The sequence below is a fragment of the Mytilus californianus genome, unplaced genomic scaffold, assembly GCF_021869535.1.
Source record: "Mytilus californianus isolate M0D057914Y unplaced genomic scaffold, xbMytCali1.0.p SCAF_8, whole genome shotgun sequence".
Classification (NCBI taxonomy): domain Eukaryota; kingdom Metazoa; phylum Mollusca; class Bivalvia; order Mytilida; family Mytilidae; genus Mytilus; species Mytilus californianus.
In genome coordinates this window covers 38,656,167-38,708,208 of record NW_026262734.1, presented here as the reverse complement: position 1 = coordinate 38,708,208, position 52,042 = coordinate 38,656,167, and the positions used below count along the sequence as shown (strand labels likewise).

The 52,042-nt window shown below is 32.3% G+C and overlaps 1 protein-coding gene and 1 long non-coding RNA gene across 4 annotated transcripts; both read right to left on the bottom strand.

Moving 5' to 3' along the window:
- Positions 1 to 12,547: 12,547 nt before the first annotated feature.
- Positions 12,548 to 43,210, bottom strand: LOC127712330 (uncharacterized). Of its 3 annotated transcripts, none has more exons than XM_052218700.1 (12): positions 43,092 to 43,210; positions 30,016 to 30,097; positions 26,366 to 26,926; positions 25,265 to 26,026; positions 24,928 to 24,957; positions 19,418 to 19,609; positions 18,955 to 19,158; positions 17,566 to 17,718; positions 16,711 to 17,072; positions 16,162 to 16,252; positions 15,326 to 15,405; positions 12,548 to 13,403 (listed from the first exon to the last, which is right to left on the bottom strand). In XM_052218700.1, exons 2-12 carry the CDS (start codon positions 30,089 to 30,091, stop codon positions 13,365 to 13,367), a joined length of 2,550 nt encoding a protein of 849 aa, XP_052074660.1. In that variant the 5' UTR covers positions 30,092 to 30,097; positions 43,092 to 43,210; the 3' UTR covers positions 12,548 to 13,364. The 3 variants fall into 3 exon arrangements, with proteins under 3 accessions (XP_052074660.1, XP_052074659.1, XP_052074661.1); XM_052218699.1 differs by lacking the exon at positions 43,092 to 43,210 and adding an exon at positions 31,358 to 31,536; XM_052218701.1 differs by lacking the exons at positions 24,928 to 24,957; positions 43,092 to 43,210 and adding an exon at positions 31,358 to 31,533.
- A 2,915-nt stretch (positions 43,211 to 46,125) lies between these two features.
- LOC127712334 (uncharacterized) lies at positions 46,126 to 48,133 on the bottom strand. Its single transcript, XR_007987041.1, has 2 exons — positions 48,052 to 48,133; positions 46,126 to 46,682 (listed from the first exon to the last, which is right to left on the bottom strand). It is a non-coding gene; the product is annotated as an uncharacterized LOC127712334 (long non-coding RNA).
- Between the last annotated feature and the right edge of the window lie 3,909 nt (positions 48,134 to 52,042).

Sequence of the window (52,042 nt, the reverse complement as noted above, 5' to 3'; positions counted from 1 at the left end):
AGAATATGAAGGATTATTAATTGTATCCGCGGTATTCTTTATTACAAGTTCAATGGGATACAAACTATCAACCCAGTGTACAAACTTTGAATCTTTTAGTAAAGGATGTTATCTTTATAGCGGCACACGAATTTAAAACCATTGTGCTAATTTCTGTTTATACTTCTTTGTGACCTTAAAAAGTCTGCTTAATACCAAATATAACGTAAGTCGGCGAAAAATAGAGCACAATTGGTACCCCAAAGAATGTCGACTGCCTTTTTTAAAACATATTAATCAAACAGAAAAAAATATTATGCCAATAAAAAAATCAAGCATATAGAAAATGCCCGTTTTCGAGAGCTTTATATTTGAATCAGAGTGAGTTTATACTTTATATATATATGTATAAATTGTTCCCTCCTAAAGCAAGCTATTTGTAATGCTCTACATAACTTTGAGTCTAAAAAAACTTTTTAATAAATTCATCCGGTTATCTAAGATTTGCCATCAACACCGAATTCCTCAACTTAAAAAAAAAATAATATAAATACCCAGAAAAACAGCAATCTTTGAGATTCCTGGTTTGGGACCGGCATCTGAATATGTGGCATAGTTAAAGTATTTGTATTCTAGATTTCGACTTTCCCCCTTTTTAATGTCAGTCAGGGAACTATACAAAAGGTATATACAGTTTGTATAACTAAAACCAATGCAGGAAACGCGTTTAACTCTATAAAACCGATGGTATATGTTTTCCCCCACCCCCATGTTTACGAGGCGGACTCTGCAATTGAGTGTAATTCACGCGGGCGTATCTAAAACAGGCACTCCTTTGGCCAAAAGTAAAAGTCCCGGAAAAACGGCAAAGTTCAAAACATAGGGCTGTGCGGCATATGTTCAACATTTATATGCCTCGAACTTATAAGAGTTTTAAATTATACTAAATTTATGTACAACCCCTGCCTTCACTTTAGGTTTCTCTCAGAATTCAATTTGGCCGCTATCAATGTGTATTTATACTGGTAAAATTCCCAAGTAGTGTCTCTACGAGATGAAACATAGAGCTCATATCTGGGAACCAGTAGATAAACAAATCAAAATATCTATGAATATTATGTATCTCCCCAAAAGAGACGTGGTTTGTGAAACAGCAGTGCTTACAAAGTGCAACCTACAACATGTATTAAGAAGTAAAAAATGAAAGATTTTTTGTCTGAACCTTTTGAATCATCATTTCCCTCCTGTAACAAATAGTATATAATCATTCCTTCCGTTTGAACATTTGAATTGTAATGTATTGTATTCATATTTGTATCATGTAGGCCTAAAACATTTGTACAGCTATCACATTCATATATTTTCAATTAAAATAAGACCACACCAATTTGATTAATAGTTCTTCAGACAAAAGCTCCAAAAAATATGGGGCGAGCGAGCGAAATTTTTTTGTTTTTATACATTTCTTGAAAATTTGTTTTTTTGAGGCGAGTGCTCTACAAGTGAAGCGAGCGGTATAATTTTTTTTTAAATTGTGTGATTTAGAAGTTGTACAATTTATGTACATGTTATAACTGTGTTAATTCATTGAAAAACAAGGAGCAACAGATGCTCTAATGCATATAATTTGATCTATTGGTGCCTGTACCATATCAGACTTTCTTGTCTCACTATGGTTTAGTTAATTTTGGTCATTTTCTTCAAGTAAGCTTTGTCTATGTGAATTTTCATTTAAATCCATATATATATTTAGGAAACATAGCAGATCCAGTTTTACAAGAGGAAGTATGTTAGTTAGGTAAATGACACATGTTGAATAAAATTAAAATATGTGTATGTACCAATAAAAAATGCCCCTGAAAGATATTTGATAGTTTTCAATATATGGTAATGATTGTTTATTGTTGTAGTTCAGTGTTTCTGTTGTTCCGTTGTTTTCCTCTTATAGTTGATGTGTTTCCCTCGGTTTTAGTTTGTTACCCGGATTTGTTCTTGCTTAATCGAATTATGACTACTGAACAGCGGTATACTACTGTTACCTTTATTCATTGGCTGCTTGACATCCAATTGGAACTATGTATGCATATTTAGGATCAAAATAATGAGTGAGGTGAATATTTCTTGCTTTGTACTAAAACAACATCCTGAGTAAGATAGTTATAATGCTATACATGTAGATTCAAATGTATTAAACTATTCCCTTTAAATACCTGTCACCCCATTCACATGCACTTTTCTTACTGAGCAAAATACTCTTTCCTTTTGCTCCTAAAAGCTGTAATGCATTTAAAACTCTTTAGCTTGACTAGAAGTGGTGGAACTAATTACACACCCTAATTATTATGAGCATGCCAATCACAATACGGCATCACCTTGGTCTCGTTGGAACTCTTTAATTATTAGACTTTAAATTAATTCCCCCCAACAAAAGAAGAGTTTTGCTTGCATGCCAATTCTGTTAATTTTTAAAAAGCTCATGGGAATTTACAATTCATTTCATCCAAAAAAAATATATATAGGTCTATGCCTGTTGAAATAAGGATTTTGGTTGACATATGCAACTATTCCAGTCATAGTTACGTTCGATAACTCTGCATGTTACTGGTTTAATAAAAAAATTGTCAAATTTACTGGTTACCCGTGTGATGATTAGATAATTGGAAACTATAGATATTTCACCTCGGTTACCATCCATTTGAGGTTTTCTTTTATTGATATAAAATAATAGCATAACATAATTTCATTAAGAATCGAACAATACTAATCTACATGTACACAGGTCTTGTCAAAACTTACATCGTGATTAGGTGCCACATTTTTTTTCCTTGATCACGTTGATGACTTAAGGTAGTTCAGGGGTATACCGCCATCTTGAATTGTACAATCACAGTACATAATCGGTCTAGTTCTTTGCCCAAATCTGCAAATTTGGAAACAGATTTGCAATTTATTGGTTACACTGTTTATTTATATAAAGAAAACTTAGTGATTCATTGCATTATCGAAAATGTTTTAACAAATACCAAATATTTGTGTTTTTAGAATCAATTTTTCAAATAGGCCATTTAAGGGGAGATAACTCTTTTAGTACAAAATTTATACTGGACATATAGGGAAATTTTCATTTTTTACTTGTAGCAAGAAAACAAGTTCGGTGACACCATTTTTTCTTTCTATTTCCTTAAAATATATTATAAAACCTATCTTCTCATATCTTATTTCAAAATTCTGTCTTATAGATTTCTTTTTATGCACAAAAATGTGTTTTTTCATGAACAATTTAAGCAAATTTTGGCAATTTTGAACGACTCGTACCTTGAAAAATAGCGCGGTGACCCATACTTTTTATTTTTTTTTTTTAAAAAGCATAGTAAAATCTTCATTTTGGCAAAGTATAAGAAAATTCTGTCATTTTTTTTTCTATACCCTTGAACTACCTTAATATCTTAATATATCCTTAATCTAGCTATGTCCTTGGGTATTATTAAAGTGACAATAACGTGTCATACTTGATTGCAATATCAACAGTGAAATCAAATTGAATTATTTGCATGGGTAAAATTAGTGTCGAAGATCGTCTACGTTTGAAAATTATTTGGTCGCCATCTTTTACGTAACTTCGAAATTTTATCAAAACAAACAGCATGTATCCACTTTATCAAAGAGGAACAATGTTTGATTCTATGCTGCATTAAGGTAAAGCAATTACTTAAAATGCATGCATCCAACATTTATTCGATTTTCATCGTAAAAATCTTACAAAATATATCTTCACAAGTCGGCCCAAGCTGTCGATGTAAACTGCATAGTTAATGCATATAAATCTTTATTTTGAGTGCGAGAGACTATCTAATAAATATATTAAAGAAAAGGTGAAATAAGAAATTTCTTAAATACAATAAGACATACTCCAACTTGATAAAAATTTGAAATATTACTTTTTGATTAATAACTAAATGAATACATGCCGTGTCGGCGTTGTTTACTTCCAACAGCGGTCGCCATCTTTAAAAATATTGCTAACAAATGCCAAAATGTGAACTTTTCAATCAAACTTTGAAGCAAAAAGTTTGATACCTAAACTGATATGGTTTTCGATTTCATTTAAATGAATATGTTGTTGATCTTTTTAGGGGTTGGGAGGATATTAGTAACAATAAATTAGTTGAGAAAATTGATTATATAAGAAGGTCCCATTGCAATTTTATCATGTTTTAACGAAGAAGTCAACGGAGACTGTGTGGTTATGTCACCTCAATTTTCAAACTTATTTTGAAGCAAGAAATCATATATCTGAACTGAAACTTAAAACATTTTTAATTGTAAAAATGAATATACTGTAAAACGCGGGGTTGGGAGGTAAAAAACACAATGTAACAAAAAAGTTATGACCGTTTAATATATGTACCCAGTTCATTTTCATTGATAACCAATCGGCCATTAATGATATACAACTGCGACTCTTTTCACAAAAAATCTTACGATTAAAATTGATCGTAAGTTATACTGAAATATGTATGACTTACGAGTATTTTTACTCTTAAGATCTTTTGTGAAAAGGGCCGCAGAAGCGTAAAAGTCACGTGATGACCGCAATAGTTGGATATGCAATGGTTCTAATAAATATTGATGTGTTTGTGGTCATCTAACGAAAGATTTTTATTTTGTGTATCATAGAACAGGTCTTTAAAGGTAAAACGAGAAGCATTTCGGATAACTGTGTGTTCAATAACTACTTGTCCACGGCAATGAGCTGACACAACTGCATGTTGGCATCCCTATTTTTGACTTTTTATTTACAAATCGGTTTATCTCACGTGCGCTTAAAACGATTGGATCATTATATGAAACAGAAAAGCGTCTACGTGAAACTAAATTTCAAGGAGAAACTAATTTTGGAGCGACATGCGTACCAAAAAGTTTGTCAATTTCTCCAAAACAGGAGCGGGAAAATCCAAAGAACTATTAATCAGGCCTAATCTATACATTTTTGTGTAGAATAAATTATTTCAAACTATTAAGTTTCAACTTTTTCCCGAAAAAACGCGTGTTGTCATTTTAATATTACGTGTGTATAAGAAAGACATCAAATTTAATGATATGCACACCCTGGTTAAGGGTCAGTTAGATGTCATTGGTTCCTTCTTAACCAATACAAAACGCTTTAAAATTATATGTTTTGTGTGACGGCCTTTTGAAAAACTGGTCTTGTGTTAATTGCGTTTGTCTTCATTCGTTTATTTGTCTGCCAGTTTCTAAGAAGTTAGATTGTGTCTTGAAACTTTGACTGCCTTCAAACATAAGACAAGCTGCTTACTTCTATATATCTGTTGATTACAGCTACATTTTTAAAATATTTTGAAACATAATTAAAGTGAGTGATATTAACAAGAACATATACAATATTGTTATTTCTTATTTAAATTTTGATATAACACGTCTTCTGAGTTTTTTGTCTATCAGCTCATGAACATAATTTTGTCACGTGACCGTGACGTCATTAACGTTATTTTTCATGATTTACCCATAAAAATGGAATTTAGAATTAAATCATAAGGAATGACCTCAAAATGTGATGCACACTTTCAAATAACACGCTACGCGGGTTATTCAGTGTGCACCACATTTTTGATGTTATTTCTTCATAGAATGAAAACAAATATTACAGTCATTCCTTGATAATTTGAATTTGAGAAATAACATTTATTGTTTGGAATAATTCATATAGGCCAAAAAAAAAGTTATTTCGGTTTGATAACGTGAATTTGGTTACATAGTAAATGCTTAGTTTTAATTCGCATGGCTAGTGACGCATGCAAAGTAGGACATACTTAACCTGTCGAAGCATCCGGGGTCTCTCCTTTAGAGTTCATGAGATCAGTTTTTTGTTTTTTACTTTGATTAATATTACTTCATCGATTTGTTAGCTATGAACATTGGTAAACTACTGTTGTCCAAATTTACTGCAATACTTAAATTCCATTTTATGTCTTCCTTCTCAGTGTCGTTAGCATTGTCACGGTCGCGAAGTTGCATTTTCGCAAAGTTAAGTACTAGTATACAAAGATATGGAAGATGGCAGAGAAAGTAAGGACATTAAACTTAATGCAATTGATCGCTATTTAAAAATATACTATGAGTCTAAATCACAAATTCCTTATGCGCTCTGTACATTCTCGCATTTGCAACATCATTATTCTTATGAATTCTACGGTCTTTGTAGGAATAGCGTAGACCAAAGCAACAGATTATACGTTTCAAAGTTTTATGATACACATCTTAGAACTGTTTGCACATTTATTCCGTGCTTATTTCATGCGAATTTATTAGGATTTTTTTCTATAGTTATTTCCTACGATTTGACGCTTTTTTCTCCATTTAGTTATCATTTCAGCAACACGATTTGTAAAATTGTAAAATTGTTTAAGGCAGTATTTTTCGTTCATAAATCGTAAAAAAGCCACATTTGACTTTTGTTCTTACCAGGCCATGATATTTATTTACAAAATACCCCCCCCCCCCCCACCTCTTTAATGTTTGGTATTGACGTCGCTATGGTCAATCTTGATCTAAAGTGAGATGGATGGAGGGTGAGAGGAATAAAGGGATGGATGGTAGGATGGGTGGATGGATGGTAGGATGGGTTGATGGATGGAAAGAATTTTTTTTTTTAATTTATATTTTTTTCAGTTTTTTATCAAGTTATAAATTTTGTGACTGATGTGAAATACATACCCTAAGAAATCTTTAGAACGAGCTTACTTTTCATTTTTTTGAGAGAATGAGTTTATTTAAGAAATCTATAGTTTTTTTGTATTACAAATCGTGTCCTATCCATTCTGACGTCAGTGATTTGTGAACACGCATTCGTTTAGGCCAACGAAACTCACATCAATAAATGTCACGGATTTATTATAAAATTTATTACTTTTTCATTATAAACTAATTGGCTATTTATCTTTGTTATACTTTTCATAGATCAAAACTGTCAACGGATGATATGATGATTTAAAAGATATCAAAGATTCCAGTCATAATTTTGTACGTCAGACTCGCGTTTCATCTACAATAGTAGTATTCTTGTATATGATGGTTTTCATTGAACAGTACATTTATGAAAATTACCGCATCAGTAATTGTTCATGTCATCACGGGAATATACATTTGTTCCTATAATTATGTATAACAGAGATATATAAATTACAAAGTAAACATATATGTCCAGTCTTATTTCATCTCCTTGTAAATCGCTTACAAAAGGAAGCAGATGACACCAAGGGGACAATCCAAACCCATACGTCGAAAAGAAATCTACAAAACCATATGGCAAACAACAAAATATACGAAGACAGTCTGTGAAATATATAAGTGTAGACGAATATATCATGTTATCACCACATTACGACCAGAATCCCGTCCTCTGTTCTTCGATTCTGACCTACCCAAACAACATTAACCCCGGGTTTGTACTTACATGAACAACACGACGGGTGCCACATGTGAAACAGGATCTGTGTAGCCTTCCAGAGCTCCTAAGATCGCCCCTGGGTTTTGTTTGGGTTCGTATTACTCAGTTTTTAGTTTTTTGTATTTTGTTTTGTGGACAGTTGTTTGTCTTTTGGTCGATTTTTGTTTTGCCATGCATGGCACATTTCCTAATATGTTTAGGAAAGTATAAAATAACAATCCTTTCATGTTTTCTTTATACGCTCATACTTTTAAGTTCCTTAAAATGTCATCGGAATATCATTTCATATTAATCTCATAAAACCGACCTTTTATGGTGCTATGGTTATCTTTAGCCTAACATATCTAGGTATACTATACTGATATTGTTTTAATGCATAATTTTGCTGCTCTCTAAATAACCTTTACTTATTGTTTGTCCAATTTCTTATAGACGTATACACTACACCTCATTTTATCCATACTTATAGCTGATAACTGCTTTTAAACAATAGTCAAAATAGGAAACAATCAATGAAGTACTGATCTTATGACATATGTTTTGCTAACCTCATTTTTGAGAAATTTCATTTCATCTGCAAAAACCGAGCGAGGAAAACAAAAGTGAGACAACAACAACAACCCAGCAAGTAAACTAAAAATACACATTTAGAGATTACCAAAAATATACACCGTACACACAATGAATATTTCAAATGAACTAAATCAGGCTGTATGAATTCAAAAGTGACGATAAAAGATTTGCCATCAAGACCTATGGACTAATTGGCTCAAAACTGTACTTGATGAAATCCATTGAAATAAACATAGCTTGTGTTATACCTGTTAGCTCGTTCATCGAACACTGTTCGCCCAGATGCAAGTCCTCTGCTGTTGACAGAATTACATGTTAATTGTAAATGTTCTAAATCACCGTTTCATAATCCAAAGGACTATAGGTAATTTCATTTTCGTACCCAAAAATATGAGAATGACGTCAAGTCATTTGTTGAATTTCCATTATAAGGACGTTTTCAAATACCCATAAAACATTCAATTTTGGAACGTCGAATCGCTCTATAACCCCATGACAATTTGATGCAAGAGATTGTTCATGTTTAGTTCAGTCAAACTGCTATTTGCGTTACAACACTTTATATATATATGTCTTTTTAAACACTTGATCATATATGGTTATCATAACAGTAAACGTTGGCACTGACAACGGAGTTTTACGTTTATATTAAACAATCTCATTTTGGGTATTCTGGATCCTCTTTTATCTTTTTTAACAATAGATACAATCAAAAACATGCTCGAAATGTTTAATCCTAGTTTCTTCAATAAATGTAAGCATAATTTTAAATAATAAACCTTTACATTATTTGAAAGTAAATTTTTTTTTCTTTCTACAGGTACACATGAAATTGAAATATGAACAACTGATCTATTAATTTCAGAAAACCTTTTGCATTGTCAATAATAAATAATGGTATTAATTATTTTTGGAGTGTTAAAAATTCTTTAGAGGTTTTAGATAAAATACATGCTTTTGATGGTCCTTTTAATTCTGTTGACAGTTATGATTTTTCTACTCTCTATACTACACTTCCACACAATCTTATCAAGAAAAAGTTTTCATATTTAATTAAATGGTCTTTTGAAAAATCTCATTACAAATTTATTTGCTGTAACTCGTTTAAAGCCTTTTTCTGTAACGAAAAAGGAAAGTATGCTAGATACACTTACTGGAAATGTGAAGATATGATTGAAGCTTTAAATTTTCTCCTGGACAACATATATGTACGTTTCGGCGATAAAGTGTATCGACAAGTAGTAGGTATTCCTATGGGCACTAACTGCGCCCCTTTAATAGCAGATTTATTCCTGTATTGCTATGAATCTCAGTTTATGACCAAACTCAGTAAAGACACGTCATTGTTATATTTGGTTGATACATTCAACAATACCTTCCGTTATCTAGATGATATATTTAAATAATCCAGAGTTCTCTAAATATACTACCGAAATTTACCCAATAGAACTTACTTTAACTAAATCTAACATAAACAGCAGTAGTTGTCTTTTTCTGGATTTGGAAATTTCAATCTCTAAAGGAAAACTCCATACGAATATTTACGACAAAAGAGACGATTTTTCATTCCCTATTGTTGATTTTCCTTTTTCAGACGGCGATATTCCTTTGGCTCCATCATACGGTTTTATATATCCCAACTCGTTCGTTATGCCCGATATAACGAACGTAATCAATGCATCACTGGTAAATTATTAAGTCAGGGATTTCGTTACCATAAATTACGTAAAACTGTTGTTAAATTCTTTCATAGATACAAAGATTTGATTAGTAAATTTGGCTGTACTTGTAGATAACTGATTAAAAACGGTATTTCACATCCTAAATTTTACGGTAATATTGTACTTAAAGCGCGGAAATCACTATGTGATCCGTGTGAACTAATCGAACCTTTAAACAAACTTATTAGTAAAGATTATGTTACCAATGTTGTAATTAGATCTTTGAATATATGTTTACATTGGCACTAATATCGATTTTGTCATCAGCAAATTAAAACATAACTAAATTTGTATTCTTTTCAAACGGGATGTGTAAAGACACACCCACGTTCATTTTTATCTATGAAGAGGTTAAACTCCTAACTATCCTACTGTCTGTCGATACATTTATTTTTGGCATTGCACAAGTCATGTCTTCTTTGACTGTCCATGACGTTAAAATACTAAATCCCTGGGATGTGTTTTAGTTGATTTTAGTCTTTGCTGCATGATTTTTTATTATTAATTGTTTTGGCTTTTAACTAGCTGTCAGTAACTGCGAGTACTCTCAAATCGTACTTTCTTGTTTATTTGACCTGTTGATACTAATTGTAATGCTTTTTTGTTATCAAATGTTATTCAGGGTTATATCTGGTCTATATACCAGCTTTGATAAGTGTTTGGTATTACTATAAATTTTCACTTCGTACTATGAACATCAAAATTATTTTTTTTGTAAATATATTTCCTTTCTCTATTCGAACTGTACACGTATACCTTACAACAAAATTATTTTCATTTGCCTGTGTTTAAAGTTATTGCAAATGGCTGATATTTTTGTTCGAGCATATTGTTTAACATTTCATACCGATATAACATGTTACTTTTATTATTCTTCCCTTAGTTTATTTATTTATTTTATATTTACATTGTATCATAGGTCAAATTTATTTGTTCAGTGTATGTTCACTGGTGTTAATATGTCCTTTGATTGAGTTAAGCTATTTCAGTTGATATTTTATAGTGTGTCTTTCTATGTTGTGATATTACACTATTGTTTCAGAAAAAAGGTGAAGGTTTGGTACCATTAAAACGTTTAAACCCGCTGCATTTGTTTGCACCTGTCCTAAGTCAGGAATCTGATGTTCAGTAGTTGTCGTTTGTTGATGTGGTTCATAAGTGTTTCTCGTTTCTCGTTTTTTATATAGATTAGACCGTTGGTTTTCCAGTTTGAATGGTTTTACACTAGTAATTTTTGGGGCCCTTTATAGCTTACTGTTCGGTGTGAGCCAAGGCTCCGTGTTGAAGACCGTACTTTGACCTATAATGGTTTACTTTTATAAATTTTGACTTGGATGGAGAGTTGTCTCAATCTCACTCATACCACATCTTCTTATATCTATTTAGAGTTATTTCCAGATATAATATATAACTATTCAGAAAAAAAAGAACTTGTCTTCTTATTTTCTGACTTTCTAATTTGATAGTGGCTGTTCTTTGAGTCGCCATCACTGTGAGCATCTATACTACTAAAATAACGAGGTCCAACTTGTTAGCCGGCATGACGTAAAAACGACGAATTAAAGAATTCGACTTTATATATAACTAATATAGGATAATGGTGTTGATTAAAAATTACACCATTCCAGGCCCCTTTGTTTTCCACACAATTAATATAACCAATAATTAACAAGTTCCGGGTCAAATCCGATATAGATACTAATAGTATATGTCACAGGTAGTTTCCTGTTGTAGTTTCTTTCTTTGCAGTAAATTCTTCCACTATCTGGAGCACCACTGGATATCTGTGTAACAGAGCAGCGGATTTAAAAATATGCGTATTCCAAAACTTCTTCTGCATGTGCGGGCCTACGTTTACGTATTCGCAACTACACAGTAGTAAGCAAACCAGGACGGGTTAAAACAGAAAGATTTTGAAAACAGAGAAAACTGTGCACCTTACAATTAGCATAACTTTATCAGATGACAATACAAATACTAAAAATCAAGGCTAAAAATAAGACGTAGGTACTTTAATTCAGTCACGGACACACGATATCGCGGGTGTATTCTAGTATCTTCTATAAAGAGATTTAATGTCAACAGGAAGAATTATTGTGTTTTCCTTTTTTTGACAGTTTCCATCCGCAAGCTTTGGTTACTATAGTTTCGCTAACAGTAGTCTGGAACATACATTCTATGCTTTTTATATTGAAATAGGATTAATAAAACTTAAACATCGGTAGACTACTGTTGCCACTGAAGACGTATTCAACACTATTTATCCCGTTTGGTGTCTTATCGTCTATAGTTGTTCAAGTCTATCCTAGGTTTTTGATGGTTTCAATGGCTACATGCATGTCTAATATAAAAAAAAAACTGTTTGAAATCATACAGACCGATTTTTCTAAAACTGAGCTAAAAATTTTCCAACAGTAAACGTATTTAATAATCTCTCAAGTTGATAATCCTCAAAACTTCAAAACTTCGAATTCAGATGAATTCTATCAATCAATAAATGTCAATGAATAAATCTATTGTTAAGGCATTTTGTGATTTGAGTTATGACCATGGCATACTTAGATGTTCAATCCGAAGGTCTATGAAGATTATAATACATCAGAAATATTTACAAAACTTACATTAAACATTGTGAATGATTTAAACGTTCTAAACCATGGAAATTCCACCAAATGCGTGGCATTATTTTTATTTTGAAGTACGAACAATTATATTACCCATATATTGTCCTATAGATTCTGAGACGGCGAATTACTCGTATATGGAGTTTGAATGTACAAAGTGATTGTTGACGAAAAAATCAAAACAATGTGATGTTTCTTATATTTGCATGAATATCGTACAAAATGTGAATATAATGTATGTATCTTTTATTATTATCATCTCAATTTTTGTATCCAAAATAAAAACAGCGTATTCCATTCAGACATAAATGAGGGAGCAACAATTTGAATTCTGTTTTTAAACAGCAATCGGTCAAACGTTCTATCAGATATCAATTTAGAAATGTACCAGACAAGTTTCAACAGAAGCATTCGAATCAAAATCTTGATTGGCTTCCAGTTTATTCAAATACTTTTGTTTTCATTTCTTGCCTTTTTTATTCGAGTGTGAGCCTATGGCCACACACAATAAAAGATCTGCTCTTGTCAGATAAAAATCATGACACGATAGTCCAAAAAGAAGTAGACTTCGGATTGACATTAAAAAAACATCGAGGATCCTAGATCACTCAAATGCTCCATATGAATTCAAATGGTTGCTACCTTCTTCGTGTATGTATGAAATATTCTTTCTCACAACACACATATAAAACAAAGACCGAAGGTTCTGTATTTGATTAACAAAGCCTTAGCTTCCAAAAAAAAAATGAATAATCAATTTCATTTGATCAAAAAGGGCTGCTCAAGGTTTATACCCGTCAAAAGTTCCATAGAATATGTTAACAAATATACATGCTGTTGGTGCTGTATATCTATACAACTGATACGAATTCCTTCGAGTGAATACTGATAGCGCTTCCTGGTTCTTCTGTGCTAGGGATTTTTAAAAAGCAACCGATGAAAGTCAACTAATTTATAAATATCACAGATTGTCACTTGCTGGATAAAGTAGTCCTTGTACTACGTGATTCCATGCGGTACACAAAGATACAATTTAACCTGAAAAGATAAACATTTACTTATATATCTCTTTCAGCATAAAACGGGGATAATACTTACCAAGAAAGAAATGCAATTCATGTTCCATGATGTTCCAATAACGGAAATTACGACTAGGGATATGTACATGAACCTATGACGGGGTTAAACTAGTTTCTTCCATTCAACACTGTCTATTTTAATGTATGTTGCTTTAAGGTACTTTCCAACTCGATCAGGCGAGAGAAGAGTTTTATATAAGCGGGAGGTTTGGCTAGCAATAAAACCAGGTTCAACCCACCATCGATTCTTAAAATGTCCTGTACCAAGTCCGGAATATGGCAGTTGATTTCAAATAGTCCGTTTCTATGTATGTTAGGGTTTGGTTTTTTTTTGCAGTTCAGTGTTTCTGTTGTTCCGATGTTTTCCTCTTATAGTTACCTGGATTTGTTTTCGCTTAACCGATTTATGATTATTGAACAGCGGTATACTACTGTTGCCTTTATTTATATAGCTTACGTGAACAATATTAGGTTGTTATTCAACTATCAAGACTGTTCTATGTGTAATTTTCTATAATGTACTTATAATCGATTGTTACGATATCAATTCTTCTTAAATTATCATTTGCAATTTGTCGGACTAATATTCGCAAGCTGTGACAATTATCAATTGACATTGCATTGCCGCTTTGAAATTCATAACGTATCGATTCAATGATATTATTCGTAAATTTAACAGTTCCACTGGCAAAGTTGACCAAAACTTAAGTTCGAACTAGATTTGGCCTGTTGACGTTTTTTTTTTATTCGAGTGTCATTGATTAAACGTTTGTGGACAAAACGCGCGTCAGACGTACAAAATTAAAATCCGGGTATCTGTTTTTTATAGATCATCATATATTCAAGTATTTATACATCAATTGCTTTTAATTTTATGGGTTTTTTGCGCTTCTAGTAAAGGTAAATTCAGAAAAGCGTTTCGGACGCACCACATTTATAAAGTGTATTTTTTATTTCTTGGTGGACTCTTAAAAAATATATTTTAATCTTTTCAAAAAAAAATCTCAGCTTTGTAGGTGTTCTTTGAGGTTCAAACATCATTTTTTCGTATTTTTAAACATGCAACATTGATAGTCAAATGAATAACAATTTCAAGCCATATCCAAAATTCTACCGCAAGTATATAGCTGGGTATTACTTAACAGAAATAAACTAGTGCATTCATTTACGGAGATTTGTCGATAAAGAAAAACAAGAAACTAATATCTTAGAATAATTATCGAATTTGTTTTCAACAGCTATGCAAGGTGTTTAAAATACATATATGTGCATTTGATGGATACATATTATATTGTTTTATCAATTGTCATTATTTTAATCATCCGATTGAAAGCATAACTTGCGAAATTGACCATGCCTTTCTATCGAAAGTACGTAATTGCATTAGATTATAACCAGTTTTTTTTATCTTGTCCTGAATATTCATGAGATAATTGCTGCTGGGCGTTATCCAACACACAATTCTTCATTTATCATACTAACCATTTCCTCATTCTCTGACCAATTGTCACATAAACAATAGTGTTTAACAAACAATGAATACAACAAACCCCAACACTACGTTCTATTACTTGTTTACTGTCGATCTCTGTTTAACCTCAAAGTTTTTTCATAAGTCTTATATTGTCTGCAGAGAGCTTTTTTCTTTTTGTTATTCGATCTTTAAAAGAGAAGCAAAAGATGGACATTAAAACTCATAAGTCGAATATAAACTGACAACGCCATGTCTGAAAAAGGAATAGGACAAAACGACAAACAACAGTATACAAAACACAACATAGAGAACTAAAGACTGAGCAACACGAACCCCACCAAAGACCTGGGGTGATCTCAGGTGCTCCGGAAGCGTAAGCAGATTCTGCTACACTTAATAAAACTTACATCATCCATTAAACCATTGAATCCACCGAAATAATCACATGCTCCTAATATCAGTGCACTTGGTCTTTGTTCTATCACACCTGTATTAAATATATAGACTATATTAGGTCAAGATCAGCAAAATATCAACTTTTTTGTATGAGGCTTAGAAGCTTGGGAAGGGCGGGGTTTACCAAGCCCTTCAAAAGTTTCGTGCCGAATATTTAAAGTAGTTTTATTTCTGACATTGACCTAATATTGTTTTTTTACTGCATCTCAAAATGGCTACACTTATTGGTATTTAAATGTTTACACAAAAAATAAAATTTTTTGTTATCCCTAAACGATCTGCAGATTGTGAAGAAAAGTGACGTTCCATAAAATCGATATTGCACGAAATATCACTTTCTTACTATATTTGAGAAATAATTTAATGACGAAACAGGAAGTGTTCTAGCTGTAGCATAAATGTCTTTAAAAAGAGCTCATATAACAATATATTGTATTTGAATGTTTGACGACGCCAATAGCTAATTTTACTAAGTCACTAACGGGAAATTTAAATTGACGTTGACAAATTCTTAATACACTCGTTTAAAATGATATGGAAAGGCTAATTGCTTGATTAAAATTAGCGGTAACGTCATCATCGTTTTGCATAATGTGCGGTAGATATCTTCTCAAAATGTTGACGTCGTCGTAAATTAAATATACTAATTAGTTACAGTATATATGAATGTTTATTAGAATAAAGCTTGAGTATCATAGTTTTCTAGTTTTCTTGATATTTTCAGATATTCAAATTAGGCTCAGTAATACTAGCAGTATAACTATATGGTAAAATTACTGGTACATACCTCTCAGTGGGACTCTTGATGTCATGCCATTTACACTACCTGTTAGATATTTTCCATCATAAACAAAACTCAAAGTTTTCCATTCTGTACTCTAAAAAATGAAGAAAATGTCCTTTGATAAAATCAAAAAAGTTTTATACATGATGATTCAAATGTAAAAATTACCGGTTAGACAGATTTTAAAAAATGCCGCAGTTTCCATTTTTATTTTACATTTCGCAATCAGTTAAATATTCTAAACTTCGCAGTAGATAGTTAATCCCGCCCTATTCGGGTATATAAACCACTGTAGAATCATATTGATAGAATGAACATAGATATGTTCAAGAGTCTCAACTTTAAATGAGGTCCTCTTCTTATGAAATTTGACACTCTTATCAATAAATGGTAATTAGTATTGACAGAGAAAAAATAAACCAGTTCAAAAAGAAAATTTTGTTCGAAATAAAATATCACCAGCAACTACAAAACAAACCATCATTAAGATGTATACTCGACTTTAACAAAATCCTTTCTCGTAGTAGTCACCAATGACATGTGGATACTCACATTATACTTAAGAATTGCCATCTTTTCTCCTCCTTTATCTGTCGTTGCTAAGAACATTGCACCTTTATTTGGACTGATGGCTATATCAATCGATGGTCTCATTACTTCAGGGTTAAAACAGTTTGATAACAAATGCATTGGTTCTGTAGTCCGTGAATGTGGGTTTTCTTTGTATTTCATTGTTACTGTAAATTGGGATCCATACGAAACACCAGAAAACCGCCATAATCGAATTTTACCAGATCCATCGAATCGAGCAGCTCCACTTTCTATGTGAACATTTTCTGGTGTTACTGCCAAATTATTTCCAGATTTGTCATTGAATCCATCATGAAAGTCAAGAATGAGTTCAGGTCTGCATGCTAAACGATAAAAATAAATAATTTCATAAACAAAGTAGAAAGTGGTTTAAACTAGTTTGATAATGTAGTCGGATATCTATAACATATTTTAACATAGAATTGTTAATTGTCCTACTCAAATAAAGATTCTGTGAAGTAACAGATTTTTCTATGACCGCTTTTTAGATTCCCCTTTATATATTTCTAATGATGTTTTGAATTATATAGTTACAAAAACAACTGATCATCAGTTAGTTCCGCAGTTATATAGAAATTTCGATATGTTTTCGTTTTGCAGATGTAAATAGTAACAATGATTGTAGATTAAACCTTACCATGAAGTTACTTTTATATGTAGGTTTATTATCATTCCCGTGTTAGGTCAAAAGACATTTAGTTATTGTATTACTTAGAGACAGTTTTATAGGTTTATGTATGTTGTGTGAAGGTTATCTCTTGTTTATATATTTATGAATAACTAAATTAAACTTCGTTTTTGATATACAGTACGTACACTCTCTGCGGACATCATCACTTCTGTCGCAGGTGCAAAGACCCGGATTATACTGTGAACCACGTGGACATGATCTTGTCATCATTCCTAAACCAGGAATTTCTTCGAAATAAAATCTCTCGTTCGTTTCAAACGGTGACATTCGACAACTAGCTATAATGAAAAAGTATGTATACTATAAAAATAACAAAGAAATGATACCGGAAGTGTGGTGCACATTATGAGAAATGATTTGTAAACCATTTACTGTGGATTCATTTATTTTCGTGGGTACCAATTTTCGTGGATTAAGGAAAACTCACATGTTCGTGGATATTTAATTTCGTGGTTTTGTCAAAGTCTGCATACAGGCCTATAGGAAATTTGTCATTCGTTGAACATTTAATTTCGTGGTTCATCTGTACCCACGAAAACCACGAAAATTGGTATCCAACGAATAATAATGAATCCACAGTATACCTAAACACAAACAGATAACGATAATATTGCTGTGGACTGTTAATCCCAGATGATATCATCACCTCCGTAGTCAGTGCTTTGGTACTGACATCATTCAAAACATACATTTCTTAAATTCTCCGTTGATAAATTAAGAATTATTAAGATCCAACTCCCTGAAGCAAAGTTGACCGTAGGTTGATTTGGCTATTCTTTGCATGTCACATTGGGTCATATAGCTTCCCAAAAGTTCAAGTTTTTATACATCCTTAATTATTTTGGTATGACAACTAACAAATTAAAACAGTAAATAAAAAAGTGCGGAAAAAACTACCCAACAGACATAAAGATTGACGGACTGATGGACAGACGGACTGATGGACTGAGTTAAAACCATTCGACTTTGCCGATCGGTGACTAAAGCACGCAACAGCTCTCATATTGATAAAATACGAAACAAATAAATATTAACATAATCGTTTTTTTTTTCTTTTTAAATCGTTACACAGGGGGTTTATTTGCAGATATAAAGATATGATTTACAGATTCTTAATTTGTGAATTTACATCAAAATGCACCTAACATCATGCTGTGGAAACACGAACTTCATCTTTCTTTATTTTTGTGCACAGTTTAACAATACTTTATATTACCTGCAGCGAAATGCACTTATTTACCGAGCAAGTAACCTGTTGAAATGTTTGTAAAATGTCAACATTGAACCATAAACCAAAACGAGTCAGAGCGTTAAATGAAAATTTATGTTTTTTTCTGAGATAATTTAAGTACAACAGGACAAATGAACAAACAAATGAATTTGAAATTTTTTTTGGCGATTAACATTTTTGTGTTCCTAAAAACCTTAACATTTCTAAGGTTAAAATTCAATCGACCGGCTCAAATGACTCAAAAACTGACATCTCGATTCAAATTAACCTTTCTTGTACCTACCAAATGGTGATGTAAAAGTAAGGTCTCCAGAATCTTCACACCAATCGGTACATCCGGGTTCTGGAACACACTCTTGCTTTTCCTCACTGAATGCAAAACCGGTGGGACAACATTTTGCCTGTGATAAACCGTTACGACAGGTCCAGTGAGCTCTGCAGTTCCCTTTGTGGTCATATGAACGGACGGTAAAATCAAAACAGGGATCTGTTGATATGAATAAATGTAAGACCTTTAATTGCGTGTGACGTTAAGGCATATTAAATCATTTCACATTTTGTATTGGAAATATATTTAAATCAACTTGTTAAACGTAAATAATATTAAAGTGACAATTATAGAAAAAAAAATGGATATTGAAGAAAAATCATTCTTTTTCAAAATATCAAAATCAATATAAGAACGTTTAAAAATTGCATTTGCTTTTCTTACTGTTGACATTTGTGACAATGATGTATTCCTTTACCTCTCCAGCAAGACATAGACGTAGCTGGTCGGCACAGTAGTAGTCGCTGATCCCAGAACATCCGGAACGGACATCGTGCTCTCTCTACCTTTATCTGTCCGCCTTCATAGAAGCACTGTACGAATTCATTACAACTTTTAGGGTCTGCATTATAACCAACACCGTCGACATACTGACTTCCGTAGCATAAATCTATAATAGCATAAAAATTACTGATTTATATCTTGTTTATCATCGTCTTTTATAAAATCTGATCAAAGCTTTTTATTTACTTAGACTCATACTTCATGCTTTTTTAGCAAGGTTTGAACCTTTATTTAATTGGCAAACAAGACGTCTTCTCTAAACTTTAACTAATTAAAAGTACTATATATCCCAGTAAATTATTCCTGTAAACTGTGTGGTTCAAAGGACGATGTATAATGGTTGGTTGCAGTATTTGGCCCCTTTATTTATATTTTTGTCAACAGGTCAAAGTAAATATTTTGTCAAATCTATTTAAACAAAGTGTTGGGTACCCACTCAATCAATCTTAAATTCGACTTATTTATAAGTTCCTTTATTATGATAGGGAAAAACCTTTCGATTAGCAAACTTATGAATTATAAAAAGAATGCCTAATTCAACTTATGTTTGCCCATCAACATTTTCAGCGTGATGACAGGAATCATTTATAGATTGTGCCTCTGATAACACTGATGCATTTGTATAGTAATATTATTCTAGTTATTGTTGCAAGGACCATACTTACATAAGCTTTTGCTGATTAATGTTCAAAGTTACTTTCGAATGACAGTTTTACAAAATTTTCAATCACATTATTTACAATTTTGTAGAAATATCAAAATATTTTCGCACGCTCAATTGAATTATCGACTACATCATCTCATTAAACATAGCTTTTTTTTAAATAGAAAACTAAGATACATAATTCCTTGATGTAGGTCATGAAAAATCTTACTAAGTGAAGAAACACAAACTGATTGCCACAAGTACACCGAATATGAAATCATCAGAATGCTGGATTTTTTTATCGCCAAAATATTTGTTTCGTTTGGTTGAATGATAGGCCAGCAGACAGTCGGTATTCCAGTGGTCCACTTCTGGCCGACTTGTCTTGGTACTTATTTGACGCAGAATTCATACAGAACCTTCACAAAGACTAAACGAAAAAGTATCTTCCAAAGTTCATTAATTTCACATTCAGATATATATTGATGATGGTTTGTCACTCAATAAATGACATTGCAAGGACTGCTTACTTCTAATATATTCCAGTAAACTTGAAATTAAGGATACTATCGAAAGCAGAAAGTCTGCTTCAGATCTAAATCTATTTCTCGATCATGTCGATATATATTGCACAGATGGACGACACTAAACTAGAATCTATGACATACGTGATGATTTCAACATTCCATTTCTCAGCAGTAACATACCCTTTGGTACACTCGATCATGTTTACACTATATGGAATTCATTAACATGGGTGCTTTCCATTCACAAAAGCTGCTTCAACAGAGTTATAAGGAAGATCGGCTGAAATCGACACTACTGGTTGACCGATACGATGTGTCGGTGTCTCAAATCGCAAGCGACATTTTTTCGCAGTCTAATAGCTTTAGTTTTAGTTTGTAACCCGGATTTGTTTTTATCTGTATCGATTTATGAGTTTCGAACAGCGGTATACTACTGTTGCCTTTATTTAGATACCAGTACAGTTGTCTGATCTGTAATTTTACCGATTGTGTCCTATTCCCGATGGTGACATACTTACAGAAAAAGTATAACAAAAATACCGAATTCCAAGGTAAATTCAAAAAGGGGAAATCCATGAAAACTGACAAAATCAAACGTTATCAACCAACGGAAGGAGTATCAAACAACTGCCATATTCCTGACTTAGTACAGGCATTTTCCCAAGAACATGGTGGGTTAAACCAGGTTATATTGCTATCTAAACCTCCCACTTGTATAACAGTTGTTTATATTTCTGTTATATTGACAGACTTTGGTAAGCAACCCAAACAGACGCAATATGTTAGTTTGACAATAATTGAGATACAGCAGCCAAAACTGTGTAAACATACATCACATACATACAACACAACTGACTAAAAAATTCAAACAAACATACAGATAAATCTTACAGAGACGCCAACAAAAAAGTTGTATTTATAGTAAATTTGACAATGACATCAACAAAAACGTTTTTTGTTTTTGATAGTATATTGACAAAGTGTGAATTCGCATGGCGGAGGTTGCAAACATAACAGGAGACCTTACAATGTCGAAGCACATAGTCTTACTCATTTTGTTGTTCATTCTTTAAGTTTCTGTATCACAAAGTATTAAAAACTTTCTTTCAACTAATGGTCAGTGATATATATTTCTATATTTATCACTATTTTAGTGTGCAAGTTAAACAAACAAACAAAAAATATAAAAACAGGTGTGCACCTGATCTGTCAATTTTTTAAATGTGATTTTAATACCTTATAGAATTGTTTACTAAAAAGAAGACAAACATTTCATACACTGTTAACAAACTTATATAAGCGACCGATTTATTTTCGCGACTTTCGAGAGTAGAAAAATAACGCAAATATAAATAGTCGCGAATACATCAACTAGTATCCTTCGTATAGGAATACACGAACAATGTTAGAATATCACCGCGAAATCGGCTTAGAAGGAAGGCTACAACCCAGAAAACAGAAGTATCTACGAAAGTAAGTTGGTTGTAGGTTTTATATATATCATCTTCCTGGACACGATTCAAATTTCTAGAGATAATAATAATATTTTATATCATTGAAAGTGTAAAATTTTGTCTGAACGTAAAATTTGTGTATACATTTGGATTAAATAGTATATTGAAACATATCAAATTTCCTCATGACTGAATTTAAATGTAGACAGCATATTATACGCAGTTTGTTATCAAAAGATGTATGTCATAAAAAAACAATTAACTTCAGTTTTATACTTTTAGTAAAAGTATGTTTACATCTCACAAAATTGATTATTATTTGTAATTAGCATTATTTGTCAATTCTAAATACCTCACACTGATTAAGAAATAATTTTAAAAAAGTTAACTTCAATTTTTTAGAGGGAAATATTTTAGTACATAATGTTTTTGATTTGAATTATAGAAATTATTCATTCGTTTATACTCATGATGTGAAAATCAGGTTCTTGTTACAATCAAGCAGACGAGAAAAAGTTAATACTTTTATCTTGTTGGTCAGCATTTGGGCAAAAACTTTCTTCGAAATGATACATAATTGCACGACATAAACAGCATTGTTTACAATATAGTTGATAGGGGGAAAACATGTGTCAATCAACATATATGCGTCGTACAATTCCAAACTAAATATGGTTTATTCTTTCATAAAAATGTTATTATCACCTTGAACATCATATGTAAAATGTTTCACATTGTACATGACAATTGTTTCAACAACCATATGTTAACCTCTACTGTCTCCTTTACATAAAAAATAATGATTGCACAATCCTCTATTGTTCTTATCCTATTAATTTTGGTTGCTTAAGTTGCATATATAGTGGCAGTCATTTAATATACATGTACATGTTGTCCTCATTTTTTAAATTCTACTTAGTTCAATTGACAAGAACAACAAATGAAAGGTTTTCACTTTTTTAACCAAAGTAGGTCTGTATGAATTGACCGAAAAATATTACTTTCATAACAATTTCTTAACACCTCATGCTCAGTTTACATATTTTTTTCTCGCCTTTACTAAAAATGGCACAAACGTTCAAACTTTAATGGACGACTTGTTCCTGATTTAAACAAATGTTTTTATCACTTTCTGAATTTTAAATTCAGGTCATTAATAAAATCCTACATGAATGATAATTGGATAACCTTTTACAGAGATTTATCATTATGCACAGATCTTAATTCATACATGTCGGCAGTTATTTTAAATATTTTCATTGTGACTTATGAGAAATTACATTTTCATTTTTATCTCTTATGTTTAGGTCCTAAAAGAATAAAACAAATTCAACTTGCCTTGGTTTTAATCACAGTCTTTTCGTCAATTCGTCAATCATAAATGACAAACAAGAGCATAAGTAATGGATAAAACAAAAAGTTGGGTATACAATGAGACAGTAGTTTAAATACACAAAAAACGAAAGACATCTATATGTTTTTAGGATGTTTGCTACTCAGTTTCAAAATAACAAGCGTTTTAAAAGACTGTTATGAATTGATAGTATATAAATAACGGACCTAAAACAGCAGAAAAAAATAAAGGGTCCGTGAATTTGTTTTCGAGATATAATCCATTGAAAAATTGGCGGGAAGTGATTTTCTCTAGATTTTTCTTACATTTAACATTGGCACCTATTTTCTTTCAAAAACTATGAAAAAATAACAAGGATTTTATAAGATTTTCAAATATGGCTTTTACTATATGTAATAAAATTATGAAAAGAAAAGTAGTGGTGAGCGGGCAAAATATTATTAGCACTACATGGATGAAACCAGAGGATTCCAAATATCTGAAAAAAATTCAAATACAAGAGGAGCGAACATCCTTAAGAGCCATTCTCTGCTATCACCAAAATTCCTTAACAATCACTCTCTACAAATATGCAAATGTTAGTGTGAAATCCACACGGGTATACGTATGTTTGGATCGATCCAAGATGTATGCATCAAGGAAAATATTATATGAGCCATCATAGATATACGTATGCTTGGGTCGATCCAACATGTCTGCGTCAGGAAAAAGACTGTTCTTATTACGTCATTGGTTTATATATTTTTATATTATTATATATCCCTGGTAACATTGTTCATCTTAAGTTGCAGACATATTGGAATGATCATAATATACGTATACCCGTGTGGTTTTAATAATGAAATACGACATTTCAAGCCGAAATACTCTGTTCTAATTGCAATTTCTATATATACTTCTTTTCTAGTAAGGTCTAGTAGTAACTAATTACAGTTTCCTTTTATCTGCTAAATGCACTTAATCTGATTATATGAAACAAAATCTCCTTTGAAAATTCTTACACCTTATTTTCCGCTCTATATGATAACTATAGATAATGCCTGGTTTACTACGTTGTAAATGCCTGAATGAAACTCCTTATAAACGTATTTCTGATTAAAAAGTTGTCTCCCTTAGTACAGGTTACGCCTCTGTGTACAAATTGAAAAGCTTTAGAGGAAAATGTAAAATCCATCCGGATTTGTTTTCATTTCGCACAAACCTTGTCCGAGGGATATATATATATCTTCATAAGAACACAAATGAAAGTATAGTATTTTCGAACAATTGTTTTATTTCTTTAACTTTCGTTTCTCATTTGGTCGACTTGGAAAAACCTATTTCATTATAGCGTACGGACTTAACATGAACATCTATGAATCTTTGGCGCTTTTTCACATCTAACCCAAATAACCAGGTATAATCTTGCATGAGTTATCAATATAAAGTAAATATATCACTCACCCAATTTACCAGATCCGTGTGTTTTACTATCTAAAAGGGAGGCTTGTTATAGTAAGCAGTGATTAATCTATAATTATTAAAATTGTAGTGAAATTTAATAGTAAATCAAATAGTAAAATTATCTTTTTAAGCTATTTAGTTATGTTGTGTATATTCAAAATGCGAGTAGATATATGGTACTCAGTCTGGTAATAGTATGTTTGACCCAGTTATGTCCTACAAATACAGTATCGATTATCAGGTATCAATTTTCTATCAACTATGTTAAGGATATAAATTGTTCTACATTGATTCAATGTTCAAATCAAGAAAGTGAAAAACCTCTTTAGTAACTTACGTTCTTCCTCAACTCGGTCCGGATTGATAACAGGTCTGACCGGAAGTTGTTTCTGTGTCACGGGTATTGTAGTAGTGGTTGCCATAGTCGTAGTTGTTGATGGAATATGTTTTCGTGTAGTGATTTGAGGTTGAATCATTGGTCGTCTTCCGTACTCTTGGTTTGGTCTTCTTTCGTAATCTTGATTTGGTCTTCTTCCATTTTCTTGATATACCTTTATAGGCATATTGATACTGAACAACTTGATTGGTGCTAGTGGATTTCTATACGCTCTTGACCAGCTGTCTGTTGCTGTATGCAGTTCAGGTGCAGTTGTATATATCTGATATGCTTGTGCTGTAGGAGCGTATGTGTTCCATGCAGCAGGAGTAGATTTCTGTGTCGGTAAAGTTACCCATGGGGCTTGCACCGGATTTACTGGATTGTACCAAGTCTGTTCATTTTGTTTAAGCTCTCTGTATGATGGTTCATTAAAACTGTTTTGACTCAACCATGGTACATCATCTTGTGAGAACATTTTTTCTACTTTTGTTCCTATGATATCCCGTCCGTTTAATATGTTTGATTTTACGGATATTTTCACTTGTCCATTCAGATCATTGTCCTCTTCCATGGGGTTGTGTATAACAATTGTTGCCCTTGTTGTTGTTGTTGAAGTTTTTGTAGTTGCAGCTGTGGTGGTTGTTGTCGGTGGTTGTGTTGATGTTATTGTTGTTGACCTTTTTGTGGTAGTTGTTTGTACTGGTTGTTTAGTTTTTGTAACTATTGAAAAAAGAAAATTTACATCATGTCAGCAAATGTATTTGGAATAAATATGTTTTATCTATTTGCAAATTCACTTTTATTCATTTACAGTTGCATATTTGAAACAAATAATAAACAGGCTGGTATAAAGGATTGCTTTATGTTAGTGTTAACGAAATATGAGGTAAACGCGTTACTTGTTCCGTACCGCAATTGAAAAATTTACTTTCATGTAAATGGTTTGAAGAAGCTTTGAAATTTGATATCTTATACACTAAGAAAACAAATATTTCATGAACACGGTAAATACGTCATATTACAACATTCTACTAAAGTAGAGAACTACCAGAAACCTACCTAATTGATTAGGAATTGTCAGCTTTCTTACTGCTTGTAAAAGTTTATCTACGGCCATATGAAATGGTTCGATATAAAAGTATTCATTTGGACTGAAAGCCATAGATTTCAATTGCTTCTCGTCTACCAGCCTCCCAACGCCTACACTGAATAAATGAATTCCAACGGATTTCAAAGCCTCGCTTTCACCTTTACTAGCATCCGGGTACTTTGACCGCCCATCTGTGACGATAACACCTATTTGAGTCATTTTAGAACGCCCTTCAGTAAAAAACATTCGTTCTAGTTTATTAATTCCTAAGTCAATTCTACTTCCATCTTGTGGCTGTTGCAGTTGATGAAGACGTGTTATAAGATTATTTTTATTCGTTGAATGAGCAAAACTAATGGTATCACCAATGTCTGAGCTGACAACAATGACTCCACAACGTACCCTGTCGGGTCCAATGTCAGTCTGGGTAATAAAATGTTCTACTAATTTCTTTTGTTCTAGAAACTCTCCATCCGAGATGCTGTCTGATCCATCTAACAGAAATATTATATCCCCTTGTTCTGTGTATCCTATTATATGTATAAGAAGAAAGATGTGAAAAAAGATAAATTTTAAAAAAAGATTTAAAAAAAAGATGTAATTTTCAAAAACTCATTGCGATTTCGGTTTGATTTGTGTTAAATAGTGTGTGCTTCTGGAATACATCTCAGTTGAACATATGTAATTTGACGGATTCGTTTTGAGTTTTAGATTAATTATGAATCGCATTCGGTTGGTGCATTCGTAGCAAGAGTTGCTTAACGTCTCAATGCATATAATCTCATTCGATTCCGACTCTATTATATTTCAATTGACATCGCAATGCTTACATATGCCTTTCCTGAATACGACACACTCTTATACCTCATTTTGTTGTAAGATGTTGCTTATTATGAGAGCCTAATTGATGGATTGATAAAATCATTTTTTGTCAGTTTTGAAATCAACCTAAGTCTTCCAATAAAACATAGAGATTTTGCAGTTTCATCTTTATGTTTCTTTTTAAAACTCAAAATACCACTTTAGAAGGAATTTTCAAAATTTCAGAATTAAAAACCTAGGAAAAAAGATTTTTTTTCAAAAGGGAGATTTAATACTTTCGTTCGTTCTGAAAGTTGTAGAGGACAATTTTCGAAATATTTGACCTCAGAGTTTGGAAATGGTTCATGCTGCAAGAGGTTGAAATGCTCCATCAAAGTTAAGCAAAAATTACACAACTAATATAATGTTCGGTAAACACGTAAATTGTAGCACCCCCGCTTTTTTGTTGAGTTCGTGTTGCTCAATCTTTTGTTTCCTATGTTGTTGTTTTTTGTGTTCTGTTGTTTGTCTTTTCGTCTTTTTTTTTTTTTGCCATGGCGTTGTCAGTTTGTTTTCGACTTATGCGTTTGAATATCCCTTTGTTATCTTTCGCTTCTTTTTTAAATTTTATACAATGTACATTAAACAAACGTAAAACTTTCAAATAGTTAATCCTAATTATTTCTGTTTATTTTTTACTGATGTAGTAACAGGTAACTACTAACGATATTATCCAAATACATTATCAAAGCAGCAGATGTGCAATAAATAAAAAGTTTTTGAGTTTAAAAAACAGAAACCGTGCTTAGAGAGTGATCTAACTACTGTATCAAACAAACTTAAGATGATATATTTTAATATTTCCAAGAAAAGCCCAAGATGTGTTTCTTACGTATATTAAATGTGAGTGAGATTAACTTTTTTTATTCGAGCGTCACTGGTGAGTATTTTGAGACAAAATGCGCGTCTGGCGTACACAATTATAAGCCTTAAGTTTTCACATGTTATTATGGAACATGGTGATAGTTTTATGCAAAATGGAAATTCGAAATAAATGTATTTGTTATAAACATAAGGATAGATAAATCTTCATCAGTATCTCAGAGGAAGCTCTTTCTACACATATGAACATTGCAACCAAAAGAGTTCTGAATCGAACTAAAACAGTCTTGCGTTAAGTTTTCCCGCGAAATTTGTAACCTTATATCTTCTAAAAAATCATTATTTATGAAACATCACTAAGACATGTCAAAAGTCTATCCTAAATAGTCGTATTTAAAAACATGAACTGAAAATTATGAATAATTGTTAGAATCATTGTAGCAATGAATCTAGTTAAACAACTAGAACAAAATTCATCGGAATTGAATAAGGTTTTTTTCTGTATATCGAGGGGGTGTTATCTTTAATAAAATACACATCACAAATTCGGAAACAACATTTGATAAGTTTATGTGACAAATTTGTTTAACACTTCCCTAAATTCTGCACTTGGTTCATCATTTTTTCATATAAAAACTTTTTTACTAACTTTAAATATTCATTTATTTCTCTCTGATTGAAATTAAATGTATATTATCAATTATTTGCGTCATTCTAAGATACAAATACACCAGGGAACATGACAAACTATAACTACAGCTGAATTACAGTATTGACCTTGTATATAAATGAGAGATACAAGGTCAATGTTAATTTTGTCAGTTTTTATGGACTTCACCTTTTTGAATTTGCCTTGGAGTTTGGTATTTATTTTGTTTTTACTACTCTCTTTTGAACAGTGATAACATGATTTATTCCTATGAAATGTTTTAAGATTAAGACAAGAGACATTTGCAAAATCGGATATTTTTGTGTCTTGATAATAGCCTTTTATTCAAATGCAATACAGTTTATAGAAAGTCTTATCACTGGTTATAATTTATGCACTATTTTAACAGGACTATAACACGGATGGTGTAAATAATGAAACAGGGGATTCACGCCCTTCCGAAGCACTGCAGTCACATCTGATTTTTCGTGGATTCTTGACTATTACATTTTCTGTTGAGTCGACTTTCATATTCGTGATTTTTTCTGTAAATTTCTAAAGTCATAATGCCTTTGATATATCGTCACAGTTAGAGTCTAATGTTCAATGATGTCATTTACGCAGACTCAACTCGAGGCAGCCGATACATCTAATTCATATCAATAACTCGAAATTGGTCTATTGTGTTTTTTAACTCTAACAATTGTTTGCCTTTTCTCTATTGACCCTGGTATTGTCTGTCATTCTTCGGTTTCTGGTTTTGATTGACCTCTTGGTATATTTTTAACTTGTGTATTCTTCATAGAAGAAAGTCAGGTATTTAATGCGGACTATCTTTTGAAATTATTGTAGATGGACTTCTGACTTTTGCAAACTGATTTCTAAATTGTAAAATCACCTGTTATCTTAGGTGATAAAATGAATAATCCCGTCTTTTTGTAGATCTGTATTTTTGGTAATTCTTTATTGTCATATAAACATATAGTTGTTTTGTGACAAACAATAGAAACAAAATTTAACAAAGAATCGAAAGTCTGACTTTGTAGGTTTTATATTAACTCATCATAGATACCAGGATTAAAATGTTGTACGTGAGACGTGATTTTCGTCTAAAAGAGTCTCATCAGTGATGATCGCATCAAATAAGTTATAACTGCCAAATAAAGTACACAATTGAAGAGCATTTATATGTATGCTGTCCATTTTGTTTGAAGTGTGCTAAAATGCGGCTTATCTTTAATTATACATATTGCAGGTATATAATATAAGATATTTAGATATTGTTACCATCAGCCGAAGTCGACATTATCCGTAAGCAAAAAATCATGAAAGCAACATACTGGATGATATTTGACCTCATCATTGTTTTCTGAAAAATATTACCAAACACATACAAATTAACAGAAAATATATGACAATGATAAAGATGACAACTTATTACAATGTAAACATAAAAAGTTACTTGGAGATGCGTTCAGAGTACTAAGTATATCATATATTATCAATTTGATTACTTTTCATATGAGTTTGATTGTTTATAATTGATGTAATGAATAAATCAAATAGCACTATGAATCATCTTAAAATTTTTATGGAAATAGATTTCAATTAAATAGTGAAAGGTTTTATCATGTCATACTTAGGTTGATGATGTCACAGTATGACATACTGTTTTCCTTACAACTTTTTTTTTCATTTTTGCTGTTGATAATGTAATACAGCTCTTGTTATAGATACCGAATTGTTGGTCTATTTAAACTATCAGCTTTGGTAATGAATGATAACTGTCTTCTTTTGTCACATCGTGTATTTTAAGCGTCATGTGTCATGGAAAACCACATGTTAAATGGCTAGTTTAAGCCATGTTACAAAAAAATAGACCCCCAGCAAATATGAATATATTGTGTCCGCTAAAATACGTGCAATTAAAGGTACTTATCAACACATACCTATTGCTGAAGACGGTAAAGTGACCTTTAAGATGTCTTTTTGTTTCTTTTGTAATATGGTTGCTTTCTCATTGACCTGTATCTCACATATTCTTTAGTTCATTTAAATGATCTTCAATTTAATACAAATGTTATTATTGTATGTAGGTTTTATTAGGAACGTTAGTGACTCTTTCCATTTAATTTCCCCCAGGTTATTAATATACTATGACCCTTTCAGAGTATCTATTTTTGGTGAGGTTCGTGCTCAATCATTGGCTCTCAGTTTATTGTTTGTTGTATTGTTGTTTTATCTTTTTTTTTTTCGTTTTTGTTTTCTTTAGCCATGGTGACGACTGTTTTTGTTTGCTGGGTATGTTCTTCCTTTTTTAGATAAAACATTATAATATGAAAAACAGCAAATGAAAATAAAACTTTTCGCACATTCGATGCTCTTTTCTGGATTTACTTGCATCAGGAACGGTCAAACCTGAAATTTTGAAAGTCATGGACATAGAATACGTTGAAATGTTAGGAGATGTATGACAAGACGGAACATAAAAAAGAATGGCCAAATTATTCTTAGGTCAACTTTGCCTGAGTGAGTTATCAAATAACAGCAATATTGATTTTGACCCCTTATCTGGCATAAAGCGTCCTTTCAGTTTAACGTGTAATGATAAAAATATGTAATCTCTTACCTTAAAGTGTATGTTTAAGTGGAGCCAGCTCCTTTTAGAAGTATTTTTGTCCGTATCGGCCCGCCGATCGGAAATCAGACCAAACAAATCAATCAACGAACCGTATCATGACCAACATCAACTGTGATAAAGTCGTCCTTACATAAAATTACATTGTATTTCAGGTCAAATTAATTTGCATATGAAATTGAATAATTTGCATGTTTTTGACAGAACAACATGAAGCGTTTCTCTAATTAAATTTATTGTCTGACACGTTAGTTTTTCTTTTTTAACACAAGACAAATCACTTACATTTTGAAGGGTAATGTCGCAAATACATGAGGTACCCTAAAGGAACTTAAATGTATATGTTGACGGAGTAGCACGTGGTCTTTTTTTTCTTGGTAATTTCGGATTTATTTAATTAAAACAATGAATCTTATTCCTACTGATGCATGTATGCAACTTCTGTTACATTTCATGCTACTTAATTTTTCAAAATAAAATATCTTTCTTATATATTTGATGATATAACCTTTACTTTGCCTCTAAAGTAGGTGCACAATTGCACATTGCCTCTGATAAAAATTATGTTTAAATAAAAACTGTGACAGTCTATTTTTTGTTCAATATTAGTTTTAGCACTGATTTACATGTATTTATTCCAATAAAACCTTCAAGCTGCATTTATAATTGTTTCACTTGATTTTATTAATATTTACTGACGCAAATGAAACTTCGATAGAGTATACATTGTTTTCTTCTATTCATAGCAACGTAGGAAAAAAAACGATATGTTCTAATGAAACAAATATCTACAAATAAACACACGATCAAAACGTGAACAACAACCGGGGACTGTTCTGGCTTCAACAACTGGCAAAGACTCATAGTGAAAGTTTCGATAGACCCTCCGAAAACAAGATGTAAAATTCAAAGGGGACGACCAGTAAAAAGAAGTATAGAGTTATTAACAATAACAACAATTAAACATCGACAATCATTGGACTACTGCGATATGGGACAAGCCAGCAAATAAAGGCGTGGCAATCATTGTCTTAACTGAAGAATTATGTGAAAATAACAAAAGTGTCAGAAATGATAGAATTCATTGAAACGGACTTAAATAATCGAATTAATGCTTTACACCGCATAATCTAAAATTGAAAAAGAAGCACTCATTATCCTTCTTATAATGCCCCTCACGCCTACAAACAGTGAAATCTGGTTCACAAAATAACTACTACTGCCGAATACATTACGATATTCCAATGACTACATTATAACATATAACAAGGCAGAAGATAATTAGTCTAAACGCACATTTAGTAAATACAAGCCATTGAAAAGCATACGCCCGTCTCCTTCCAATCATTATGCCAGAAAAGCTATTGCACAGATGACACCAAAAGGTTTCTATGTATGCAGCTACTAAGTAAATGGGTAGTACACCAAAAGGTTTAAATAATATAACAGTAAATTTCTGTGCTTTATGGAAAGTGGTGTTAATTTGAGAAATTTCAGATCTCTGTAAAAAAAATTCACAACTTTTAAACAGGATTAAGAGCTTAACAAATTGAAAATGTCCCAGACCGTACTTTGATCTTTAGAAGTCTCTTGCTTTTCATGTCTCATGAACGTACTCATTTATCTCCTTCTATTTTTATAGAATGTCTTTCTGTCATCTTATTGAATTTTGATGGCACCAATTGTCACTTGATTCTTCACATATTCATTGTTCCTGGTATTTTATCCATTATTTTTACTTTTTGCGTGAATTTTTCTTATCATTTACCTTCTCTTTAATGGATTTGTTGTTTCAAAAACAAATATTCCAATTTTATTTTGTAACTCACCTGGCCCAAAGGGCCAAGTGAGCTTTTCTCATCACTTGGCGTCCGTCGTCCGTCGTCGTCGTCGTCGTCCGTCGTCGTCCGTCGTCGTCGTTAACTTTTTACATTTTGAACTTCTTCTAGAGAACCACTGAATGGAATAAAACCAAACATGGCATGAATGTTCCTTATGAGGTGCTGACCAAGTGTTGTTACTTTGAAGCCGATCCATCATCCAAGATGGCCGTCAGCGGGGGACTTATTTTAACATAGGACCCTTTTGGAAATACATACAAATGTCTTCTTTTAGAGAACAACTGAATGGAATGAAACTAAACATGGCATGAATGTTCCTTTTGAGGTGCTGACCAAGTGTTGTTACTTTGATACCGATCCATAATCCAAGATGGCAGCCAGCGGGGGGACTTAGTTTAACATAGGACCCTTTTGGAAATACATACAAATGTCTTCTTTTAGAGAACCACTGAATGGAATGGAACTAAACATGGCATGAATGTTCCTTTTGAGGTGCTGACCAAGTGTTGTTACTTTGAAGCCGGTCCATAATCCAAGATGGCCGCCAGCGGGGGACTTAGTTTAACATAGAACCCTATGGGAAATACATACAAATGTCTTCTTTTAGAGAACAACTGAATGGAATAAAACCAAACATGGCATGAATGTTCCTTATGAGGTGTTGACCAAGTGTTGTTACTTTGAAGCCAATCCATCATCCAAGATGGCCGCCAGCTGGGACAATGTTTAACAAAAGACCCTATGGACAATTTAATACATACAAATGTCTTCTCTTAGAGAACCGCTGAATGGAATGAAACCAAACATGGCATGAATGTTCCTTATGAAGTGCTGATCAAGTGTTGTTACTTTAAAGCCAATCCATCATCCAAGATGGCCGCTAGCTGGGGACAATGTTTAACAAAGGACCTTATGGACAATACAAACAAATGTCTTCTCTTAGAGAACTACTGAATGGAGTGAAATCAAACATGGCATGAATGTTCCTTAAGAGGTGCTGACTAAGTGTTGTTACTTTGAAGCTGATCCTTCATCCACGATGGCCGCCAGTGGGGGGACTTCCTTTAACATAAGACCCTATGGGAAATGCATACAAATGCTTCTTCTAGAGGTGCACTGAATGGAATGAAACTAAACATGGCATAAATGTTTCTTATGAGGTGCTGATGAAGTGTTGCTACTTTGTTGCCGATTTACTGTTCAAGATGGCCACCAGGATTTTTAATTAAATTACAGGGCCAATATTAAACCAAATTTGGCCTCACTCATTATTAGGGTATCTGTTATGATTTTAATCTATTTTTACATGATTTCCAAAACCAAAGTAGAATCAGGTGAGCAACACAGGCTCTTGAGAGCCTCTAGTTTTTAAAGGATGTGTTCTCACCAAATACCTTTACTCATATAATCATCAATATATTTCTCTTATTATATGAGAAAAAGAAAAAAAATGACGAACTCCAAGGAATATTCAAAACGGAAAGTCCCTTATCAAATTGCAAATTCAAAAGCTTAAACAAAAGGGTGTATGCAGTTCTGTGACCTACACATATGTAAAATAAGAAAGAAAAATCTGTAAAGCAAAATACAGGAAACAAAGGCGTCATTCTTTGTTTCAGCGTGACTTTAAACTGGTATATTTAAATTTTCGACTGTATATTTAGTTGATAAACAAAAACAATTATCGGACATCCGGTCAAAAAAGTGTTCAAGAGCTCTATTCTCATTACCGTTTGAAAGCATTCAATCACATATGTAATTGGTATTCTGTACGTATCGGCATTGAAACCATTCCCCACGTCCTTTACTTTTTGAAATGAACAACCTATGACATTAAGGTCGCAGCAAACGACTTAATCAGGTTATATGTGTGTAGTTATCTGGGACAAATTTTATTGACGAACTGTGGTTCATTTATTTCTTTATAAAATACAGACATCAATCTAAACGTCATAACATGAAGATTGTGCAGTCAACCTGTGCTATATTAAAAGTTTTTGTTTTATGACTGTCTTATTTTAAAGATGATCGCACGAGATTGCAGATCTAATCAGAAAAACTAACGTAGCAAGTACTCACAAATGTTATTGTATCGCAAATGGTCGTTCGTTCATTATATGATCGCTTGTAAATTCCATTTGCTTTTGTAATCCGCAAATATTAAATAAATTTGATTTTAAGCCAGGTTCAGAATAATTTTCAAATTATTTTGATAGTCCAATGGTATTTTCCCGAATTTTCATTACAAATAATGTAATATATCTAAATGTGTATAAGTTGACATTCTTGATAAATTCCAATTGCTATTGATATCATGAATAATTCCGCCGATAGCATGTATAGCCCTCCATTTTCTTTAGGATATAAATGCCTTTAACTTTGGTGTATTCTAAAGAAATTATAAAAAAGCAGTATATAATGATTTTGGTAGGGGCTCTACAGTTGTTTCAAAGATGCAAACGTTAGTGAGATTAAAGCTACAGACAGCCTACAGAATGGTAAATTTGTCAAAGGTGAAATTTGCCATAAGTTGCAAAATAGACAAGATGTTCGTACACAAGACTCAATCGTCTGTCATAGCTTTGCTTGGTTGCAAAAAATATCATATCTTTGGAAAGTAAAAAACACAAAAAGATCAATATCAGGTTTAAATTGTGAACTGTCCTTTGACAAAAATGTTTTACAATGTCAATAGACATTTACTTTTGTAATCTGGCACGAATAAAAATTATAACATTAAACGAGTGTAGTCCAGTGACCTTAAAGAAAGCGAACACAGACAAAAATCTATCATGCAAACACTCTATAATAAGTAATTAAATAAAACCATCAATAGCCCATCCGGTAACCAAAAAACTAAAATCTAGCTCTTTGCACTTAATTTAGAAAATTTAAACAAAATCTAAAGACAATCCTATATGTAACATTTATTCTGTATGTATTGGCATTAAAACAATCGCGAAGACCTTTACTTTTAAAAATTTTAACACCGTCTGTCATTAAGATTTCAACAAATGACTGAAACTGGTTATAAATATAATTAATTGGGACATATTATATTGACAAACTGTGTCTCATTAATTTTCCTGTTAACGACAGGTGTCAATCCAAACGTCATGACAAGTAATGTTGGTATTCTTAACTTCCACACAGATACATCAACCAAGGTTTGAAGATACATTGTTGTACCACAGGCGCAGCTGTTGTAAAGCACATGTTCTTTCTTGACGATTGTCAAATTTCAAAACTGATCGCACGGGTACATTTATGCAGGATCTATTCAGAACACTAGAGTTGAAAGTTACCACAAATTTTATTGTATCGCAATCGGACGAAACTTTGTTTTATCTGCAAGCTTGTAAGCTCCATTTGCTTTTATTATCCGAAAATCAATATAATTATAAGCAAGGTTAAATGTCCTTTCTAAAATAATTTGTATAGTTCATTTATTTTTTCCTGGATTTCATTAAGTATTTACAATTTTCTTCAGAAAATGCATGTACCAAGTCAGGAATATGACCGTTGTTTTCCAATCCGTACGTTGGTTGATAAAGTCAAACGTTTGGTTTGTTCAGGTTTTATTGACTTCTCCTTTTTAAATTTACCTGGGGGTACGGGTTTTTTAATAATTGTAAACAAATAATGTAATATTTCTCATGTGATTAACCATTGTCTTAATGTTGGAATTCTTGATGAATATTATTTGCGATTGATATCTTGAATAATTCCGCTTATAATGCCTTCTTTTTTCCTTCTAGATGATGTATTATTCTAACTTCGGTGTATATAAAAGAATTTCAGAGAAAGAAATAAAACAACTGATTATGATTTTGTGGGGACTATAGTTGTTTCTAGAATACCTTCGTTACGCATGCTCGAGATCAACACTTTGAAAATTCAAAGATATAAACTTTAGAGAGATTAAAACTAAAAAAAAAACCAAAAAAGAATTGTCAAATTGTCAAAGGTGAAATTTTCAATTCAACCTTGCAAAAAGATGATGTTCGTATGCAAAACACAATTTTCTCTCATAGCTTTGCTTAGTTTCGCTTGACATCAAATGTTGGGAAAGTTAAAAACATAAAAAGGTATATACGAGTTGTGAAATTTCTAGTGACAAAAATATTTTACAATGTCAATAGACGTTTACTTTTTAATCTGAGACGACTTAAACTAATTTTAACGATAGCATTCAGTGACCTTAAAGAGAAAGAGAAAAAAAGGAAAATGTATCGACAATGCAAAAAAACAGAAAAGCAACGTTACTTTAAATTGGTGTTTTTAGTTTTTTTCGACTCTATATTTACTTTTTAGATAAACCCAAGAATAGCCCAACCGGTAACAAACAAATCTTTCATATAACTTTATTCTCATAACTTAAAAAATTAATAAAATTCGAAACACACAATCCCATATGTATTCTGTATGTCTCGACATTAAAACCATTCCCATGTTATTACTTTAAAATATTAACACCCTATGACATTAAGTTCCCAACAAATGACTTATCAGGCTATATATATAGTTAATTGGGACAAACTGTGATTTATTTATTTCCTTATTACAGACAGACAGCAATCCAAAACATTATTGCAAAAAGTGTTTTCATTATTACCTTCCACACATCTACATCAACCAATCTTTAAAGATATGTTGTTGTAGTACCACATGTGCAACTGTTTCATAGTACATGTTCTTTCTTGATGATTGTCTTATTTCAAAACTAATCGCACGAGCATCTAGGATCTGTGCAATATTCTAGATGTTGAAGTTCTTACAAATTTTATTGTATCGCAAAATGGTCGAAAAAACTTGTTTATTATCTGCAAGCTTGTAAGTTCCTAATTCTTTTGTAACCCACAAATTATTAATCTCATTTTAAGCCATATTCAGGATTCATTTCAAAATTATTTAAATTTGTATTTTCCACATTTTTATTAACTATTTCATACAAATAATGTAATATACCTAAAGATATTTATAATTATCTACATGATGGAATTCTCGATATATTGTCGATGAATATCTTGAATAATTCCGCCTATAGAGCCCTCTTTTTTCCATTAATGTGTGGATTATTTAGACTGGTGTATATTAAAGATTTTCAGGAAAATAACAGCTAATAATGATTTACGTGGGGATTTCATTGGTTTTGGAATACCTTCATTGTGCATTCTCGAGACCAATACTTTGAAAAAATAAAGATATAAATCTTAGAGAAATAAAAAATAATAAGGAGCCTGCACAGAGTGGATATATCATCAGAGATGAAATTTGCCATAAGAAGTTGCAAAGAAGATATGATGTTCCTGCGCAAGACACAATATTCTATCATAGCCTTGATTGGGTTCATTAGAGATCAAATGTTGGGAGGTCAAAAATACGAAAAGGCCTTTATCAAGATTACGTAAAGAAATTTTCATTGACAAAATTGTTTTACAATGTCAACAGACGTTTCCTTTTGTAATCTGACGCGACTAAAAATTGTACTTAATTTAAACAAGTGAAGTTACTGTGTGACCCTAAAGAAAGCAACAACAACAAAAATGTATCATGCAAAACATAGGAAATCAGGGCGTCACTATCTGTTTCAACTTAGATATGGTGTAAATTAAATTATTCGACTCTTTATTTACATATTAAATGAAACTAGGAATAGCCCATCCGGTAACAAACAAAAATTCTGTCATACATATAACTCTATTCTCATAACTAAGAAAGTTATAAAAAAAAGTTTTAATATACAATCCCATATATAATTTGTATTCTGAACGTATCTGCATTAAAACCATTCTCAAGTCCTTTACTTTTAATAATAACAACCTATGACATTAAGGTCCCAACAAATGACTTAATCAAGTAATATATATGGTTAATTAGGGCATATTTTATTGACTAACTGTTATTAGTTTATTTCCGTATAAACGACAGGCATCAATCCAAACGTCATGTCAAGAACAATTGGTATTTTTTAACTTCAACACAGGAACATCAACCAAGTTTCAAAAATTACACAGTGCACCTGTTTCGTATTGGTGTTCTTCTCGTATGATCGTCAAATTTCTAAATTGATCGCCTGAGAATTCTAGTTCTAGGCAGAGTGGCAAATCCATACAAGTTTTATTGTATCAAAAACGGTCGAAATAATATGTTTATTATCTGCACGTATGTACGTTCCAATCGCCATTGAAACCTTATTCGAAAATTTAACAGACGCCATCACGAGTTAGTTGACCGATATGGAATATCTGTTTCACAGATGACGACAGATATTTTCTTTCTGTCGTAACCACAATCCCACAGGATATGCTTACCCTTCTGGAGCACCTGAGATCACCCCCGGCTTTTGGTGGGGTTCGTGATGCTCAGTCTTCAGTTTTCTATGTTGGGTTTTGTGTACTGTTGTTTGTCTTTTCGTCGTTTTTCGTTTTTGCCATGGCAATATCAGTTTGTTTTCGACTTAGGGGTTTGAATTTCCCTTTGGGATATTTTGCCTTTCTTGTAATCCTCATTTAATTGTAAGCAAGTTTCTCTTTATTTTTTAACGTATATCCCGAAATTTCATGTTTATAAATTCATGCAAATATTTTAATTTTTAAATCAATTTAAAATATACTATAATCATAGTTGTCTCTTATATAAAAATAAGAAGATGTGTTGTGATTGCTAATGAGACAACTCTACACCAGAGACCAAATGACATAGAAATTAACAACTATAGGTCACCGTACGGCCTTCAACAATGAGTAAAACCAATACCACATAGTCATCTATAAAATGCCCCGAAATAACAAATGTAAAACAATTCAAACGAGAAAATTAACGGCCTGATTTATGTACCAAAAAATGAACCAAAAACAAATATGATAAACAGTAACAAACGACAACCATTGACCAATTAACCGTACAGAATGTAGCATGTTTCAAGGCGCCAACTCTCCCTTAACCTTTGACAGTGGTGAAACGGCACAACACAAGAACAAACTATGTTTTATTTTTGATTCTAAGAAGGCTTCACATGACCAAATGTTTGGAAAGTCAATAATGTACAATTTGTGACAGCCTAAAAGGAATGACATAATTATTTAATGTCAGCTTTCCATAAGGATGGAGCAAAATATTTTTGATTTCCATACGTACGTCATAGGTTTCTTGACATGCCTTCTTTGAGTAAATTTGAGACAAAAGTTCGGAATGTTAAAAACAATTAAGGTCAATATAAAGAGAAATTAACAACACTATTCCGTTAACAGCAGGCTATTTCTCAATAGTTAACGAATTAAAAAATATAGACATTAATACTGAATTTGCTGCGTTCGACGAAACTTTTCTGGAACAACCATCATCGTGTCCTCTCAAATGCTATGTTTGTATTGTTATCGTTTACATTCACCATGTATTCATTTTTCCATTTTCAATGCAATTTACCTTTGAAAATTCGAAACAAGAACATTGCTTCATGCATTTATTTATATCTATCATTTTTTAACGCTACCCTTGCCTTAGCCTATTACCAAAGAACTTTTGGCTGTGCAATAAAAAAATAAGTAAGTTGTTTAAAAATCACACCTACATTGACTTAGCTCTTTTTAATCCGATTTCTTTGGTTAACCTGTGTTTTATTTCAGATTACACACGACGCGCGCTCAAAGCACGCACACACATAAACTTTTCTTTATTAATCACACATTGACAAAAGATGGCAAATTTAAGAAGTTGTCTCAGTGGGTCACCGACAGCCCTATTCGGAACTCATACTCGTGCGGCTAGAGCATATACAGAACCATCGCTTGCAGATACCCAGTTGCCTGGCCTAATCAATCACATCCGTCTTATATAGGTTGGGGACAATCACCCAAATGGTCGTTATACCAAATTTTGGGTTTTATATCATAAATGGATTATAAATTTTCAGTGCCAAAATTCTAAATTTTTGAAATTAGCAAAAGTTTTGAAAAATGCATGTTTTATGTCAATAGTAGCAACTTGTTTTTAAGAAAATTAATAAGTTGCTAGATTGATTCTTCTGAAAAACAGCATATTCCAAGGAATCAAATTCATCAACAACCAGGTATTCAGAAAAGTTACTACCCAAAAATTATTGCCTTTCATGTGATTTTTTTACACTTAGTGTAATTTTCCCTTGAACATGTTGAATCCAAAATATTTTTTTTTTTTGCACAGTAAATTTGTATCCCATTTTGGGTATAGGATAGTATAACCCTTTTTGGTGATTGTTCCCAACCTGTTTAGTCTGGGATCCTGACACAATATTCTCAATACCGTAAGCGGACTTCCGGTTCGAATATATTTGAATTGATGCTTGCGAAATTGAAAATATGTCATCAGGATTCCAGGTTACCAACCTGTAATACGTTCTATTGTCTTTAAATGCAATATGATGTAGAATCGTAATACGACTCCTTTCGATGTAGTTTGTCTTTAAATGCAATAGGATGTAGAATCGTAATATATAGTTTGTATACATAGATTAATGTTGGTGTTTAACGAAATGAAATCGTTAGGAATTGTGTGTTGTTTGTTTGATATTGTTTTCTAAATATGTAATAACTTCCCTCTATGTGAATTTCTATCCTTGCGAAAGATTTGTTTTAAATTCAAGTATTAGAATTATTTCTAAATCAGAATCTACTCTTACATCTCAATTTGTTTTTGTGAAGAAAATCTTGAGAATGAATTGATATTTTGATCTTAGATACATGATTTTTTTATTAGTTGTTATTGGCTTTGAACTAGCTTTCAGAAACTGCGAGTACTCTGAAATCTTAGTCTTTTTTATTGTGAGGGATGTATAATTACACTGCTACGTCCGGTTTGTGTTTTTGTTAGATGTTTTTTCTGCTTTTTATCGATCTGATGAGTTAAGCCCTTTTCAACGTGTTTAACCCCGCCACATTCTTCATTTGTTTTAAGTCAGTAAGCATGTAGTTCAGTGGTTGTCGTTGGTTAATGTCTGTCATGTTTGTTTTTCGTAATTTGTTTTGTTATAAATTAGGCCGTTAGTTTTCTCGATTGAATAGTTTTATATTTTTCATGTTGGGGCCGTTATACCTGCATGGAGTTATTTTCTATCAGAACGATGGTCTTTCTTTTGAAGAATCATCCCGGACGATACCAAGTTTCAATGAAATTTATTTCAATGACTAAAATAATGACCAAGGTCACTATTTTCCCGATTAAAATGATAACTTTAATTTACTTAAACATTTGATTCGTTTGATAGTTATCATGTGTTATTACCAATTGAGGTTTTATTTTTTAATTTCCATTTTTGGTAGGTTTAAGGCAGAAATAATCCTTTCCTTCGTTTATTGGTCTGAAATACCAAAAATCATCGTTGACGCACATTTAACTTTCGAAGCAAATAATGTGAAGTTTTGTTAATTTATCGCTACAATAAATGGACATTGTGTGAGATGAATTTTATTATACAAAACTTTCCAAAATACTTTAAAACAAGCAAGATTTAACACATTCGTGTGTAGGACTTTGAAAATCTTATTGATTCACACTGTGTCACGATTTCGTACTCTCTTCATGCCAGTTCTTTTAAAACTTTTTACATCCATATATACCTTTTACTCTTTCTAATGATCATGACCCAATACTCGTATTTCCTATAGAATAACAACACGTACTTTAGAATGGGGAGAGGGGGGGTATAATATTTAGTCGTAATTCTGAGTTTAAAAAAAAAAGTTGCATTTCAAGACAAAAGAGAGAAAACAATGATTCTGAATAGTTCGTTAAAACAATTGTTTAAAAAATAATCTGCTTTTCCGCAATAAAAATGTCATGAAAAAAAAGGATAAAAACATGGCACCCCCCTGTCATAAACAAAGTTGATACAATAAATTACTTACATTGTACAAAGTGACTTCAATAACCGTAACAATTCATTTGTGTCTTGCTTCATGCAGTTACAGTATATTTGTATTGTAACTGGACAATGATTTCTAAAGTTTATATCTAGATTAATTAGTGAGTTTTGTTTCACATTATAAATGAGCCGTAGGGCGTATTAAAACCTGAACGCATCAGAAAAGAATATCCCACTTTAGTGTGGTCGGTAAAATAGGATGGAAACATTGCAAATCTTTGCAGAAAAAAATATTTTATAAGTCAGATAATGGATTTTTTAAGGTTTTTCTTGTCGTATAACACACCGAGAGGTGTCAGGAATGCTCAAAGAAAGACATCCCTCCCTACGGTCGGTCTTTCATTTGATCAATCCTGACACCCCTCGGTGTGTTATACGACAAGAAAAACTTTAAAATATGCATTATCTATAACATAGCCGACCTATGTGGTATGGGTTTTTTTTCTTATTGTTGAAGGCCGTACCATTGGCAATAATTGATCACACCCATTTCATTTGAAATTTGGTGGATAGTTGTCTCATTGACAATCATACCACATCTCCTTACTTTTATCTTGAACTGCAGGTTGAAGTTTATTCCTTACGTTCTTATGTTAAGATGATGAATTGTAAAAAAAGGTCTGTGATAGTGCTGGTTACTCCAGGGCCTGGATTTATTTATACATTCCCAGACAATAACAAGACAATATGTACAATGAATAATACAAAGTAAATATTTACATAATGACCTTAAGATATATATATATATATATATATGCACATGTTGACAACATCGTAGTTTATTAAACAATGCTCTCATTTGATTAAGTAAGTTAAAATGATAAGTAAGGACATATTCCGCTTTGAGTGGATGACATTTTATATAAAATAAACCAATAGTTATTCTGTGTCCAGCTTGACGCTGTCCATTGCGCAACTTGGTCTGGCGTGATGGGGATGTTAATTTCACGTGTAAACGAACAAAGGCAAAAACCAACAGAATGGTAGACTTTAAATTTAATCAGCCGAATTACAAGATGTGGCACACGTGTAAATATACAATGGAATAGAAAAGAGTCAATTTAGCAATACTAAAAAACTGAAAATAATTTGCAAATGCAGTTTTAGAGCTACCTGGTATATATGTTTCGGTAAATTTGTAAAATAAGGGATTTTGTATGATCCATAAAATATTTAGAAATTTTGTAAAATCACTAGCCGTTAAAGTGACTTTGTGAAAACTCCGAAATTGTTATAGGCATTTTGTGACATCACTGAAAATACTGCTAGGGGTTTTGTATAATAAGTAGTTTAATGTTAAAACCATACATGTTTCAGAAATGTAGTTTGTCAAATATATATATATATAAAAAACATGTGTGAAGTGTTTTTTTAAATGACGTTACCTATTAATACTATTTTACAATGGTTATGAATGAAAGCCATGTGTACAAGTACAAAGATTATAAATTAGAATACAAAATGTACTTATTGTTGCACGATATAGTTTGGCTGACGTCAACTGTTACATAATTGACTGACATGCACTACGCTAGGCTTATGCCTAGTATTTCACAGCATTTATTCCCAGAACATTGACATTTGGAAAAAAAACTTGCTGGTTGAACATAAATGTAAGATAATTAAACTGCTTGACAAAGAGACATAATTCGTCTTAATCAACCTGCCCTCAAGAATTAAACTCTTTTCTTGTTATTGGGTTGACCACAATCCTTTTACTAGCACATCTTCATTGTTTTGCAAAGTTTTAATGGAAAAATAAATCAGATACAAAGCTTATAATTTTGCACGCCAGTCTACAAAAGACTCATTAATGACGCTCGAATAAAAAAAAATAAAAGGCCAGATAAAGAACGAAGCTGAAGAGCATTGGAAGGACGTGATATGGTGTATTAGTTCACAAAATTCCGACATTCTTCCTTATTATTATCTCAAAGTCACATATTAGATTTCAACATTAGTCAAAACACCTCATTGCAAGTTCGAAGATATCGCCTTGCACCAGTTTGTTCGAAGATATCCCCTAGCACCTGTGTGTTTGAAAATATACCCTAGCACCAGTTTGAGTTGGAATCTTGCCTTCGTTTCCATATTTATACCATTTGATTTTCTAGAGGGGCAGGAAGATTTAAAAAATGAATTTCTTGGCCTGGTTAGAGTTGAAAATAAATAACTTGCATAAGACAGGATGAAAAATAATTTTCTGGAACACAAAATGCCGGAATCAATCGTGTACAATGTGCAAATAAATGTCCGCGCTGTGAAATAAGCATTTCTAGCAACAGATGAAATTGAAAAGTCAATCCGAAAAAAAAATCCTCCTACCAGCCCCCTCGTGTTACATGTGAATACCATTTTGAGATAGAAAGTTCAACGAACAGCAAGAAATATCGTAATACAAAATTACAATTATAAAACATCAATTACATTTTTCTAAGTTTCAAAATACTTTTTAATTAATTCAATATATCGGACACAAGCTATCACAACTTACAAAGGTCCTTTCTCGCCCAATAAAGAAAAACAATAACAGAAACTGGAACAGAGAAGAAAAAAATATAAAAATAAAAAGATTTGAGATTTAAGAAGTTTTCTTTTGCAAGAAGATCGTTATAAAAGTAAGAAGATGTGGTATGATTGCCAATGAGAAAACTCTCCACTAGAGACCAAATGACGTAGAAGTAAGAAACTATAGGTCACCGTACGGCCTTCAACAATGAGTAAAGCCCATACCACACAGCAAGCTATAAAAGGCCTCGAAGTGACAAATGTGAAACTAATAAATGAGAAAACTAACGGTCTATTTCATGCATAAAAACAATAAATAAACGAAAAACAAATACAGCATACAGCAACTAACGACTACAACTAAATTATAGCCTCTTGACATTAGCATTGATAAAAAATGATCATGATGTTTCATGTTAGGGCCTTTTTCCGCTGTTCGTTGCCTCGATAAAATCATTGTAGGAAGCCGGTTGTGTTTACGCACAATGAAATAATACTTCAACACAATATTAAATTTACAATGATTTTATTGTTTAGATAATAGTCATACATTTTATTATATAGTTGTGACATATTTGTCTACCATTTTAATAGCTTTCGTTAATCGGAATTCCAAACGATGAAATCCAGTTGACATTTTTTCAATAGATTCTACAAACAATTCAAGCTCGTCTTTATTCGTTGGAATATGCCTCATAGAACCAAAATCCAGGTAATTTCTTTTATGAGCAGGCATCTTTGGTCCATCGACTTTTCTTTTAGCTGCTTGTTTCAACATATATTCTCGACGTGTTGGTTTGTTGGTGGAAGACATAAAAGGGTCAGGTGCTGGCGTTGCACTCATCATTTCTGATGGCATACCTTGAGGGTTTCCCTGCATATTTCCCCACATTGATCCAGCGGCTCCATCGAAATGTGCATATGGTGGTGCACCTGGACCTAACATACCTGGCATTTGTCCATAAAAATGTTGTGCTTCACCACCACCGTGAGGCATCATATTCCATACATTTTGTGTACCAACAAAATCAGGCAATAATAACAGTAGGTAATAAAGTAAATTCATCTATAAAAATAAAACAAGTAAAATTATTAATATAAAAAAACGGACGACTGAATTGATTAAAATATAGATTTGCTCAAGAGATAAGATGTCTTTCTTTTCGTTGTGCTGTTGGGTTGCCTTCTCATTTCCGTATACCCCAATATGTGTGTTCATGAATGGACAGGTTAATTGATCGGTTGATTTGGGAGCATCGGTGGCCTAGTGGTCTTAGTAGTTTTACATTTGTCATTTCGGGCCCTTTTAAAGCTGACTATGCGGTATGGGTTTTACTCATCGTTGGAGGCCGTACGGTGACCTATATTTGTTAATTTCTATGTCATTTGGTCTCTTGTGGAGAGTTGTCTCATTAGTAATCATACCACATCTTCTTATTTTTATATTAGTCGTTCATCTATAATGATCACTAGATTGTCAACACTAAGGTTTTGAGTTCGAACACAACTCTTGGCAGGTGCGTTCAATTCCGACTAGGATTGTCAGTATTCCTGTTGAAGTTCAAACTGTCCTCTATGATATAAACAAGTGGGCTACAATTGGCGTTAAACACCAACAAATAATTAATCGTTCAGTGTTCTTTACCCCATTTAATTGTTCGGTATTTAATAAGGTAGTTAATAGTGATCAATATAATTGAAGAGGGGGTATTTGTTGTCAGGACATCGGCACTTACACAACCTACACGATGCATTTTGATTTAATTTCAGATCTTATATAGTTAATGTTCTCCTTCAGAAAAAATTAAATAACAAAAAAACCGAACGACAAGGAAAATTCCAAACGGAAAGTCCTTTACCAAATTGCTAAATCAAAAGCTCAAACACCTCAAACGAATGCAAAACAACTGTCATATTCCTAACTTGGTACAGGCATTTCCTTGTGTACAAAATGGTGGATTAAACTTTGTTTTTAGCTAGCTAAACCTCTCACTTGTATGACATTCGCATAGAATTCCATAATATTGACATCAGTGTCAGAAATTATCTTGAGTAACTCTTCTGGTTATTAAACATTTGTTTACTTCTGTTATGAAGGCCTTTAGGGTGATATCATTTTATACTAAAGCCTTATGTCATTTTGATTTCCATCTGTTGCTTTCCGACCTTGCCACGAAATTCATTAATGTGCCAAAAAATATTTGTACCGACAGTACGGAACAACATATTTAATAAAGACTTTTACGTGCCTAATAGATCCTAATACAAATTCTTATATACTTATTTTAAAACAATATCCTGTCTATAATTCTGATGTTTTTATGAATTTACATATATTTAAATAGAATATGAAAATAAATCCTTAATCCTTAAATAAAATGTCTTCGACCAAGTCAAACAAGACAGAAATTAAGAGTAAACTAAATTTTTCATACCTTGTTAGTGTTGCCGCTTTTATATATAAATAAATGCGTAACTTAATTTGTCATACCTGACACAAACATGGACGGAATAAATTATCATCCTTTGATTAATTTTCTAATTATGAATACAAAGTATACAAAGTGACCGAACAATTATAAACGTGTGTGTACGTTCTATACTTGTATTCACTAATAAACCTTACGTTTTATATCAGATTATTTAGCTTTTAGATGGATTTAAATGAAATCACTAATGACATATATTGTTATTTACTCCACAAACACACACAAAGATGCTTCGAAGGACAACATTTCATGGCTTTGACTAGAATAATTCAATAATTGGGTCATTTTGTCTGATATGACAGCCTTAAAAAGTCATGTTGGTTAGGCCTAAAGTGCACATATTCCGGGAAAAGTGCAATAAAGGCTGTTAGCACTTTCGGCATACATTTATTTGGTTTCAAATTCCATTTTTCGCTACCATATACCTCTATGGATTAGGCTATTATGTTAGGTTCTTTTTGGTCATATAGCTCTCCAACTATTTGAGTTCTTATACAGCCTTAGGTTTCAAATATTTGGCTTTGAGCGTTCCTGATGAAGTTTAATACAGAAAAGGGCTTCGGCCGCATGGAATTTATAAAGTGCTGTTTTCAATTTGCATTTTTTTTCTGGTGGGTTCAAAAGTCGCCGATCAGCAAAATGTTGCTTACTTTCATCTTATAATTATCTATTTCCTATTCGCGATACTATTTGAATATTTCTCCTTCTCCATTTCGTTTAACGATTAACATAAATCAAAACAAAACAATTCCTTTACCGGGATTTTAATTACCAGCAATCTGTCTTTTAATCTTAATACAGTACAGAAACAGCACTTAACTAAAAAAAATAACGGTATCATGAAGTAACAAAAACACAAATACAAACAAATCAATGGGGGTTGTCCAGTTCCATATCAATATATATATTTTGTTCGTCCATACACTTGACACGTTCTTTACTTGTTTCGTTTGTGTAATTACAATAATAGGGATATGCATTCTGTTTTGCCCTAACCAACAATTATTGTATGTTTATAACGATAAATTTATATGTATGTGAATTTGGACAGTAACCAAAATATATCATTCCTCTCGGGTACATTCTGAATAGACACAACATCGAGTACAATCTGAAATTTATTTTTCGTTGGTTAAGCTCGGAACAAAATAATAGCTGAAGTATCAAACGTTGAATAACAATAACAAAAATTAACATAAAAGGATGTCCAAAACAGTAAGGAGAACCAATGCATGGGGAATATGATTGTAAAAATAAACGAATTTTACATCTTTTGGTCATTGAAAAGCAGCAAATTTTCAAGTTTAAAAACCAATTAATATCATGTCAGTACAAACAAGTCACCAGGTTTACAATCAGAGACTTGAATACGACTGACATTTAGTACTTTGCATCACTTTACCTAGATAATTATGTTTTCAGAACAATCATAATTGTTTTTGAATAAATCTGGCCATTGGCTTTGACATAGGCCTTATACTATAGCTCACTATACGGTACGAGTTTGTTTTGTTAGTCGTAAAAAGGCGAACGTTGACCTGTAACTGCTCACATCCTTGTCTTTTTGGTCTTTGATGGATAGTTACCTCTTTGGCAATCATACAAAATATTTTATCTTTTTTTTATTTTTAAAATGGTTGGTCTGTGATGTCATTATGTGTTCTGTCGTTATGAAAAACATATCTGTAAGAATCGTTTTATGTCCTGCAATGACGGAAAACCCGAAATTCGCGTATGCAACATTAGCGATGAGATTATATTTTATCATAATTTTTAACCGTTTCGGATCTATAAATAAACAACATAAACTCAATTTCGGTAAATTAAAACCATACTATATATTATTGTTATTCACATATGCATATTTCAACTGATTTTTATAGTTAGTTCTTATGTTTTACTGTTACACCAATGTCCCAGGTTAGGCGGAGTTTGGCGCCTTCAAACATGTTTAACCCCGCCACATTATTTATGTGCATGTCCCAAGTCAAGGGCATGTAGTTCAGTGGTTGTCGTTGGTTCATGTCTGTCATATTTGTTTTTCGTATATTGTTTTGTTATAAATTAGGCCTTTTATAGTCGACTAAATGGTATGGGTTTTTCTCATTGTTGAAGGCCGTACGTTGCCTGTAAATACTTACATCTACTTCATTTGAACTTTGGTGGAGAGTTGTCTCATTGGCAATCATACCATCACTCCTTATTTTCATATAAGCCTAAAGGTTTGTTTTTAGAATGTGGATTTGTTCAATTTGTATATTAGTACGGCGGCTTTGTGAAAAATTGTGCACATCCTGCTACAAGCATGAAATTTGGCATATACCTTCCTCAACTTTTACTCTTTTATATCAGATAGGGAGGCATTTGAAAAAAAATTCTCACTTCCGGTAAAATCCAAAATGGCGGACATCATACTTAAATCAGCCCAATATCGATGGCTAGTATGTGAAAAGGTGTTATTATCAAGCTACTATCATAATATTTGGTACAAACCTTTGTTATGTACTACTTTGGATATATCATATAGATTAGATGTCTTCGAAAACCGTATTTCCGGTAAAATCGAACATGGCGGACATTGTACTAAAATAAGCTTATTTTTAGGGAGGGTAATTGAAATGTGTTTTAAAGTATTGCTTCTATCATTATATTGTGCAGGAACCTTTCTTTGGTGCTTCTCATGGATACAATTTAAAGGAAATATGTCTTTAAAACCCCTACTTCCGGTGATATCCAATATGGCGGACATAGAAATATCAAATTTTTATTTTAATATTAAATTTTTTTCAAAATGTAAAGAAAATGTTTTTTTTTGTGCTGGTCATTTAATTTTTGGCTTTAAGTTATCCTCAAAACCACTAATGCTCTTCAACTGTAAATGTTTAAATACAAAGTTAACACTTCAGGTAAAAAAACAAATATGGCGTAAATTTCAAAGATGAGTCCTCAATCCATATCTTCGATGTAGAGTTTTGGATAGATTGATTAAAACAAAATAAAATCACTTAAGTACTAAAACATCTTTTGAATTACTAATTTATGGCCGCAAATACATGTTTATTCACAATCGGAGAGCTGATTATCCACATTTACAAAGACCGTGATATTGTTTTTTGCATCCAATGTACAAGCTCTTGATAAGATGAAGAGGCCTCACAAAGAGTTGTCCAAAAGGGTTTCCATGGATTATATTTTTCCCTTCGCAATTCATAAGCGTCTGGACTAGTTAGCATTGGAACCAATTCAAAGATTGTTACTCATTCACACCCGCCATGGTATATTGCACGTTTTACATGCTGAAAAAGACTAGACCGAGTCGTGGGAATAGCCTCAATAAGTCTTTCCTCTTCCAAAAACACATGTTTTCTTGCTTCGTTAACCCCATCTGATAAATTTGTTCAATCTTACAACAAAACCACGTATCGTTTTATCAATGACATAATCAAATCCATATCTGGTTATGTTGGCTGATCAATCATCATTCTAAATGATAAAGTCACATCTTCAAATATGTCACCAACGCAGTTCCTTTTCCAGCAAACGTGTAATCTCTCAATGCCTAGTGCATTTGAAAGGTCATGGATAGATATATATCTAAAGCTTTTCCCACTTCCAAATGCAAGCCAAAGTTCGTCTGCTCCTATGTCACGGAATAGCGAAACAGCAATGACAACAACATCAGTATCGACTGTTCGAGTCATGACTCAGTTAAGTCTGTGTTTCACTGCATCAGCCACATGCATCTTGATTCTAGTGTCAGCCTCTTCATGTGAACATGGTGCTAAGCTTGAAACATCATCATGTGGTGGATAACACAGAACATCCTCAGCATTTGTTGCTACAACTACCTTTTCCTCAAAATCTATTGAGCAATCTGCTGTGAATGAAAACTAAAAAGTTCTTTCTTATTGTCGTCATCTCTAAAAACCTTTGCCAA

Excerpts from the sequence above, each read along its gene's own strand:
- LOC127712330 (XM_052218700.1), bottom strand. The coding sequence starts at position 30,091 with ATGATGAGGTCAAATATCATCCAGTATGTTGCTTTCATGATTTTTTGC. Across the intron at positions 26,927-30,015 it reads AATGTCGACTTCGGCTGATG|GATACACAGAACAAGGGGAT; the intron begins GTAACAATATCT and ends TACATATAATAG. Across the intron at positions 16,253-16,710 it reads TGGCAATTCTTAAGTATAAT|AGTACAGAATGGAAAACTTT; the intron begins GTGAGTATCCAC and ends TTCATTTTTTAG.